Raw genomic sequence first — 72,089 nt, forward strand, 5'->3', positions numbered from 1 at the left:
GCCTACTCTCCAGTGTGCAAACACATGCGTTTGCAAACAATTTCACGTCTGGTAATAAACGTCTGGTCTCAAATATTTTTTCCTTTTAGTAAACTGGGAGATTTTCAAGTTTTGGCAAATAAACATATGTACACCTGCAGAGCACAGCCATTAATACACACGAATACAATCAGATTTGCATTTGGACACACATGCTCGCACTCATCAGGTCTCAGGTAATAGCTTCTTATAGAAACCAGGAAGATCATGTTCTAGCAAACACCTGTCTCTATTAATAGGTAATCATAAATATTTGGTCTTTGCCAATTTGTGTTCTTATCCGTTCGTGTCTTCCATGATGCATTTGACATAATATAATGGCCAAAGTAGATTTCCAAAACAAAAGAATGCCAAGGATGGAGGATGGATAAATGTCTTTCTTGCCAACCAGAAAATATCGAGGGCATCGGATGGTGAAAAAGAACGAAAGCCCCAAAATTCACTGTGAGAATGACTTATCACGTCCAGACAAGCTGGCACAAATAAACAGAGCTATAGTACAGAACCGGCAATCTATTGATGGTTGAAACAGCTGCGGAAATGAACACCTGTGTGTATTTATTGATTGTGTGACCTCAAGCACACAGTCCAGATCTCAGTAAAGATGCATTCTCTGTTCTTGCATTCTTGAGAAGTTCATTCTCTCCAAGACAACTTTGGGAAGTTTGTTCTTGACAAGCACAAGTATCGACTTGGACTTCTTGGATTTAATAATCATCTTTAATAATTTATATTGTAAATTGTTCATGCAGCAGACATGCATCCCATAAATCTGATATCACAGTAACCTTTTGGCAAAGCTGCTGTAGGATGTGTGTAGTTTCATTTTCTATTGCATGTATGCCACATTCACTTGTTGCAAATGAAATAAAACCCTGTCTCCAATTACAGCTTGTTTGATAAATGCCTGGCTAGAAATTGTACTGAACTAGAACTAAACTTGTGGTGGAACTAGTGGTTCATGAAACATAAAAGGTTCAGTATGTGTCATGGTTTTACACTTACGGTTTAGTATGCTTTTCATACAGCAGGGCAGTTGGTAATACGTTATTTCCTGTTTGCAGCCATGGAGTTTAGTTAACATTACTGCTCCACATGGGGCAGAATGTAGGAATAGGCCTACATGTCTCCTCCTGCAAAAAGGAAAACAAATAGAAGGATAAATTGACACAGTTTCAGCACTTATTTGCTTACATCTACTCACACAACTTCATGGAGCAAGATGGTATTGCTGATTTAAGACAGCACAATTTGCTTAGCTTCCAGCTGCATACAGCTAGCCGAACTATGAAAGCAAAGTAGTGTTACAGGTTGGAGTCATTGATTTCTGCTGTGGATCAATGCTCACTCTCTTTGTCACTTTCACCAGTTATGAAAATAGCAGATAAAGCTAATAAGAAGTTTAGCTTTAAGCTTTACATTTTTCATGCTATACATGATTAAACCCAAAGTCATCCTGTTCACATGTCCAGATCTGAATGTGTCATACTGAAGAAGCCCTTATTTGGCATGTACACACATTGCTCAAGTGCAAGCACGTACACACAAACACACAAATAATCAGGCAGGCAATCTGTTACAGTTGGTCCTATCGTTGAAGGAACCTTGACTTTCAACTTCATGTCAACAACGTGTTCTACAGGATAGTGGCATACAGACCGGACAAGGGGCAGAAAAACACGCCTCAGCACTTCTAAGGCCCGATGAGGTTGTGGGCTTTAAATCGAGAGCGCACAATTAAAATGTCCCATGAGGATTATGTGCCTAGGTGTCACTGTGATGAAATGGCAGTACTCTTTAACCCCACAAGCAATGGTTTTCTATGTCATTCCTGGAAAACCACTGTGTCTGCGTTTTTTTGACTGTGGGGCAGGCTGCCATAATGCTTGATCGGGTTGTGATGGGATTGCTGATGAATCTGTACCATGAAATCTTTTAATGCTGATATTGGATCTGGAACCTGATTACAAGGACTGATTGTTGTTCATCCAGTCAAAAAGCCAATATTATCGGAGGATGATGATGATATGAACCCCACACGTTGGCCGGGTTCACTTATTGTCTTGAGATTTCCTGGCTCTTTTGACCTCTTAGCAAAGGATATTTTTCAGAATAACACTGCATGACATAATGAACAGCTTGAGGGTATTATTAGACCACAGTCAGGGGAACAAATGAGCAGACAGCATTCTCAATTTATCTTTCAGTCAAAAGCCCGCTCAGCTCCATCTGAATCCTCAGCCAAGGAATCATTCTATTTAACATCATTAGGGTTGTAAAGGCATCTAATATCCCCATTAATCAGAAGCTTTCCTTGATAATTTTCCATTTCAGGAACCTACATACAGTTCATCCCCAGTCAACAGCCTGCCTGACATCTCTGCCTTCCACAAATCAAACTATAACCTTTGTGTTCTGAGGAAATAAATAAATAAAGTTTGTTTGAGTTCAGGTACAGGGCAGCTTTGTTTATGTTTGTGTGTGGCTCCGAAATTCAGCAGCTGGCATGATCTGCTCTGAGGCTTAGTTACGTTCTACCAGCTCCAGAGGTCTGGGTGGCAGACTCTCTATCCGCTGCTCAAAGTAGGCTGACGTCATGTTTTCTATCCACCATTGCTGTCTGATGCTGCTCTCTGACCAGCAAGATAGGAATCACTTTATTATCCACGTAAAATGAATCTATAGGAATCTTGACTGTCATTTCTACAGGGACCAATTAAAGGAAAAATTCACCCCAAAACACTTTAACACTGTTAAAAAAGAGCTATTGGCGACGTGCCTTGCATTTCTGGGTTTGTTGTTTGGTGGTGTTTTTTTTTTTTTCAATTCCTGTGGATACCTGGCCAAACGTAAACAACATCACATCACATCAAGATATTTCCAGCACAGCTACCGATTTTTTTTCAGCTATCTAAAACGTCAACGGCAAATGTCAGGTTTTGGTGTCATTCCCTAAGAATAAAAGAGCAAGGGCTTCTTTCTAGACTCACCATTTTACACAAGTCCATCGTAGAGGAGGCAGAGATACCAATTTGTCCACCGACAGTAGCCTCAATAGTCCATAATGCAATGCAGCCACAAGTAAGGGTAAGGGGCGCAACTCTCACTTTTTCTCGACTGGAAAAACTCTTGCTCTTGCTATACTATCACTATCACTATCGCTATTACTCTATATTGCTATTGCTCCCTCCACCTACAACAGCTGAAAGCACAAAGTTCACACCCGTTCCTGGGAGTTGTCGAGAGTCATCATGGGAAATGTAGGAAAGTAGATGAGGGAATATCAAAAAAGTAAACTTCAACACTTCATTACAAAATAACTCCTGGAATGCACTGAACATCACAGATCAATGATATAAAACAGTACTCCCCGAGAGTGGATTTTTCCTTTCACAGCCACATTGCACAGGGGCAGCAAGTCCTCATAAACGGTGCAAATGGACAGTGCAAGACAGAATAGACAGTGGAATATACAGTATGACACATATACAGTCAGCACTGAGTCACGCTGCTAGCCAACAGGACGTTTGCGGCTGTAGAGGGGGATGGTGACTGTCTAGCAATGCACTGGAGCAGTGTACCATGAGATAGGGTTGTATAGGATGAAATTCATGAAAGTATTTATGAAATAAGTTATTAAACAAGCTGTCCATATGTGTTCATTCCACCACACTAATGTGAATGTGACACCTGTGTGAAAAGCACTGAGGTGAACAGAAGAGGGATCTAGGCTTCCTGGAAAGTGATACTTTGAGATATAAATGGTCTGAAGGAGTGAGGGCTCTTTATATGGATGGGTTTTCTTATCGCTGTCGTTGGACAGAAAACATGTATCTGCGAAAAGGGAATGAAGAATGATTTATTTTTCATTGGCCACGCATTTTACAAATTCTACAATGGTTTGTTATTTATTTTTTATTTATTTAACCTTCATTTAACCAGGAAAGTCCCATTGAGGTTAAGAATCTCTTTTTCAAGGGAGACCTGGCCAAGACAGGCAGCAGCATAAATAAAAACACATAATTACAGACAGAAAACACAAAAGGAGAGAAAATGAAAAAGAACTAACCAGGTAAATTAAAAACATTGACATCTTAAGGAAACTGCCTCTAATTCTTTCATTTTGGATTTAAAAGCATGTAATGAGATTAATTCATTAAGTTTCAAGTCATTCTGCAACGTATTCCACGCCGAGGGTGCAGAATACACAAATGCCCTTTTTCCAATTTCCGTACGGGCATTTGGGACAGAAAGCAGAAAGAACAACATGTTAACATGTTTCAAGGGCCAAGAGTCAGATACTAGGAAATGGAGAAGGCAAAGTTGCAATTTCTTTTTCCAAAAAATGCAGTCTTATGTTAATAGCACACATTAAATTGACACAAGCACACAGTATGCATGGTAGCACACAGTATGCATGGTAGCACACTGTTTCATTTCAAATTGAGATATCAACCAATGGAAAAATGTGACAACAACTATGATGAAACGATCCCTAGCTTTAAAGTACATCTCGGTAATAAATAAAACTTATTAGCTATGCGTTCACAAAATAGTAATATTTTTGAGCATGGTATAGTCTTGGCGTTTTAAATAATGAGCAGTGAACATCAAGTGACAATAAAAATAGTAAAATAGCATTTTGGAAACAGTGGAAACATGGATTTTTGAAATGTTCTAAAACATGCACAGCTAAAGTTTTTTTTTCTTTTTTTCTTGTGTTTACTCTGTGCTTTGATAGCTGCAGGAGGAAGGGTAGAGGAAGGTAAGCAGAGTCTTGGCTGCAGATTTAAATCCCAGACCAGAGGCTGCTCTGTGCCTCTGCGGCCAAGCCTCTTAACCTGAATTGTCTCTCAATGTGTCAAAGTGAGGGACATTAGTCCTGCATAGGCAAATTCCCAGGATAAAGCCTTAAGACACCCTGAACAGCGCACACTGCCAGGAGCCAGGAGTGATCGAGTGGTCTGTGTATTCGCATGTCTCTCTGACTGGTTTTATGTGTTTATTAGTCTGTCCCATAGCCGGCCCTATAAAACTGGCCAAGGCCCTCGCATACAGATGTAGCTGTCATACGAGTCCCACTTTTTTTTTTATTCCACGCTTAAAGCACTACTTTTACACTGTTGCTCTGTCTGCCCCAGGAGGGATTGGTCAGAAAATTCAAATTCTGCTCTCTTTTCAGCTGTCAGCAGGCACAAGGAATGGTTGAGCAACCGGTTGTTTGAGATATGAGGTCATTGTTGCAATATAAATCTCCAATTCTGCTTTATTACATTCGAAAAAGAATAGGTTGCAGTGGCCCCTGCAGGACTAATGTAAGATAGATGCATTGTGAGGGACCTCTGCCTTTGTTATCACTGTAGTACTAATGCAGTATAGATACTGGGTGTGGGACTACCACAGCTAACTCTGTAGCACCAATAAATGATAGAAATATGATGAGGGTCCTCTACCATGGCTGCCACTGTAGTATTAATGCAATATAGATGCAGGATTGGGGACTTCTGCCATGGTTTCCTCTGCAGTAGTAATTAAGTATACAGTATATGCAGGGTGGTTACCACTCTACCAAATAAGAGATAATGCACAGCTTAATGTTGTTTTTTTGTAATAATGACTGTCTCCCTGTACATTATCCCACTTATTACATGACTTCATACCAAATACATGGATCATTTAACCCGAGAAAACAGTTTAGCAGGACTGCAACCATAGAAATGTCTGTAACCATAACAACGTACAGAAATCTGTTAAGCTTGTCCTTCAGCCTCTAACCAGCAATGAAGTTTGTTGCTCTCCGAATAAATTAAACGTAATATTGGAAAAATCTTCCATATTTCTAACCTCAGTTAGCCAAGTGTTTGTTTGTCAATTTGATCAGAAATCAACAAAAACGACTAGATTTGTTGACTGCGGTGTGATGTGATTAGATGTGAAACAGCGGACTGTTCACTCAGAAATAACAGACCTAAGAATATGTTCATTGGCCAATCAGAATTTAATATTGAACCAAGCCACATAATAAATTAAAGCCCTTTCAATATGACTGCCCAAACTATTTAAAACCAGCAATTCTAGAGATATATTAATTCATGACTATGCTGCAAAAAATGTTTAGTGGCTACTCAACATGTATCAAATTTTCAGTGAACTATTCTAGATTTACAGTAGCTGCCCATGCAGACATAGGCCAAACAGTATTTACTTTTGATGGTTTATTTTCACCTACTTAGGTGCCAGATTTGTGGAGCTTACCATATAGAATAAAGTTAAGGCAGCTTAGCATACTCTTCTGCATTTGACAGCTGACTTGACAGTAGCCAAATTTCCACGATGCAGTAAACCCCGGCCATCTGGTACTGCAAGTAGGTTAATACAAACCTTAAGAATCATTTGCAAATAATGTCTGACCCAGGTCTAATGCCCAGTGAGGAGTCATAAAGCATTGTCATTCTCTAAATGAAAGGAAGGGAAATGATTTATCTTCTCTACATAATCCTGATCACCCACATCATTAGTTATAATAAAATGCTAATAACGTATCATATGTCTTCAGGGGAACCTCATTTGTCAAACATTCATTTGAATACGACAAGAATCTGCATACATGCCACTAACCTTTTGAAGCAACAGAGATATCTCTGAAGCTTCTATTACCTCCTTTATTCAGATGGTCCTAAAAGCGTTATATCTCAACTCCATGCACTTCAAATTAATTACACATCAGTCTTGGGTTGAACACACAAGAATAACAAAAGGAGCACCAGGAAGAATACTGACCAGTCAACTTCCTCACATCTTTTATAGTCTAACTGGATGAATAAATATCTGGTGTGGATGATGGCACAGACACAGTGTTCTTTTTGATAAATTAGCCATTGTTAAATACCTGTAATTAATATAATATCGCTATCTTATCTATTTCTTCCCTATTGTTTAAGCACTGCATTCTAAAGTGCTACTTAATTGAGTATTTCGCGTCCTGTAATCAGCGCGGTGGCAGGGAGTGTTGAAAAAGGTTATGGAAGCACGCACTGGAGACGTGAGAGAACAGATAACAGCTCCGAAAATGTCCTCTGAGTTCTTAGAAGACTTTATAAAAGATAATGCGTTGCTGCATAAAATCCCCAGGTTACGAACAAGTGCCAACTGCACTCAATACACCAGGCTTAGCAGCGCTGAAAAAAGAAAAAGAAATCACAGGTGGAGTATAGCTTCAGCTTGTGCCTGACGTGTTCCTCTGTATCATCTAACCACTGGCTTCTCATTTTAAACCACTCATGGAAAATGAACGGCCATGATGGGTTATATATTACTGTTCCCACTGTTGTCACTTTGGTTGGATGTACTGCCATGTTATCTATTACCTCCTATAAATTCCAATTATCTGCCTCGTCAGATAAGATCACACACACACACACACACACACGTGGGCGCGCGTGCACGCCCATACACACACAAAGCAGAAAGCAACAAAAAATTCAATGATAGCAATATAAAAAATCCTGTCCTTGAATCTAATCTGCACTACCTCAACTGTAGTGTAGACAAACTCCACTCCAGCGTAATTAAAGCTGATTTAGCATGATTTACACGCTATGGGCAAGATAAAATAAACATGATTAGGTTAGACAAATACTGAGGTCAATATTTTTGTAGGCTTGGAAATTAATAATACATTTCGTATGATAAACACTTGCACAGTGGGCTGTGAGCATGGAATGCTAAACAGTTGGGTTGCTGTGCCAAGCAAGGATATGGGGCCCCCTGCCGTTACACACTCACCTCTTTGTTAACTGCTGAATACATCTGTCTGAAGGCGCTTTGGAAGAATCACACTGGATTTAGAGATACACTGTTGGTCTCAAGTGAATGAAGTGATTTATTGTGGGTTTTGTGTTTCTCATATATTTTTTAAGAATCCAACAAGGACCTCATATCCAAAATCATATGTGTCCATTTTGGGGAAAAACAGGTGAATGAAGATCATCACTCCTTATCTCTAAAACACGGAGGATCCAGTCTGCGTTACCACTTTTTCAACTGTGGACTTATAGTGCCATAATTTAGTTTGATTTTGCAGTGTCAATGATTTTCTAGGAGCAGGTGTCACTTTTTTCAAATGGCGGATATCTCATTTTGGAGTAAAGCTCTTCAACCACGTTGCACTATTAAAGGTATCTTCTAAAAAGCAGCTGTAGGTTTTCTGAATAAGCGCAAACATTACAGCTCAAGCACCAATTCAGTGACACTCAGTGATGTTCAGTGTTCCTCTGTGCCTCTAAACAAGAACAACATAAGAACATAAGATGCATGTACCGGATGCATGCTCCAAAAGTTAGGGTAATGATGCAAAATATGTTCTGCAATTTCTGCAGTCTGCAATCTACTAGATCTGGGACACGCTATGTTTATAGTGATTTCCACCTGAGAAGAGCTGGAACCTGAGAGAAAAAGAAAATAATGTCCCGCTCATTGTGAGCTGCTTATCGCAAGCACTCAGCAGTGTCATCCTCTAAAATTAGCTTGTGCTGGCTGAGCACTATCGGGTGAAGATAAAAAAAAGGGGGGGGGGGGGGGGGGATCAGTTATGCTGCATTATAAATCTTGAGATGTGGGGAGAAAGAAAGAGAGAAAGAGAAGGGGAGGGAGACAAGGAGAATTGAACAGGGGGGGGGGGTAGTGTGAGGAAAGGGCAAGATAACTTCCTTTTGAACTCATTTTAAAGGCTGCAGCTCTTCAAAAAAAAACAACATTTAACTAAATGAGGTTGCCACTCTCACCTGGCACAGTTACAGATTGAAAGAGGTGGAGAGGCTGCCACTAGCTTGGAGTGGAGAAGAGCCGGGGAGATAACTGTCCCCACGAGGCCCGGCGGGAAATCACTGCAGCCGGGGCATGGGAAGTGTACAAATAGACACACACATGCATGCATATACAAGCGTGGGCGCACACACACACACTCACACTCTCTCACACACACACACACACACACACACACACACACCAGCAGCTGCAGTGCTTGACTGGCCCTTGTGCCCCAAGAAAGATTTTGGACTGCCCCATTGCACCCAATCCCACCTACTGAGGTCCCTGCCACAATTCAATTCAGTATCTGTTCTTGGGGTCACGATTCAATTGCGTCACAGTATAAATGCGGCAGCTCAATATAGTGTGTGTTTTGCGATAAGCCACAGCTACCAAAAGTTGATGTGCGGTTGTAATATACCTTGACTAATAGCTTGGGGTCTGCAGATCAACCCAGGTGTTTTTTTTCTCTAACAGAGTACCTGTTATATAAGGCATTTATATCATTTGATAGTTTGGTCATTTAGTAAATAGCTACTTATCTAGAGCAACTGTACAGTAAGTGGCTCTAAATGAGGCTGACTCAATAGACACCTAAGAGCATATAACCAAGAACAGTCATTTATTGATGCGCATACATTTGTCTTCCCACTGAGAAGCATTTGCTATATAGCTTGGGCAAAACAAACACCATGTGGGGTATTTTGCAGTACTTTATCTGAGCAGTATGGTGCAGAAGATAAAGAAGTGGGAACAGTGAGAATTCAGTAATTCAGCTGTTTTTTGTTTTTTTTCCTTATATGGTGGAACACTTACAGTATTTTTTATGTACCATGAACGGTGATAGTATGATGCCCATGAGCAAAAGTGACATTTTCCACAGCCGGCCGTGTATGGAAATGTCATCAAAGAAAACAAGGAGTCCATCAGTGCTGCATCCACAATTTATGAATTCATGCATTTGGCCAGGTCACAAAAAAAAGAAAAAAAAAATGCCAGCGTGGCACTTCATCCACCAATGATGAAAATCCAGCCGTGATCCAGCAGGGTGGCTCAGGACAGGAGAGGGTTTTGAAGATAAAGCCGCAATGAAAAATGAATGACTATTTGCAACAAACACGGTGGCTTCTGAATCATTCATGGGTCATGTAATGGAAAAGTATGAAGGAGGGAGCCTTTAGCCAGTCCAATTTCTGTGGAACAACAGGATTCAAAGGACAGATGTCATTGAATACCAGCAAGACCTATTCCAAATATATGATTATTTCTGGATAGCAGGGTGGTAGGGTGGCTCGATGGTTAGAGAAGTTGTCCTGCGACCCAAAGATCACAGATTCAATCCCCCCAACAGCCATGTACCCTAAATGTACCCAAAGTGTCCTTGAGCAAGACACTGAACCGCTATTTCCTCACCCACTGTAGGTCACTCTGGATAAAAGCATCAGCTAAATGATTAAAAAGTGAAATGTTTCAGACAGAGGAATCAGCTGCAAAACACAGTCAGCACTGATCAAGACTGTCCTTCATGTGATCGAGCTTTAAGAGTTTAAAATGGTTGTAAATGTTATCCATGATGATGAAAAATATATTAAATAAATATGTCCTTTGTTTGACTGTTCGGATCTTCCATGTGTACAACTAATGGTAGTATGGTCTGTGCTGTCTGTGGCTCCTCAAGGTCCCTCTTTATGTCCATTATGTCCATGTCTTTATGTCCATGTGCCTTTAGTTTCAACCCCCCAACACATACACACACACACACACACACACACACCCACCCCCACACATACTCCTCTCCATGGCTCTAGGTTCAGTGGATCTGAGCTGTTGTCATCGAGCATCAGCTGTTTCGGAGAATTCACATGAATCAGCTTCTCAAATAGCAAGTCAAATGAGGGTAAATGCAGATTACTGCACTACTATAATCTCTGTGTGTCCTGTTTATTACCTGAGATGAGAATTTATGCCTTGCAGCCTTGTAATGTCTAATTTCACATCTGTGGGATTAAAAAAAATCTTCACAGATAAACCCAACATGTAATCCAAAGAGTGCCAAATCCAAGCAGTATGGAGCCCCCAGTTGAAAGATTGTCATTGCTAGGATTGTTCATTTCTTTGGTTCAAGACATTTTTCAAGTGATTGACAGTGAACTTTTGACACAAGCAATGTAGTATGTGACAATGAAATGGTAATGTTTGGACAGGATGATGTTTAAAGACTTGTGATTTGAAATGTGATGTGTTGTGAAAGTTGCAGAAAGCTTCTTTTTATGTATAAAGCTAGAATCTGTGAGAATATAACTCAAAACATACATCATACGGCCAAATAAAGGCTTTAAAGGGATCGGAAACACTAAAACATGTTTTTTTTGTGATGTTAACTGATATAGGTGTACAGAGGACAATAATAACAGACATTAAAGGGTAACTTAGGTATTTTTCAACCTGGACCCTATTTTCCCAACTTTTTGTGTCTAAGTAACTAAAGGGGACAACAATTTTTGAAATTGGTCCAGTATTGAGCGAGATCGCGTCAGCTGGCAGCCGCGAAACGGGCTGCAATGTAATCCTATGGGGCAAATGTGAACCGTCAATGTATGTCCACTAAAAGTGCTTGTTTTTAAAAAACGGTGAATTAACGGAGCCAAATTCAGACTTGGACACATAGTAGGTGCAGCTTGGTAAATACATGGTGCATTGTACTCTTTCTATAGGCTGGTGTTGTGTTTTTTAAGCGTAGGCTTTATTGTGAAATAGGCTATAAGCCTATATAAGACTTGGTTACACACAATAACAAACAGACCGGATCAAGCGAAAGGTAAAGAAAAACATTTCATTTCTCTGTAGGGTCCTTTCCATAATGTTGTCAGACACTTCTAATAACAATCTGAGCCTGTCAGTGGCAAATCAAGCACTTTTAGTGGATGTACATTGACGGTTCACATTTGCCCCATAGGATTACATTGCTGCTCGTTTCGCGGCTGCCAGCTGATGCGATCTCGCTCAATACTGGACCAATTTCAAAAATTGTTGTCCCCATTAGTTACTTAGACACAAAAAGATGGGAAAATAGGGTCCAGGTTGAAAAATACCGAAGTTACCCTTTAACTCCACATATAAGTGCATAGGTTGAACTGCCACTGTTGAGGGCGTTAAATCGACAAATCTCTTTTTTCCGGGGTTAAAAATCCAAAGTAGGTGAACGTCATCGGATGATTTGTAGTGTCTTACTTTAGTTCGACTCGATGTAATCAGATTGATTTGATAGGCGTCCCCTCCCTCTCCCTTTCCACGCTGAACACATTGCATTTTTCAAACTAGTTGGGTAGGTGTAGAGGGACTGAAAATGAGGGTCCCGTCACCCTTTAATGTGTGGGCTTTTGACCCAGTGATGCATAGCTCTTCTGTCTGACAAATAGCCTCTTCTCAAAGTATATTTTGATCTATCTAAAAGTTTGGGATGTTCTGTTTCTATTTTTTCCCCCTTTGTTTTGATCCATTTTTATGTCCATTGTTCAGACTTGTTTGCTAAAAGCACTTTATAAATGAATTTGACTTGATATGGAAATAGTGAAGCAGAACTGATTTGGTCATTACACATACAGATAACTCTCTGCCTCTAACTTTCTCCAAGGCGTGCAAGTGAAATGGTTGAGTGCATAAACTTCAGCAAAAAAGAAATTGCTTTCTTGTTCAGAAAGTGAAAGGATATAATTCAGCTGACCAAAAGCCTAAAAGCAAGAGATTGGATCTCTGTTCACCATAAAGCTCCCAGCCTCAAAGAGATGAACACCTCACTGCCAACACCGAGGCCACAGAAAAACCCGAGATCCGTCTAAATCTCCTTCTCAATTATCGTAGCAATGCAACAGGAGGATTCAAGGTCCTTAGATAATCGTCAGAGTAAGACGTCAGAATAAGACGTCAGAATGAGAATCACTTGAGTCACCAAGTGCAATGAATGTAAAGAAATTTTCACTGTGACATTGGTGCAGGAACATAGACAGCTAACATACTAACATAACTACATACAGGCTCCTGCTACAAGGACAACAGGACCTCACTTTCAGTGCAAGGTGACTGTGCAAAACAAACAATACAGTGTAGACCATATGGCAGACAACAAACGTCATTGGCACAACATTCCAGGAAAAATCCACCCTAAAACACTTGAACACTGTTTCAAGGTATTGCATTTCTTGGTCCATTTTGTGGCTTTCTGGTGTATTTTATTTCCTCCAGTGGATAACTGGCCAAACGTAGATGACGTCACGTCACGTCAAGATATTTCCAGAGCAGCTAAAATTAAGTTTGTGATCTTGGCAGTACGGCATTTTGTCGTTTAGAGTCACACAGTCAGACAAAGCAGTCGTCTGGTATTTTAAATTCACTATTTGTAACAACAAAAAGACTAAACCAATCTAAACGATTAATACCCCATGTACACCTGGCATTAAATTGCGTCTTGCCTGATTGGATAGCAATCCGATCACACTTAAATGCACCCACTGGGGATGGATTAAAATCCGATCACGTTGGTTTGAGACGCATTGTGGCTGTAAATTGGCCAAGTGTAAATGGAAATGTTTCTCCAAGCCACATACATGATCTCTATACTCTTAACATTATGTCCCCAACAATATAACTGAAAAGAGAAATAGTGTGCAGTTTTGTTTTGATGATTATTATTGATCATTTACTACGGCAGTGACTATCACAGCTGCATACAACAGCTCTCTCCTCTGCTGTCTTCTGCTGTGTTAACTTTTGGAGCCGGCTTCTCCCTCTAGCCGAGGAGGGTAGAGGCGAAAGCTCTAAACTAAACCTCTACTATCTTTGACTTAGCTAATAGACTGGAAGGATGGTTAAAAACTAGGCCCACATCCAAGGAGAGGATTTTGCATATTGGAAATATTGCATATTGGAGGGAAAGCGCGCGGAAAGAAGAATAGGATTTCTATCGCGCTACTGAAGGCACATTTTGGATAACAAATGTAAACGCATCCAGGTACAATCTGGATACAACTCGCATGAAATGCCAGGTGTAAATGGGGTCTTAGTGATGTTGAATCAGGCACGTTATACAGACAGTGTTGCATTGAGCTTCAGAAATACGGGCTGTCTAACCACGAATAGTTCAGAAAACTTGTGGTTCTCACTTCAATAAGAATTTGATGTGTGATGATATATAGGATCAATAATTTACGGTGGCACAGCATATGTGGTATCAAATAAGTAGCTGGCAATATAGGGCATCCCTCTCTTTCTCTCACACACACACACACACACACACACACACACTCACACACTTTAACATATGTGCACACAGACAGATACAGACACATCACACCAACCCCTTTTCAAGGTAAAGCTTTAATCCAAGGGGTTCTGACATCTGGGGGAGTAGAAAAAATATGCAGTTCTATCATGTTGTACTTTGTTTATAGCTCATTTCAAATACAAGGTGGCTTTTTCCTTTTAGAGGCAGAGGGAGAAAATCAATAGGCAGAATAATGATGCTGTTCCTGTCTGTACTGCTTCTCCGCCTTTATATTCACCATCATCAATTTACGACACAGCCTTTGGACCTCAACCCCGGTTTTATTCATCCGTTCTCTTATTTATTTGTTACAGCTGAGGGTGTGGGGGCGAGACAGCATGTGTGTGCGTGTGTGCGCATGCGTGTGTGTGTGTGTGTGTGTGTGTGCATGTGAGGGGGAGACGGTAGGAAAGAGGGGGGAGAAGAGAAAGAGACTGTTAGCATCATGAAGGAGGGGAAAGAGAGGGAAGAGGCAAGAGAGAGAGAGAGAGAGATAGAGAGAGCAGAGCGTAGAAGTCAAGGCAAAGAGCTTCTGGCTGAGGCGAGATTTTCTGACAGCCACACACTACACAACTACTAACAGGAATAAAAACGAAAGCTTTTGGTTGAAGAGGTTGGCTAGTGGTCCTCCTGCTCGCCAGCCTGCATAATGATGGGAAAAGGGGAAATGTTCTTACACAGAGCCGGAGATAAAAGGATTTGTAAGGGTATGTAAGTACAGAAGAGGAGTTGAGAGAGCGATCAATAATTAATTTACTTTCAACAGTCAGGGGCAATTAACACGCTTTTTTGCCCATTACCCGCCTAAAAGGGCCGACGCTGTGGCTCTAGCCCCTAATCTCACTGACCATTGTCACGATCGAGGATTACACAGCTAACAAATCGATACACACACACACACACACACACACACACACACACACAGAAAACACACACACTGCCCTAAACACAGGGGAGTTGGATTAGAGGCGGTTTTGTATAGTTACAAATGTCGAACATGTAGGATTTTGTTGCATTAACCTCCATCTCGAAGAACAGCATGACTGAGCAGATGAATCACTCGCTGTGTTTATGTAACAAACAATATTGTGCCCCCATTATCCATCACAAAAATGTAATGGCTCTAAATGTAATGGCATATCAATATCGGATGCAGTGTGAATATTTAGAGCAGAGCACAAAGAGTCAGTGTGGTGTGACCAAATGTATACTTGCTCAAACACAGTCTTCATTAGTGAAGTTCTTAAGCATGCACAGTACGAGGCTTTCTACATCTGTTACGATGGCAGCAGGGTAGCTTAGTGTTCGACAGGCCGTCCCGTACCCAGATGATCACAGGTTTGATCCCCACAACAGCCAACGTGTCCAGTTCTTGTCCAACACACTGAAGCTCACTACAACAGAACTTGGATGGATAGAACAGTCCTTCCATTGTTTTCCTTGGTAATTTGGCTAGCACAGCGATGGTGTTTACGGAATTTTAAGTGTTAGTTGCTATGGTGACAAAGCAAGTCTGGGCATTAAGGCTGTGAAGTCTGTCACACTTGCTTGAGAGCTGTGCAGATGTGTCTGTTGCAAGTGCTTAGCAACCTGTCAAAACACAACTGAAAGCTGACATTAGCGATGAGGCTAACATAGCATTATCAAAGATTGTGCTTCTGTCTCTCTCAACATTAGCATGTTAGCAATCCATGTCAGCAAGGTGATGGAGAAGCTCCTTTGGTTCTTGCTGCAAAACCTCTCACCTCAGCGACTTGCCGTAAGTCGGTTTATACAGAAGCTAGTCCAACGGTTCACATAAAAATGGCCGACCCTCCGACCATCCAGGAACACTGATTTGAATGGGAATAACCGTTCTATCCATTCAAGTTCTGTGAGCTCTACCTACTCCAGGGGGGCGCCCAAAATGAGAAGGAGCACCCACTAAATGTTTCATTCTGTTTTATGTTTAATATTTAAAAATCCTAGGAGAGCGCCCATATGGCCGATGCCATCGGCCGACCCTGCTGCTCCTGCACTCCCCTCTGGGTAAAAGGTGTGTATATTCTCTGTGTGTGTCTCAAATTACAATATGTGATATGGCAAGGCAGGGCAAGGCAAGGCAAACTTTATTTACATAGCACATTTGATACACAGGGCAAATTCAATGTGAAAAGAAAGCAAGAAAGATAAAATAGTTAAGTAAGGATACTAATAAAATAATATAAATAAATAAATAAATGTTACACCTGCTATAATTTGGCGACTGAGTGCACTACATTATAAAATATTTACCTCGGAGATGCATCATAAGCTTTTGCTTTCATTTTCCAGATAGACATCTCCACTCCACTCACCCCGCTACGTTCATCATCAGCATTTCTCATATGGAATATGTTGCCAGGGAAACACCATTTACGCATGAGATGACCTCAGAGTCAAGATCAAACTGTGCATAAGAAGCATAATTCAGCAGCTCATCCTGTCCCAGTATTACCTGATGTAAATGTGTTGCAGATTTTTTAAAAACTGGGTCAGAAAGCCCAACTTGTCCAGGGAGGGTGGCTCAGAGATGGATGATACCCAAAGCTTTGGGGAACAAATTTAACATAGACTGGATTCTGGAGCTGTGACACCAGCGATTACTGCTGAACTGACAGGAGGGAAAGCTCATTTAACTAAGTAACTGCCAGGATTTTTTCTGCCCAACAGTACATGTGTACTAAAACTGATGAAGGGGGACGAGTGTATTTAAAGTCACGCTGACTTCTTAGCTCATTCTAACGATCATACCATACACCAATTTGACAATTTATGCCAAAAAAAGGCAAAAAAATATATATATTTTATTGTATTTTTACATCACAATCTCATTAATTTTACTTCCTGGAAAACAGAAAATCTTTAGTGGTGACTTCATCGTGTACCAGGAGGCGACATAAAAACTCCAACCAATAAAACCATCATAGATTTTTGAACAGTCTCGCCCCTCCGACCCTCCCATCAAATAAAACTGTATTTCTCTCCCTAACTGATCTCCCATTGGTTTACACTTTTTAATGATCCCTCCCTGCATTATGCACCGCCTCAATACCCTGTTTCAACAGGAAGTACATCACATTAAGGAAGCAAGTTGCTTCAAAATGCAGTTTCATTGTGACTTTAAAGCACTTTGCTCACAATACTATACACACATGCATATACCCATTTCACACTGGGCTTCCAGGAGCAGGTAGGGGTTCATTGTCTTGCTGGAGGACACAGTCTCCATGTTCCTCCATAATAAACACCTGAAGTTGTCTGTTTTGTAACTATTTTATATCCTGGTTACATAGTCTCATTCTAGAGACTTTAATCAGAATTTGGTACTGTTTGTTATTGGCAGTTCTACTGAAAGAGGCAGTTTATATCCAGTGGATCTTTTTCAGGAGGCGAACAAAAATCAGTGCTCTCACATATCGTCATAATCCAATAATCCATAAAAAAAACAATTTCAAAAAAAGAAAAAAAGAAAAACATGAACAGGTCAATGTTATGGATCTAAATTGGTCCATAACTTTGACCTGTTGTGTATTCGCATGTGTATTCATGTGTAAGTGGTATTAGTGAATCCAAATTGAAAATTTTCTTTAACATTATTACATCTGTAAACTGCAAAAAAAAACAAGAGCATATTTACATTATTCTGATATGACTCATGGTTCTTCCAAAATGTTTAAAAATAATTATGAAGGGTTTAGAAGCAGACTCAATAAAGGAGCTGTCTCTGCTTTGTTTAGCCAAGATCTATAAAGGCTCGGCCCTTGATCCTAATGGATTGCTTTTGGACAGCCGCCTTTTGAGGGCTCATATAGTAATTTATGATTTACCTTTTATGTGATTTTTAATTTCCTTTTGCTTTGTTATATGTATATTTATCTGCATCATATATTTGTTATGAGGCTGCTTTCTTGGTCAGGTCTCTGGAGAAACTGATTTTAACTCAATGGGGCTACCTGGACAAGGGCGGATATTTCCTTTCACTGTTAGGGGGGACAATAAACAGAAAAATTTCTCAAGAGCAATTCCTGAAGGGGACACCAAAGGTGCCGCCAAAAGTACTGTTGTATTAAATGTATATAGAGGTCCATTATGAAACATTTCCATAAGCACTTCATTCCTTTCTTAAGAAGATTTTATCAAGTTGCCTTTGATATTACTGGGGTCTTTCTTTCAGTGCACTGAAAAATGATCGGATGTCTGTTTTTCTTTTTTCTGCCATTTTAACTGACCTGGCTGGCTGGCAGTAGTAGGAGAGAAGCAACACCCATTAACTTAACTAAAGCTAATATATGCCTAATTAGATTTAGTTTTCCCGAAAAAGCAGATCTCTAATGTTTTGCTATCAATGTGTAAAAGTCCAGAACGCTAGCCTGCCAGAAACTTACTTAATATTTTAACATAGTGTTTGTTGTAATTATGTATTTTTTTATGAATTAAGTCTTCATTTATTTCCAAAATTATAAACAAAATTACATAGTGGCAGCCATTTTACATGCAGTAAGAAAAAAAGAATATACTTAGAACCTAATTACGTAGGGTAAGTTAATCTTAAATATTATATTATAGAAATATTACTGTTACCATCTACAAAAGATAATTTTGGTATGAAAACCCGCATTTTAATTTAACAAAGTATCCTGTATCATAAATACATGTCTGGCATTTGTAACAAACCAAACTCAAAAATCGGTCGAAAATTCAGTGAGTTATGATGATTTTAATTGTGGACAGACCTCCTGCCTCCATAGACGTACATGCATTAGGAGACGCGGCTGCCCCGTACCAATACGTTGACGCACAAGATTCAACCGCGAGGTAATGGAGCGAACAAAATGTAGTCTGGTTACAATTGTAAATGTGTTTTATTCTATTGAGTGGTAGAAGTAAAGAAAAATGTCTGACACATCCTTTGTTTTAAGTTAACCTTTGCAAAGTAGCTACTTACTGGAGGTCAGCCACCACTGACACACTTCCAGAGATCCTCCACACACACTCGTACCGAGGGCTAATGTGTGTGTGTGGGGGGGTTCGGGGAGGCAGGTAGGCAGTGGACCAAACCACTGTGAGGCATGGGGGGGCAATCTTTCGAAACTTAAAAACGCATCGTTTTGTGTCTATAATTAGCACAAGTGCTTTCAATGCATATTATTATATTATTTAAAATTATATAGTTATGTTTACAATGATATATTGAGGGGGACAACTCTCTGTTTTTCCCAGGAAGGGGGGGTCCGGACCCCCCTGTCCCCCCCGTAATTTCCGCCCATGTACCTGGATAAGTAATGGCAATATAAATCAAAAATAAATCATGCAGTTCTCTTGCCAAATATCATGACTTGTTGATCTATGATTTAAAATAGATGTGAAGTAATGGGGAAATGACTTCCTCATGCCTTATAGACAGAGATAGTAATGTTGCTATCATTTTGAAGCCAGTGAATCTCAGTCCAGATTGATCCAACAGAAAGAGGTAGGTACAGAAACTCCTTCCTGTAATGAACCACATGGCAGATTGACAAATTAAGCTCAGCAGTATAATCCATATCTCACAGATGTAAGATCTTCAGGAATGAAGAAAAGAGAATATTTTCTTTTTGATCAACACATCAATGGCCATCTAATATTTCAATTTGTGGAAGAAAAACTACAAAATTGCACTTGCATGCAGGAGATTACATATATAGTTGAGGGCAGGCAGTCAAGGACAAGCACACTACCGTCACACTGCAACTCAGTGAACTGCTAAATGAATTAGCCTTCAGTGGTTGTTTACTTCATTGAGCGATGTAATTTTGCAAGCATAGATACAGTTAGAGTACAGTTAGCTTGCTAGCACTGCTGCCTGTCTCTCTTTATGCCTTTTAGCATTACAAAGATATTACCATTTTACAGTCTGTTGACAGAGCAGACAGCCAAATGTGTAAATGTAAACATGGCTAATATCATCAGGGGCTAACGTGACAGGTTTTCCAACGATCAAAAAAATCCAGGCTTTGTATCGGGGGATTCCCTGCTTGTGTGTTTTCCCTGCTTAGCTTAGACAGACACCTTGCTGTGTGTTTCTGTCTAAACTTTACAGGCTGGAAAGATAAGCATTACTATACCAGTTGGCCCAAAGGCTTCCTGGTCTACCTACCCTACCTCCATGGACAAATAAGCGCAAACCTTCTCCAACTTGCCGTTACACCCAAATACATCATTCCTATCACTTAAATTGATTTCTTGACCCTGCAAACATACCCTTAGGGTTTGGAATCAATATCACCATTAGTTTCATAGTTATGGCTAAAAAAATATAATGATCTAATGGTGGAAATCCTGGATTTGAATCACCATCAAAATGTAATCAATTGTTCCTTGGCCCGAGGCTGATCTATTCCACCAAATTTCATTGAAATTCGTTCATAAGTTTTTGAGATATCCAACACAGACAGACAGACAATCAAACTAACGGGTGGAAAAATAACCTCCTTGGCGGCGGTAACAGTGAAGTGTGTGAGATTGACCAATAAGTGTTTGAATGAATTGGGTATTTGGTGAATTAGACAAGGACATTGCTCGCTACATCACAAAAAGTTGAGGTTTGTTTGGGTAGTAAAAGTCCCTCCCGCATACTTGAACATGGTTCTGTTTGAAGCAATTATTAGTGTAAACACAAGCTACACATCCCAGTGCCGGCTGCTTTTATCCCTACAGCCTTCCCATTTTCAATGAGTCAAGTCAAGTTAAATTTATTTGCAAAGCCCTTCTAACAAACAAGTTTGTCACAAAGTCCTTTATAGAGTGAAGCACATCAATACAGATTAAACCAAGAGACAAACACAGGAAAGAACAAAGAACAAGCACATCACAAACTTTATGTTTGGTTCACACTGCAGGCATTTATGCTCAGTTGCCACTCATATCTGACTTTCTTGGATGACTGTTCATACAGTATATCATCTGGGATGTAACCCATATCCAATATTAATAGGAACTGACAGCGATGTCAAAAAGACACGTGTGCGCAGAGTAACAGTAGCAAAATAAATCACATCCATTTTTGCACCTATGCTACTCCCACTTATAATGAACATATTTCGGTTACGGTATGTGCCTTTGAGTTTTGACTGAATTAAGGCATCTTCCCAAATACCAGTCAAGTTGGCTTTCTTTCCATAGTTGTGTTTAGTTTTTGTCCATGCTAATGCTGGCTCAGCCAAGCTGCTGTGTGCACCAAGAATATGATAATTGTTTCAGGTGAAGGATGTAAGATTTAATAGTGATTTTAACCAAATTTAAGCAATATTCTGACTATTGAAATTGTCATGTAAACGCCTTTATCCAGAGTAAGCATAACCTAGTTAACACAAGTAGATTTTCTTGGGGCATGTAAACGCCTTAGTCAGATTTCTTTTGTTTTCATGAAACTGCTCGTCAAATGTTGTATTGACAAAATAAACAACAAGGCACAGAGCAGTTAAGTGACCAGCAGTAGACCAATTAGAAAGAAATCGTGTTACTTCGAACCATGTAAACGTTGTAATCGAAATATTGCCTTGAGCTGATTACTCCCAGTAGTCAGACTATTGGCGTGCATGTAAACATACTCATTGTCATGGCAACGCTGACAAATTCCAATTTGAGCATTCGAATACAAGTCGCATGTTGGTCGCCTGCTTCGGCATCTGATTTTGTACCTCATATCCATGTGGTCCAGATCGGAATTGAAAAAAATATGACTCCATGCACCTTTTTGCTGTTTACACTGATTAGAAAACATCAGATCTGTGTCACATGTGAGGGAACAACCTGAATTGGGGACAGCAGCTACTGTGTGAACGTAGCCTTAGATACAGTATCGGGCCAGAGCTTTTGTGTGTGTGTGTGTGCGCACATGATGTGTTTGCATGGATTTGAGGCCCCCTGCATTCCACCAAAGAAGGAGTGCTTGGCAAATGAGTCGATTCCTCCCTTTGCTTCAGACAGAAAGAGGACAAGATCATTATTGACTGTAGGACGCTGTCAGCAGCACCGTAGATAATAACCTACCTACTGAGCCTAGCCTAGAGTCTAAAGAGACAGCTTTAAGTGAGGTACAGCAAACGAGAAATAGTTCAGTGGCATGTCTGCCATGAAACACAGAGGGGCTCAGCACTCCTGTGGACATGAGGAACTATTTGGAAGCTCTTACACCGCAGCCTCCTCCAGAGTGCCGTCATGTCACAGGGTTTATAACTCCTGCACTTCTGCATAGGAGGTGGTACAAAAAACATCAGTCAAGTAGAGGGTGCACGGCTTGACTCTCCCTGTCCCCTTTTGTGCACCATACAGGGGCTGGTGAGCAGGACGTTGACAGTTGCCTAAGGCGTCAAGGGGGGAATTGTAATGTGGATTTTTTTTTGGGGGGGGGGGGGAAGAAGACACCCAGCTGCTATTTACAGATATCTTCTTTCCCTAGTGCGTGCAACAGAGACACGCTCAATGGAATCCCAATTTCCTCTCCCAAAGCACTTGTCAGTGGAGCATGGTAAGAGGGAGGCTGCGGTCAAGAGTGTAGCTATACTGCCTCCCTGTGGAAAGATTATTAGAAGAAAAAACATGCCACACTGATTCATGAAGACCAGTCAACCACTGGAATGTACATATGGTCCATGACTTACAATTATCCATTTAATTAAAACGTAAGCGTGGTGACAATTCTTATCTTTAGGGAAGTAAGTATTGGAGAGACTGGGTTTGGTTAGAAGTATATAGATAAATAGACAGACAGATAGATAGATAGATAGATAGATAGATAGATAGATAGATAGATAGATAGATAGAATCATATATATCGAGTCGATGGATGAATAGCGAAATTGACATCATATTACAATGGTTGCCTAAGTGTTTTGTGGCTCCAAATGGCAGCGAGTGGTTAACTGTTTGAAAAATTTGAGCTTCAATACCCAGAAATCCTGTAATGTGACGTCAGTAAACTGCACACAGCACGCTCATATTTACGCTCATGCCGGACTCTGATGTTTTATACCAAAGGAAAGCAAAGAGATGAGAGAGGCAAAAGATCTAATGTTGGTGAGTCCAGCTTTCTCTGGACGGAGCGCTGCTCACTTCTGTTTAGGAGACAGTTTCAGTTTTGCTCTTAAGTTTCGTTTCATCCCTTCCTGTGGGCGAAGAAGAGTCCATACCCAACACCAGAATTTTATTTGGGCAAATAGGGTGAATCTACAGCGTCTCAGTTGGGTTAATGGGATGCTCTTCTCTATTGCAGCCCCACTTTGTGATTTAGGTTGATAATACAAATGTATATTTGCATAAAAATCTTGCCTAGTGTAGCTTTAAAACTTCAGGCGTGTCACTCAGGAACAAATTCTTAGTTGCAGTTGTAATTTTAATAGTAGGCAATCATAATACATTAAGCTAAATACCTTAGCACCTACTTATTGTAGAAAATGAAATGCTTGATATACATTCAGCTTGGGAGTGACAGCCAGGGCCGGCTCCAGGGTTTTGCTGGCCCTAAACAAGAAATTTGTGGCCCCATAACACAAACAATTGTGTGTGTATAGAGCTCAAACCTAGTCAGAAAGTATAATATTGTGTCATTCAGCAACAATATTATACTTTCTATGCCTGTTCATTATTGTGTTCCATACTGAATTTATTGATAACCTCTGGAGACCTTGCTTTCCTGTATGATTTCACTGGAACAGTAGATCTATACGCTCATCCTCAGGTGGAGCACTTGCAGTTATATCAATGCTGTGTAGCAAAATCAAATTGTGCCCAGTATATACTGTCAATAAACTGAGATGAACAAACATTACTTAGCCAACTAAATATAGAGACAATAGAATTCTCATCACTTTACCTCATCCTCTCTCAGAGGATGAGGTAAATGTAGAGTAGTGTAGCAGCTCCACTTCCATAAATTAAATTGCAGAACCACGCAAACAATTCATACGTTAAAAACATTAAAACAGCTACAGATCCAATACATCTAGCCTATATTTTCTCTACAACACTGTCTCTGTCCAGCTGTCTTAAATGTTCTGCATACAATGTTGACTGCAGTGCCTCTTACAATTCTCTACAGGAATAAAACAATACAGGCAGAGTATTATTTTATTTGATATTTTATTTTATAAAAGGGTGTGTGTGGGGATGGTGGGTTTAAAATGGGTGTTAGGGTTTGTTTGGAGATGGTGGGTTGTAAACGGGTGTTGGTGTGTGTGTGGGGGGGTGGTGGGTTGTACCAAAGTGTATTAGGGTGTAGGGTAAGGGAAAGTGTTGGGGGGGAGCACAGGTGTTAATGTGCTCAGGTTCTTGGCTTGAGGTAATTCAGGAAAAGTCAAATGTTGGAGTCGTTGTGGGGGACTCTTTCTTCTACTTTCTTCTTTTTCTTCTCCTTCCTCTGTTTTGGGGTCAGGAGCTTTATGAATCTCCTCAGTGTGGAAAGCTTCCTGGACCTTTTTTTCTCCAGCCTCTTTCTCGTCTTTCTCCATTTCTTTTGTCTTTCTCCATTTCTTTCGTCTTTCTCCTTCTCTGTCTTGAGCTTGATTGAAAGCTCCTGGATGCTCAACTCCTCTTTCTGCAGTATCTTCAGATACTCCATTTCTTGGAGGGGGCCCTCCTTCTCTGCCTTGAGCTTGATGGTAACCTCAGTGCTCAAGGCCTTCTCTGCACAGAGCCTTTTCAGCCCCTCAGTCTTTTGGTCCAGTGTCTTCAGCTCCAAGCCCCTGAGCTTTATGGTCTCCAGGTTGCTCAAGGCCTCCTTATTCTGGAACATTTTCAGCTCCTCCATTTGTTTCTGGTGTGCCTTCTCCGTCTCACAGGCCTGCTTCATGGCCTGCTCATGGTTGATGTGGAGCTGTTCTTTAAGCCTGTCCATTTCTCAAAGGGGGATCGCCTTCTCCTCCTGCTCAGCCTTAAGCTTAGCGGCCTGCTCATGTGTGGAGAGGCCCCCTTTTTCTGGAGAAGTTGGAGTTCCTCCATTTTTGGAGGAGGACCTCCTTCTCCTTCTGCTTAGTCTTAAGCTCAGTGGCCTGCATGCATGTGGAGAAGGCCATCTTTCTCTGGATCAGCTCCATTTCTTGGCGAAGGCCTTTATTCTCCAACTCCCAGGCCTCAAGCTTGATGGCCTGGTCCTCCTTTTCCTGATGAAGGGCCTCCTTCTCAAGCTTGACAGCCTGCTCCTCCTCCTCCTGACGAAGGGCCTCCTCAGCCTCGTAGGCCTCAAGCTTGACGGCCTGCTCCTCCTCCTCCTGATGAACGGCGTCCTTCTCGGCCTCACAGGCCTTAAGCTTGATGGCCTGCTCCTCCTCCTGATGAACAGCCTCCTTCTCGGCCTCGCAGGCCTCAAGCTTGACGGCCTGCTCCTCCTTCTCCTGGTGAAAGGCCTCCTTCTCGGCCTCAAACTTGATGGCCTGCTCCTCCAGTTCTTGACAGAGGTCACTCTTCTCGGATAGGTTGAGAACAGTTGAATCCAAAGATTCATGTGATGAAAAAAATCCTTGAATTATGTGACCCCATGATGGACCACGGACGTGTGTGGCCCTAAATGAGCACATAAACTGTTTATGCCTGCATGGGGCCGGCTCTGGTGACAGCTTGGACCATGACAGCCAATGTGTCCATCAACAACCATCTAGTCTAGTCTATTTATATAGCTCTTTATCACAAGCAAGTCTCAAAGGGCTTAACATACCATCATATACCATACTACATCATATATACATACTACATATATATACACATTACATACATTGTATACTACATCATATACATACCTCATATACAGCATTTACAATACATACTGTAGGTCATATACATACATCATACACCTACACATTGTAAGTCATTCTAGGTAAGAGCATCAAGTAAATGGATAAAATGTAAGGATAAACTCAACGGCTTGCCTTGAAACAACTGTATGACATCTGTATGACATTTTTGGCCTCTATTTTTATCTTCTATAAGCTGAGAGATTGAACGTGTTTTTATTGCGTGCCTCTATCAATTACAGGTGTCTGCTTGGATTAGCACTTCCATCTGTCAGAACATCAGGGGCACCAAACCCACACACCTCACATGTCAATCCCTTCCCCTTCTAACTAAAGGGTGCTAATTCGTTAAAAAGGACCACAAAAGGTAAATAGGTTTTACATAAATCAATACTGTCTGCCTGAATAATTAGGCAGTATCTTGGTCTTATTCAAGAATTTCAAATGCCAAGATTCATTCAGACAGAAGTAAAGTCAGAGACACAGGCTTGTAGCAACTGGTAATGTAATAACTGCTGGATAATAATAATTGCTCAAAATCTAATAATGTTCATTATCATGGCAGAAATGTATTACAGCATCCACCAGAAGATGTTATTACATTATCAATTACTTTAACAGGTTTTATTACATTTTTGACTCATTTAGAAGGACATTTTGACAAGTTATTACATTATTAAACATTTAGCTACATTATCAGATGCTAGAAGACTAGCCACTGGTCCCTCTAGCATGGATGGATTAGGCTATGAAACCAAAGAAACCATAAATAGCCTACCCCATCCTCTCTACCATCCAATAAAGGGACAAATAATCCCACTGACCTGCACCTGGAGGACTCCTGTTGTTAGAAAGATTTACACTACAGCAATACCACCTGCAATATGTTACATTAATTTACTTGAACTACTTTGTTATAGCTGACAGACAGAAGTAAAAAAAAAAAAACACCAGCAAAAATAAACCCATCAGACAGGCTTTACAGCTCATCAAATATCTAGGCTATGTTAGAGTTCTTTTTTAACTGCTCAATGATGGAGGACAGTACTACCAGCGAGCGACCGGCGTTGCAACATTTCAGCTACAAAAGCTAAAAATCCTTGATCTAAAGCTACAAAACCGACATGATGTATTACCTCTTCACTAGACTTTCTGTTGGATCTCTGCTCTAATTTCCTAGCTTACCTGTCTCTATTGTGTAAATGTGACTTTGCTTGTGTCAATTACAGGCCAATAATAGCCTCATAAAAGTGAAGACCAAGAGAAACACACAAATCCCCTGGCTAAATTTCTTGAGTGACTAGTTGATGACACTAGAAGCCAACAGGAGGGTCAAGAATCTGTTATAGATTCATTGGATGCAATTAGCTCAATTAACAGCAGCTAACAGTCTGCATTATTGTAATGTACCGCCAACAAGACACAGACCAAATCAACAATGTCAGTGCAGTAAGACCAGAAGGGGAAGGTGGTACAAGGGCTATAGCACTGAAAAACGGAGGCAGAGGCGGCAGCCATACCAAATTTATGTTGGTCATTATTTGAAATTAGAACTCACTTGATATGAGAAGAGCAAAATGCCAACCCATGCGTGATCCAAGCAAGTCAATGAGCAGAAACTAAGTTGCTCAAAGAGTCATGGAGAGCCAATTAAAGAGCGAAGGTGTGAGGTGTGATAGATTGCTAATTGACTCATTTCAAAGTCATAGATCACCTCCTCCCAGTCTTAAAACTTGTGGAGTCATCAGCAGAGTGGGTGTGTGGTCCCTTCATGCAACTGCAGTTAAAGGTCAGAAGGTGTATCATTATTGGGTCTCATGTATAAAGGTTTCAAAACACTTTTTTTTGCTTACAGTGAAGGCCATGCTGCCATTTGAAATATATCTTGAAGCTAAAGTTTTTTCCTCCAAATTTCTGTGATATTAAAACGTCAATCTTCTATCTTCTATTGTTATCTCAGCTATGAATCATTAGATAAATGTTATTCTGCTGTTTGACACTGTTTATTTTGAATTCAATCATAATAAACCAGAAACAAACATTTTAAATACACTAGTGTTCTGCTCTGATTCAACAAACACTAGAATCAAAATGATCAGCTCATAACCAATAAAAAAAAACACAGCATGTTTTGAGGGAACACAATCCACTGTACATGTTTATTTACATTGCTCTTTTGTACATTTACTGTTCAGAGAGATGGGGCAGGGCGCTACATTCAAGGCACAATCAGTCACCCCAATCAATACAAATACTACAAATATGAAAGAGAAAAGAAAAAGAAAAAAGAAAATCAGGAATGAAGAAAATTCTTGTTTTCTTGTTGACTCCCTTGTAGTTTTGGGTCATGAAACAGAAAAACGTTAACACTGCTGTTATATGGCTTTTCCATGACAGAAGTGGCGTAGATGTCATCCAAGAATCTTGTGCGCTCACAAAGGGAATGTATACATTTCAGGAAAGACCAAACAAAAATATTCATCCCCCTTTAAGACATTATACCAGAAAATGGCAGAAAAAAAAATGGCAGAAAATGCTTTTTAGATTTTTTTTTTTTACGTGAAATCTACTCGCTGTGCTCCATTTTAAACTCTGTTATAAAATTTCAGACACTTATCTGAATGAGCAAAAAAAAAACAAAAAACAGCTCAGTTTTGAAAGGCTACTATTTATACTGTTTGCTTCAGTGATAAGTTTGAGCTACTACAGTAGATGAACAATGCTTCCTAGTCAATTATGGTGTGGGATTTGTGGTTCATTCTTGAGCGGCAAGAAAGTCAACTTCAAAATCTCTTAGGAAACACTCACTAAAAACCAGCATGTTTCTTCATCAAGCTTTGAATATATTTATTACTCTTCAAATGGTGGACGCCTCATTTTAGAACCAAAGTCTTCACATATTGCACACTCTGCTTAACTACAACAAAACACAGTCCAATTTCATAAAGATGTACTAAACCGACGTCACATCGGCAATGTTGGCAATAAAGTGACTATTAAATCGTTTGTAAACTTGGTGAAAGACAACAGCCTAAAGATTAAGTCAAAACAACATACAATGTTAGACTGTCTCTGTGGCAAGTTGTACTGAAACAAAAAAAAAAATTCATTTTTGTTACTTCAATTTTATAGTCACTTTGAGCGGTGTAGGTGAAATAAATCTCTGAAAATGTACAATTACAAGTTTGACACTGCAAGCACAACAAAATGCGCAATAAGGCTTTATAAATTGACTATTGGTTGCAAGTACAATATTGTAACAAAGAATGCCACAGTCTATACCAAAGTAGAAAAATAATGTAAACCCTTAGTGCAAGTGTTGTTTTTTTTTTTTTACCTTTTTAAATTTGAACTACTATGTCAAAAAACAAAACAAAACAAAAAGTAACAACTATTAAGGGACAATAAAGACCCTTGGGCTGGATAAGTTAAAGAAAGTGTCAAGAGATGTGCAGCTGCTGTTGAAAATGAAAACTAGGCCTCAAAACATCCTTCACTCATAATCTTTATCCCACCACAACTTAAAAAAACAAAACAAACAAAAACGGTTCTCTGTTGGTGCTCCAACTTAACTGCTCATCACCTCATCAGCAGCAAGAGCTTTGGCTAAGTGGTACCCAGTTGGTAAACAAAAAGGAGGCCATTTTATCTCTGCTTCAAATGCAATTTTAGTTTGTTGGTGGATAAACATGTCAGTTACAATTCTGGAAACAATGTCAACCTAAGAGAAGAAAAACCATGTTCGATGAGTCTGGGTAACGGTCCTCAGGCAACAAACTTGTTCTTAGTGGTTGAGCCGCTCTTTGTGGCCGTGTCTGCATGCGACTGGTATCCGATGATCACTTTTGGTGGAACACCTAATCTCTCTTTATACACACGCCTAGAAAGACAAACAGCACACAAACGTGTATTATGTATTAATAACTGGGTGATAAAATCAACAACTCTTGAGAAGGCCATACAGTATATGGCACATGAAAGTGATCAATAGATAATCCACATTTAAAAAATAAAACAAAATCTTCAAAGCACGTGCCTAGCTAGCTCAGAACTATAAGCCTCTGGTTAGTGTTAGCTAATGTGGCTCTGTGGTCCGAAAAACACCCAAGAATAAGCTGTGCTAAACTGCAGGCTCCAACAAGCAACGATTGGCTGAATTTGCCCAGTTCTAAGTTGTATTGCTTGGCTGCCCAACTCCAGTTTGTATGGCTATGGTGCGATCCAGATGGGGTTAAACCAGCATGGATAAGATGTTTCTAAAGACTCCCTTATGGAATAACCCATTTTTACCTGAATCAATAATAGATGGGGCAGCAAGTAAATGGAGACAAAATGGCATCCAAGACGTTGGGGATCTTTGTAAAGATGCTCCAATGATGGACTTTGCTACCATCTGCGGCACATTTCAGTAACCTCAAGCTAATTTCTTACACCAAGTACTAAGTATTTACAAATAATAAACTGGGTTAACAATAACACAGAAATCTCCTTCTCTAGAATAAATTCCTACAGGAAATATGGACTGTAAAGGCAATTATATCCACGATAATTTGAGAAAAACAAACAAAAAATGTCCTAGCTGTCACTCAGCCATAAGAGACTTGTTACATATGCTATGAGGTTGTGATACTTCACAGCATTACTGGAAATTTATTCATGTGCAACTTTCAAAGCCAATGGATAAACAGATTAATTGGACCCCCGCATAGCTATACGGGGAGATCCAAAACTGCTGATTGAATTCACTATTAATCAGAAGGGGAAGTTTATTCTCCTGGCTATGTCAGCAGCAAAGATATATATATTATGGTAAACTGGAAATCTGGTGCACCCCCAAGTGTTAAACAATGGTGGAGTGGATTCATCTCATACTGTGTTCCAGAAAAGATCATGTACAATGTCAGAGGGAAGCCAGATCAGTTTGTTAAAATCTGGGGTCCCCTAATTGAAGCTGTTCCCATAATGGAAGCTTTGGTTAATGAACACAATGCGTACCAGAAAGAATGACTAACTGTAATAAACTGTTGTGGGGGTTTCTGCTCCTGGGATGGTAATTCCAACCTTGGCAGACTCCTAGCTTAATGGTTATCTGTCAGTGGCTTTATGTGTCGGGATAACTCCATGCCACACAATGCTTATGTACGATAACTGGTACACTAAACGGCAATTTGAAGTGATGTTCTCCCGATGAGAGTGGTAGTATTGTGTTAAATTGTGAAAATTAAAAAGCAAACAAAAGATGCCTGGGTTACTCGATATTAACAGAGTTACTGTGGCATGTACACATCTTGCCGCTTTCACTTTTGGTTTTCACCGTCTGTGCAAACTCAGACTCGCACAGTATTATGAGTATATTTTGATGTCAAAAACAAACATGGCAGTGAGCAGTACTTAGTATTGGGATAATTTAGTGAGAGGAATATTTTGTTTACTGGTTTAAAAATGGCAACAGGGAGACTCAATCACTCGATATCAAAAAAAGTGCCCAGAAACAGCTCAACAAAAATGACACCTTAACCAGTGTATGGCCAAGAGCCGGGTTACTACTGTGCATGTAAAAGTAGTCAATTTAAGTCAATAAAGAGCTATTTGCCAAAACTGCCATTATAGCCGCTTTCATTGTTAGATTATCAAGGTGTCAAAATATGATAGATTCAGATTATAGATGATCATGCACATATGAAGGTCCAAATGAAGCTCTTTTAATGAAGTTTAAATTGAAACAAAGAGGATAATGAACTGAAGTCAAATTACTTAAAATATGATTCTGGAAGCATAGCATGCCTCACTAAACACATCCGAAAATTAAAGCATTTAACTGGTAATTTGTTATTGCTCTCATTATGCTAAAGTAGTTTTGTTAATTTGTTGGGGAGTCCAATATGGTTTCAGCATTTTGCTGAGTGGGCCTTAAAGAGCTATGGGTGTTATGGAGTCAGCAGTGCAAGGCTTCCATTTATTATAACTGACAGTCTGTTAATGTTTTCTTCCGTTTATTTTTTTTTTGTAATTAGCTGCCAATAATTAATGGTAACTTCAGCTCACCCTATGTGTGTGATGGCCTCTTTGTTTTCATAGTCTGTGGTCCATATTGCTATTTTATCTCCTTTGGCTCGGATGTTAATGACGGCCCCACACACGTCGTCACTGTGGTCATCAAAAGCTTCGCCCACAAGACACAGGAGCTGCAGGAAAAACACATAATTTCCAAAAACTTTACACATCCAAGCAATTCCTGCCGATAGGCTGGTTACTAGTTAATAAATAAGACTGAGAATGATATTACTACAACAGTAATACTATCTAATAACGGCATGGCTACACCGGTTGCGTTTCTGTTCCATCCGTTTGGGTCGCAAGGGTCGTATCAGATACGCGTGCTGTGTAGCTCTGGGGTAATTGTTAACAATAATAGGAAAAAAGGCTTTACTTTCATCTGACAACGGCATTATGCAACTGAGGAGCCTGAACTTACCGTCTCCAACCAGAACCGGTCCAGATCCGCCCTGCGCTGCTGCTTGGACAGAGTGATCAGCCAGCGACCGCCTCGCCGGTTCCGCTCATCCTCCCACATGGGCTCGATCCCATCCTATTTTCAAAGAAAGGGGAAAAAAAAGTAGTGTAGTTACCCAATAGGCCAGGACATATGGCAAACAGTTCAAACTACTGCCTTGTCTCCATTTGCCCTGTTCAGTCTGGCTGGGGATAGATAGCCTTGGCACGACATGCGTCACCACCGATTATCCAGGCAGGCAAAGTAGAGCAGGATTTGTAAACAAACAGATCTTGCACACCTTGAATAGTTTAGTTTCAGCGCTGAATACAGAGTATAGTGAAAAACACAGTAGACAGTTTCATTGTCATTCTTCTTCAAAAAGCTCAGTTTACGAAACATAAATTTAATGCCGCAAACAAAATTGTACGCTGTGATAAACTATTCCCCTTTGTACAGGAAAAGTCAACTGGACCTTGTGGCCATCTTTGACCAGGTTGAAGCAACTATCCATCTTCCATTAGAAATGAATGGGAAGGCGATGGAAAAAAACAAAGAAGCAAAAATGATCACACCCTTGAGCTATTCACAGACAGAGAAAATAAAACATTAGTTTACATGGTTCCTGTTACACAAGTAACAATAATTCTCATTTCAGAGAGCAGTATTGTCCAAGTGCTGTAGAACGTTCATATAAGATCAATGCTTGGCTCGTCTGATACAGGAAATTAGTTAACTCCAATTACTGTCCAGTCTCTGGCGCAAAAAAACAAACAAAAACAAATCACTACCAAGAATAAAATCTCGACATGCGGCTCAGGCTGCATTTAAAGGTAGAAAAGTAAAGACCATTTTTACTCTTCAAGATACAGCTATGAGCTTCTCATGGCTATCTAAAACTAGGGATGCACCAATGGCACTTTTTCAATGCCGATACCGATTACGAGTATGAAAGTTTAAGTATTGGCCGATACTGAGTACCGATCTGATCCATTACTTTTACTGAACAGTGCAGGCTTACTTCCTTAGTTTGGGGTCAATGGACAAAATTATTGAGATAAAATCCTTGTTTTTCCCACTGTTTGAGAAATACAGGCTTCTATGTGCCACAAAAGCATAAAATCAAGACAGTTTGCTTTTATTTCTTACATGTTACTCATGGCTTTCGGTATCAGATGTTAATCCTGGGTAAAATCTCCGATACCGATATTCCATTTTAGCCTGGTATCGGCACTGATACCGATACCAGTATCAGTATCGGTGCATCCCTATCTAAAACAACATAGAATCCCATGAAACGATATGAGCTACAGAGAGTTTAAAGGGGGAAAAACATAGATAAACTTTAGAGAGACAAACCACCAGTGAACTGTTTCGGTCATAACTGACCCAGGGTGACAGCTGCAAAGTGCTCTGTTAATTTGGGCAGGGTGAGTTACTGAAAGAGGTCTCAGGACTCTTAAGATACAGACCGACTGACAACAGAACCCTGTCAAAGTGGATTCTCCAAGTAGCATATCATTTGGTGGATACTTTTATCCAAAGTGCCTTGTAGAACCGGGAGTGCTTTCCTTTCCAGTGGGCTAACATGCCATGCTCTACCCATTGAGCAATACAGAACCCACCAGGAAAATTACCACAAGGACAATTACCCCAAATTAAAGCCAATATCCATCAACAGCTGAAGCTTGGACGATTCACAGTATTAGGTTTGATATCATGCAATGTCATCACCAGCAAAAAGACAAAAGCAAAAGCAAAGCTCCCTTACCTTAAACAGCGAGTAGTCGCAGCCAGACATCAAGTTACTCGATAGTTGAATGTGATTATATAAACTGGGAAAGAAAAGACGGTTAATGCATTTTAAAAAGTATGTAACATAAAAGCGTATAACTGTGTCAGGCATAGTGGTCGAACAAGCTTTTTAACCAAATTATAGCACTTCTTCCACTCTCCTTTATTCGCCTTCCAAAACACAAGACACTCAAAACAACTCAATTTGTCTGTAACTTGGGACAAAAAAACAACAACTTTGAAGCTGAGCATTTCTGTCTGCATCACTTCAAATTATTCTCCAGTGGATACATGAGCCTGAATAATTCACCATCACCGGCAGAAAAGTGATTTTAAATCATCTTCCCACCTGTGGAGCTTGGTGCGTCAGCAACAGAATAAAATGTGTTTCGGGATAGGCTAGACCAGTTCTCCAGCCACAGGTGAAGAACAAATTGGCTATTGTCATCCCCAGGCGAGATTATATAACCCAGTCAACATGACCCGTTCATCTAAGGTACTTGTTTACAATAAGCTGCACTTGGAAATTTTAAAATCACTCACCACAATAAGTATATAAGAATTCATCTTGGTGGCAATGGGGCAGAGAGAAATGGATAACTTATCCAGTTTCGCAGTACATGATGGTACAGATGGTAAAGGGACAATGGGGAATCACATATAGTGCAAGGGACAGTGAAAGGTACACTATCAACTGTAGGCACAGCAGGAACAAAATACTACATAGGAAAAGTTCCAAAATATTATATTGCTGTTTGGGGGAAAAATCATTACTTTAAGTTGTTGATTTAATATTTCCAAAATATCAGAGGATCCAATCTGTATGTATTAGCATTTTGTCAACAAACGACTTAATTGGCTTACTAGAAAGCTTTTTATTTTATGCCATCACTTTCTCCCCAAATGGTGGAGCAAAACTCTTCATATATAGTTTGATGTTGTGCATAGCCATTAGTTCGGTCACTTATTTAACAATAATATGCTTACGCCCAAAAGTCTTCCACTGTGTCAAATTTGGAGATGAGACGGAGGTTGGCTTGCCATGTTTTACTCTTGTCATTCTTGAAAAACCAAAGAGCCCACCTGCAATTCAAAGAAGAGTCATTGATGTTGGGCTATAGCTGCAATGCATGCTCGTCTTCATCCGCCATGTTGCTCAGTGCATTAGACGATAAAATGTACAACTTACTTGTTTTGTAATGGATGTTTGATGTATGCTTCGGGCCTCACAATCTTTTGACTGGTTGCTTCGCATTTTTCCTTCTCAGCATTCGAAGGAATCAAAGTCGACACCTACGAAATAATAATAATAATAAAAAAAAATGATTTCTCTAAAAAGCAGGATGAAACAGGAAAGTGTCACAACCTTGCAGCTCTAACAAAGGGTTTGAGTTTTGTAAAAAAAATAAAATAAATAAAAATCACATTCAGAGAAGCAGCAACTTTCATTTTCTTGAAACCAGTGTTTCCACCTTTGAAACCTTCAGCAGAACAGTATTAAGAAACAGACAGCTATTCATTATTCTCTACTCTGTTGTGTCTGCAACTGTAATGAAGGCTTTGCCAACTAAAATGCATTGGTTTCAATAGAATTAAGCTAATTTTTCCTGCAACTTTATCCAAATATGGATGACTTTTTTCATTTTTCGAGGTTAAAGTAGGGCTGGGCTGGGCAATAAACCAATATCATCGTTTCTGATTTTTCAACAGAATCATATTGTGAAGAAATAATGAGTTATACAGTGACTGTGACTTATCATGACACACAATTATGTTGTCCAAATGAATGATACAGTGATACAGTTACCGATCCAGTTAGTGATTAAAATCTCTCACAAAATGAGATCTGAAACACATTTGAGAATGTTACTGGAAAGTTTTATCATACTATTATCATGATTTTGCATAGGCCTAAATTATCTACATCCAAATAATTCCTTAGGATTATCGTGATATTAATTTTGTCCATATCGCCCAGCTAAAACCAGTCCTTGCCTGTGCTAAGGTTAAATAGAAGTCTCTTTGGGCGACCACAGGAGATCAGTCTACACACTAGTTAACACGGTGTACACATTAGAAAAGAAAGGCATTTGGATGATTATGCCTCTGTTGGCAGATAGCGTGCATTTACTTCAATTAAAAGGACAGTGGCACAGCGGAGGTATGGATCGGGTAAACAATTCAGATACTGGCAAGGCTGACTTTGAGGGTTGAAACATAAGAGAAAGCCTGAAGTGTTGCCAGGTTAGAAGCCAACTGTGTGGGAGATGCCACATTTCTAAATGACAGATAAATAAAGCTGACAGGCTGCTGACGCTTCGTCCTCTCACCAAGTTCATCTGAGGCCAGGTACCACCTGGGACTCTGCTTGGTCAAAACGTTTTAATGGGGCATGTTTTTAAACCACGCAGCGGTATTTTAAGCATTCGTCAAGAGCGTATAACCGTGGAAAGTAAAACGTCTCCACAAACCGACAGTTAGTTAATTGATGTAAGAAACTGTAGCTAAGTAACATGTACAAGTTCATTACAATGCTAACTGCTGTTAATGTTTGGTTAGCGAGTTCTGTTGGTGTCAACATTACCTGTTAGGGATAACAGGAAGTTACCGCAGCGAAAAACAAAGCTGCTTCGTATTACTTGACTTGATAGGTCTGTTTTACATGTTTCTAGATTGTAGACTATCGAAACAAAGCAAAAAAAGCGGTTAAAAGAAATAATTGCTGTACGGTTGATTTTTAAATCTTTCCCGAGACCACAGAATCACGTTTGACTTCCCTAACACCAAATGAATGGTAACTAACGTTAACGTTGTTGTTTCTTATCAAAACTCAGTCGCTAGTCGTCTGTATTACTGGTGAGTGGACACTTGCTTGAGGAAAGCATATTTACCAGGGTAAACGCCTAATGTTAATGATTTACCAATGTTTTATGGCACACTCACCACTAGAGCGGTCGCCATCTTCTGGAAATCTGATTCACAGTTTTTGGCGTGTGTTAAAATACCTGATTGGACCATCTGGTTCACGACATCACGCATGCGCAAGAAGAACCCAACTATAGCAGGCAGCAAGACATGTAATTATAATAGCCAAAACTAGATAATATTATTGATCCATTATAGAGCTAGTCACAGGGCAGGGTGTGGGTCACAAAGTCATCCACTTTCAGCTTCGTGTTATAATATGCAAATATAATACCTCAAAATATTTAATTATTTTACTATTTATTAATATAATACCCATCAATGGATAGGTAATTCGGAAAAAAAAGCCCAAACTGAACTGATAAAAAAGAATGTTTATAAGGTAGTAGTGTATTACTTAATTGTTCTTCCTGCAATTACAATAGATTAGCTCAGATGAAATTTTAATGATCCCTGTGGAGCAATTGGCCATTAGATGTACTCCCTGTAGTGTAATAGTAATAAAAATCATCATGAACTCTTTTTAGGTCTTACAAAAGGCTTTGTAAACAATATAAGCCAATAAGATTAACAAGTTAAAAGATATGTCTGTATAAAAACGTTAACAAAATATTTAGAAGACGATAATGATTTTGCCAGGTTCAGTTGCTTAGGCATGGCTTTCCAAAGCCTCTGCGCCCAGACAGAAACGGCCTTTTTCAGTCCAGCTGAATCAATCCCAGTCTTTTAGAACCGTTGGGGAAATGATAGAGGTTGCTGGATGAATCATTCATTGTCAGTGCGCTACTGTCTGCATACTGTGTGGGCGGCAGGGTGACCTAGTGGTTAGAGACCATCTCTTAACGGAGAGATCACAGGTTCAATCCCTGCAACAGTCAGCGAGGCCATCAGTAACCAAACATCCTGTAGAAGTGTCCTTGAGCAACAGACAGAATATCTTCCAGCTGACTCATTGCAGATTGTTCTGGATAAGAGAATTATACAAATGCCTAAAATGTAAATGTATTGTAATCGTATAAAGCAGCTACAGCATCACATTTGCCAGTACATGAGCAACAAACACCAATTAGAATAACAATGCAATTTGAAAAACTTTAATGACCACATTGAGACAATTTCACATAAGCATTATGCTGTGAATAAAGAATTATGTTCTAATACTGAGAGGTGTGTAATCACAGTAAGTGCAGAAAATTAAGCGCTATAGCCATGAACGGAGATTGTGTAAAGGCCGGATGTGATGGATGACTGTGTTTTAGGCACTTCAGAACGTCAGCACTGTGCGGATACTGCAATGAAAAAAAAAGAGAGCAAATTAGGCTGAGAAAACCATAAAAAAAACTGAAACTACAGTCAACAGAACAGGAGAAAACACATAATCAAAGTGCTTTAGAAAGCAACAAAGGAGACAAATGAGAATTAACACAGTACAGATTTCGAGAACTGCGGTTGCAGAACTGATCTGCTCACCTCTTTCCAGCATGCATGAGGTCAAATCCCTCATTGATCTTGTCAAAGGGCAGGGTGTGGGTCACAAACTCATCCACCTTCATCTTCTTGTTCATGTAGTCTTCCACCAGTTTAGGAACACTTTCCACACTCTTCCAACCTGGGGGGGGGGGGGGGGGGGGGGACACCAAAACCTCTAAACTCTAGTGACTGCTCCTTGGCTCTCAGACGTTTTATTACTACCTGAATGATCATAAAATACTAACCCTACTACTCATACTGATATTAATAATCATTTTAATTTGATGGCAATTTTCCATCTCTGAGCACAAATTGCATTCCAGAAAATATAAGTTTTGTGTTGCAATTGAAAGCCTCTCTAATGCGTAGGGGAGGACTTTTTACAGAACCTAGGGGCTGTTGGAGAAAAAGCTTGATCGCACATTGATTTTAATCTAGTCTCTGGAGCTGCTAAGAATCCCAAGTAAAATTACCTAAAGGGGGTTTGAAGACACAGAAACTCTGTGGAACTGTAGCCAGACCGCATCAAGCCTCGCACGACAACAATAAGAGATTCCCTAAACCCAGTCACTCACCTCCAAAGGCGGTGCCCCTCCACACTCGGCCCGTGACCAGCTGGAAGGGTCTGGTGGAGATCTCCTGTCCCGCCCCGGCTACCCCGATGATGACGCTCTCGCCCCAGCCTTTGTGGCACGCCTCCAGAGCGGCTCTCTGAAATGATAAATTGGCCGTCATATTGCTGGTTTCCCCTCAATTGTGAACTCATGAATGCCGCTTTATATGCTGCCAACTGTTGTGTACATGGGGCACTATATCTTCTGCACTGGCCTTTTCCATGTACACAAAAGAGCCCACCTGGGATGATAAATGAACATTGTTAACTTGTGAACATTGGTTTATGTATTGCTTATTGCTTTATATGATATGCATTATGTTTTCTGTGCTGGCCGTTTCAAACTGGATTTCCTTCAGGACAATAAAATCACATCATAAGTACTACATGAGTTATAGAGAGAGAAATCATGTGTGGCTTTTGCTTGATAATAGTGCCCTCTGATGGAAAGCAGTGCAGCAACATCCTTCACTTTACACGACTAAAGCCATAACAATAGACATTACTTTGCTAAGTTACTAAGTCACCAAAACAGGATGAGCTGTGGATACACTATATAAAACTAAACAGAGTCTCAGAATGATTCTCTTATAGTATCTCTACAACTCCTACAATAAGACAAACAGCAGCCATTAACAATTGTTTGGCTTCCTCATTTCTTGCTGTGGAATAGCCAACTGCAGCTGATCATCAGCCAATCACATACTACCGTTGCTATATACAGTATATATGTCCCATCTATTACTGGAGCATCACCGGCCCTACAGCTAGCAATCAGCCATCGTACAGTAGCACGGTGATGTGATTGCTAGCAGTGTGAACACATGGTCAGTCTCACCATGATTCCCACGTTTCCAATGCACTCAAAGGAATAGTCCACCCCTCCGTCAGTCATCTCCACCAGAACCTCCTGGATGGGCTTGCTGTGGTCCTTGGGGTTCACAAACTCAGTGGCTCCAAACTCCTTGGCTTTCTCAAACTTGTCAGGGTTGATGTCCACACCGATGATCCTGGTTGCCCCGGCAGCCTTGCAGCCCATAATGACAGCCAGGCCGACGGCACCAAGGCCAAATACAGCACATGTGGAGCCAGGCTCAACCTGAAAATGCACAAGAAGGAGAATAGGAAAATAAGCATGCAAGTATTACCAAATTATTTTGCAAATAGCAAATCGATGTATGAATTGAAAGGGGTTTGGGTTGATGTCTCCTGGTCATTTATTGGACACAAAAAAAAAAGGGAAGCTGGATGTTCTTGTGACATACTCAAAATTTCTCTTTTAAAAAAAAACAAATGTAGGGAAACACACCAGGGGTCAAAAAGGTGACAAAGACCTTAAGATACATTATAGTTCCTGGGGTATGGGGGTCATGATCCCCTGGAGAGAAATCTTTGTAAAATTTGTGTTTTTAATCCTATTTTTTTTTTTTTTTTTTTTAATAGTATATCAAAAACGAACTCTTTAGGGTCAGGTTAATGTCACAACAAAAATCATTCTAAAGGGTAACTTTGGTTCAAAGGATGAACTGACTTGCCATCAGTTGGTTGAGTAACAGGTAGTCCGATAACGTTGTATACAACAAATATTTATTTCTCCCATTGTGAAACAGACCCGCCCCACTCCACACACACGCAAATTATTTTCTCATTGAATTTACACGAGTCATATGGGTGACCCATTTTTGGATAAAAAAAGGGGAATACTGCTGAAAGGTGACAAGTTTGCATCCCTGTAGTAAGTGCTTCGTTTCTTTTTGTTGCTCTCTGAAGCACCTTGCAACAAACTTGTTCTGCAAAAAGTGCTTTTAACATAAAAGGTGTTTTTCAAATGGCGGTTACCTCACTTTAGAACAAAACTCTTCAACAAATGTTTTCTATTTTTCTAGGGAAGCAGGTTTTATAGTGTGGCCTGCAGTCTGTGATCGCAACACCCACCTTGGCTGTGTTAAGGGCAGCACCGTAACCTGTGGAAATGCCACATCCAAGAAGGCACACTTTGTCCAGCGGAGCTTTCTCGTTCACCTTGGCCAGAGAGATGTCAGCCACCACGGTGTACTCGGAAAACGTGCTGGTCCCCATGAAGTGGAACAACTGCTTTCCCTTGCAGGTGAAGCGCGAGGTCTTGTCGGGGAGCAGGCCCTGGCCTTGGGTTACTCTGCAGGGTGGAAGCACAGGGAAGAGGGGTTTCTTTTCATGAGTATGATGACACTCTGTTGCTCTGTACTTAGCTGCAGGCGGAAGCTCAAACTGATGATGAGAGACAAACTGAGCTTTGATTTGGCCGCCCTGGGGTGGGACACCTGAGGCTGGAAGTTCAACTACTGAGGTTGTAAGTTCTACCAATAAGAAAGGCAGTAATTTATTCAGCTCAGCCTTACAGCTAGATACAGTCAGTAACTCACTAACTCAAGGATGAATTAATTAGTTTGACAACTTTCCTAACAATTCTCCTAGAGTCACACTGTGCAAAAATCTAAGTAGGTTGCAACTGAAGCCTACATTACCTGATTTTCTGGCAAAGGTTGGTCTTGGGATTTTTGCAGAATTTGCATTCGCCGCACTGTGGCACGTACAATGGGATGACAGTGTCACCTTGGTGAGAAAGAGGATTGTCAGTCAAGTAATTATCCATGCAAGGAATAGCAATTCCTGAGTTTGCATAATCAAGTCAAGTGAAACATTCAGGGTTCAGTGTTCTGTCTGGCAGCTCCTCACCTGGTTTGAATTTGGTGACACCCTCGCCGACACTCTCGACCGTCCCGGCACCCTCATGACCCAAGATGACGGGGAAAAGTCCCTCAGGGTCACTGCCGCTCAGAGTGTAGGCATCAGTGTGACACACTCCTGTGGCAAAGATCTGAAGGGCACATTATCATTTTAAGTCAGACGATATGATATTTTAGCAAGATTCAAGCCTGGGATGTAAAAGTTTTCAGGCCTGATCTTGTAATGAAGCTGAACAAAGTGCCTCAGTTTTGAAACAGCATAATCACTCTCATTATTATCATATAAGTCTGTTTTAAAACTGGCTTAAAACAGATGGGTAGATGAAATGCTGGAAGGGGAGAATGTAGAGTCGTACTGTTTTCAGTTACTCATGATGAGATTCTCTCCAAAAACAGGGCCAAGAAGGCAAAGCTGGATACATTCCAAAGACCGCTTCCTCACAGCTGGCCTTATAAATCTTTTAGGCAGGACTCTTAACAGTTTTTCGTTATTCAAACTGGTCAGACTGGCTCCCGGCCAAGCAAAGCCTGAACAGTGTGTCTTAGCTTTATTGAGCTCTGAAGTGAAAGAATAAAAATGTCTACAGTATTTGAATATAGCACTTAGTAGCACTGTAACAAAGTAATTGTTGTTATTTGGTGTTTGTGATGTATTCATATTAGATTGGTGACGTGAATGCTCAAAGGAAAAGGAGAGAGCCTTTTAGGATTTTTAATTTTAAAAGTTTGTACCCTAATCAATGTGAATGAATTTGTATAGTCTGTACTTTTTATGTTTTGTGTTATTTATCAATAGGCTGATGCTTTTGTCATGTGTTCAGAAAAAAATCTAAGACTGTGACCTAATTTCTGATTGGTCTGTTGTTAATCAGTGGGGCTTTTCTGGCATGGAGGAAGTGTGGTTTACCTTGATACGGACTTCATGAGCCTTAGGTGGGGCGACCTCCACCTCCTCGGTGGAGAGAGGCTTCCCAGCCTCCCAGGCAACAGCTGCCTTGCACTTGATCACCTGAGAGGATGCAAACCGCAAAATGTTGTTCAATCAGCATCCAATCGCTGTACTGCATCTGAGTGAGTGTAGACATACAGGGAGAAGCGTGTCAGTACAGGGGCTGTCTGTGTGTGTGTGTGTGTGTGTGTGTGTGTGACACAGGTCTAGCCGGTTGTAGCCTACAGTATACACCCTTTGAACTGCATTCAGGCTTGTCATGCATGGACGCCTTTCAGTAGGTTACTGTTTAAGTCAGTGGCCTTCTACAAAACAGAAGCACAATTTGTTGCTTTTATGAATGGGCGAGACGAGACTCCTACTAATCCTCTACTAAAATTAGTCTTCACGTATTTCATTTTAGTAGCTTTCTCGAAAAAACCCCACTGTCTCTCTAGATAAGCACTGCTGTAACTTGCACATGCCATTTGCGACTAACTGACCAAAGATCCCTGTTAAGTACCGCCGGGTGAACAGTGTTTCTTTGTACTAGTTCATTGAAAGCGAAGAATGAATGCGGATTATTTGAGAGTTCCTCAAACCTTTGCGCTACAACTAAGACTTTGCAAACACCGCGACAACAGCACAGACAATAGGGACAGCGCAATGAAGAGAGGAAGATTGTGCATTTTGTAAGCTTCGCACTTACTTTCCCAGCTGTCTCCATGTTCCTTCTTCCTCTACGAGAGAAAGGGGCGGTGACGGCGGCCGCGAAATGATTTGCAGTCTGGACCAATCAGAAACAGGCGTGTGTTGCGTAAGCGTGACAAAGGCCGGGTGGGAAAAGTGTTCAGTAGGAAATGTATGGAAGGCATGGGGCCGGGGCCGTTAAGTACAATATACTGCATATTATAGCCTATGCATTTATTTTTTTAATTAAAATAAATTCAATTTCATTTTATTCGTTATTTTCCATGCAATTGCAGGTACATCATCACATGGATCTGCCGGAAGGTATAAATGTTGGACAAAAATCTTGAAAAATACCCATAAATTGTTTTCACGGCTTTTCTATTAGCAGTTATAAACACAAATGCAACAAAAAAATGTTTTTATTGCTGCAATTTTATTTGTGAACAAAGATAACTGATTAATTAGTATGCACTTTCTTTTCCCTTATTTATATGAAAGAAGTCAAATATATCTTTGAGCAACACAACAAATCAGTATACAAATGTTTAATTGGGAATCTATGAAAGATGTGGATGGTCCAAGAAAACATTGAAGGGAAGTTTGGATATCACAAACTGTCAGAATGTTAAAAAATATATAATAAAAGTCTTGGATATAAACTTTTCTAAGGGTGACTTTCCAGACTTGATAACTTCTATTTTGAGTTATTTAGGGAATTACCTGACTAGAGTTGGAAACCGCCTTAATGTACAGAACCAGCCTCTATTAAAAGCTCCTGCAAAGTTTTCCTAACCTCCTGGGTAAAACTTTGCCTAAACGGTAAAACATCCTAGAACCACAGTTGAGACTGCACTCATGTACTATGTCTAAGATTCTTGCAAGACTTAAAGTTTTGAGGTTCTTTAATGACAAACCTAAGTTGAAATAAAAAAAAGAAATGTATAAAATACCTTGAGCACCCTGATGAAACTGCATCACTAAGCCACACACGCACAGGATTCAACATGATTCACAGGAGACACATAGTTGCAAAGCACCCTTTAATCAAGGATTTTTCTTAACAAAAAACTGACAATACTTCGCTTAAGATTTTACAAATTGTGAGTATTAAAATATTTTCAACTGATGTCAAGCATAAAAGTCAGATCTGCCACACATTTTCCCATTTTTGGAAAAAAAATATTCATAAAGCCGCCAGATTTGAGGTAAGGACATGAGTCTCATCAACTTGAAATCATAATCAAAGTACAAACATGTGTGACATGGCAGAACGTTTTAACAGAATCAGCACAGGATAATGACCTGCTTTAACACACACAAGCATACGCCTGAATCCTTGAAATAAAATTAATGAAGATCCATCATTCATCCAGGACTGGTACAAAAAAAACAAAAACAAGAAACTCCGGTCAAGTAGTATAAAAAGATGCAACGTCCATATTCTGGTACTTGAGTCCAACAAGCCAGGCTCTGGCATAGAGAGACACCTTTTCATTTGAGTAGAAGAAGACTGGGAGGACAGGATCATACCAGATCATCACCGCTACATCATCTCCCACCTAGATGAGAACAGACAAAAGGAAATTGCATTGGTTTTATTGGCTGGAATTTTTATTTACGCCTACTGGTGCAGCATAAGGTCACAATTAAAAATACTCTGTTTTCCAGGAACTAAAAGTAATGGGAGTTCATTTCATGGAGAGTTTCAGAGTACAGAATCCAGACAAACCTCTGAATCCCCGGCCGCCACCGCCTCCTCTTCCCCTGAATCCTCCTCCCCGTCCGCCTCCAAATCCTCCGCCACGGCCGCCGCCTCCAAATCCTCCGCCCCTGCCGCCTCGGAAACCACCTGAAACAAAGACAATAGCAAAGCACAACCGTCAAAACATTCCTCCAAGCCATGACCTAAATGGTTAAAGAGCAGAGGAGCACTGAGTTTTGATTTTAACTTAGATTTGGCAGACATTTTAATCCAAAGGACCAAACAATTCCTTGAGTAAAGAGATTTTTTTACATGGCTATCCCAGTGGAAATATAAAACCCCAAGCTCTGGCAGTGTAAGTGTCATGCTCTACCCAGTAATAAACCATAGGACTAACTAAAATGAGACAATAAGTGAGGATGCATCACCTCCACGACCGCCTCCTCTTCCTCCACCTCTACCCCCTCCTCGGCCTCCTCTTGGCGGACCCTTCTCTCCAGGCGGCCTGGGGAGGAATCTCTGCAGTGGGAGGAGCTTCATTGGGTCTATATAGAACTGAAGGAGAAATCGTGTCATGAGGACTCCGGCAATAACTTTTCTGGCATTATGGAAAGCAAATAAAGTAAAATTTTAGGTGGACACCAAGGCACCTGAGGCACTGAAGGTGACATGTGTCTATACAGAAGTGCACAAATGCAAATATGATACTTCTATGGAAGACGTTTATACCTTCTGCAATTTCTTGAACGAAGACGCCTTCATATTTTCGGAGAGTTTGACTGAGAAATACTGCAAGACTGGGTCAAGGAATGAATCAGTAACAAAGCAACACAATGTCGAATTACTCCATCACAAATTGTCACAGAATTCATATTTCTTCACCACAGGCTGTGGAGAAGGTCCTGAGACATGAATGAGGGGAACAGAAAGGATACAAAGTCACGCAGCTGTCCAAATATCTCATCCACCTTCCCGATCTGCTCCTTGTTTTCCAGGTACACCGGGGCGTTGAAGTAGGGAACTTTATTCTCCTCTGTCGTACACTTACACACAATTTCATCCTCACATGGATGCATGAACTCTCCAAGTGCTGCAGGGCAGAAAGACAGAAAAAAAACAGATACAGTAAGTTGTTTACAGAGTAGACTGGTGTGGTATACCAGCCATTGTGACTGGTTGTTTTTAAATGTAGCAAGTTCCTTTCACTAATTTACCCAACAAACTGATTGTGTTCATATCCCACCCTGCCCATTTCAAAGGAAGTGAGTTTAGATGGAGTATTAAAAGAAATTGATTTCATTCTTCTTGATAACTTAAAAGTTTTAAGAAAATACAAAAGTAGTGGTCGTCAATGCATCAGTCTACTTTTCACCCTTGTTGAATCTGAACAAATAGCCCACAGACACTGACTAAACAGACAACCATCAGTTAGTATGATGCCCTGATGATCTTACCGACAACATAATCCGGGGGACCATAGTCTTGCTGTCTGTTGAAACCCCCTCTGCCTCCTCCGCGGTATCCTCCACCACCGCCTCGACCACCAAATCCTCCGCCGCCTCTGCCCCCTCCACCTCGGTTAAATCCTCCACCTCTCCCACCTCTTCCACCACCTCCTCTGAACGACATTTTCTTCAATACCTCTGTCGGAGGCAAAGACACAATTGAGGCATTTCGATTGATGAGTGTTACAATTCAGTACAGAATAAAAAGAACACAGTAGAGACACTTCAGTCAAGCTAACATAGTCTGACTCCAGCTCGACTAAGCATGTTTAGCAGTGCTAGCTAGCAAGCTAGGTCGATTTAGTCACTTAAACTAAAAACTTCGTACACATTTTCCAACACAACACAACCCATCACGTAGTTTCTTATCATAAATATGGATGTTGAAAAATTTACAACGCTCTCTACGCAAATTTTCAGCAATTTACTCACAGATTATGGTCCGCTAGTTGTGGCTATTTACTCTGCTGCACTTCCATGCGATAACAACACGTGTGACCACTGCCGCAAAGCTGTTCGGCAATGTCGCACTCGTCAAACTGTCGTAAAGTAACAGCTCCCACGCTCCCACGGTACGACCAAAGTCTAGAAACCGTCAGTTGCTTGTTGAACTGGACTCACAGTCAGAGAACTTGGTCAGTAGGTTAGTTTCCTAAACTCAAATGTCGATAAAAAGTGACATAACTTTATCCCTAATGTAGGCTACGCAGCTGTAACCATTCCTTATCAGTAACACGCCATAATTTATTTTATCCAATGCAGGTAAGAACTTCATCTAATAATGTCAACAGAGTGTCAGGTAAGAGAGAAAAATCCTTCATCCAGCAGTCACACACTCATTGTTAAAGTTTTATTAAGGCCAGGTCAGTGTGTGTGTGTCTGTTTACAATAACCAGCCAAGACCTTCCTCAAAGTATACAATAGATGCTTATTCTTCTTCAGGTGATCAAATGCAAGGCAGCTGTAGCATGGGAACCTGGGAAGCCTCTCTCCATTGAGGACGTGGAGGTGGCCCCACCTAAGGCCCATGAAGTCCGCATCAAGGTGAGCTGCTCACCCCAAATTACTCTGCAAGGAAGGAAGCATCAGCACATTCCTGCAAAGTTACTTTTAAACAGACCCAGAATCCCTAAGTCCCCCAATTCATATACCTGAGTTTTCATTAGTTGGGCTAATTAATTATTCCCATTGTTGTTGTAAATGTAAGCACATCTCTTTATATAATTGCATCATATTATACACCTGGTGTCAAGCTATACAGCTAATTTCCATTGTTAATAGGTGTTGATTTTTTCAGCGATAATTATTTGGAAGTGTTTGGAGAGTTGTTTGTCCAGTCATAGATCTGATAGATGAGATTACATTACATTAGATTAGATTAGGGAATTTTAATATCCTCACTGAGACAATTTGTTTTGCACCTTAAATACATAGTTACAGCAGACAATACTTCATATCACATGGGAAAAGTGGGAATCACCTATTGAAATAAAATGCATACTGTACAGTAATAATACAAGTTTCACTTTCAGATATGGCTTTGGGGCGGCTGTTCAAAACTATAAAAAGTATTAAATTAACTCTGATTGGTGTGGACTTTTATAAATACTGGCACAGCGTTGATTTTTACACTCTCAAACCTAACACTGACGATTTTGCTGTATAAGAGCAGGTGTTATGACAAAGACTAGAGCAGGAATAAAAAAATCTGAATAAAGGCAACTTGGATGTCCAGTAAGTTACTTTTAGCATTGTTACTTTAGTCACATAGGAAGATAATGTAGCCAGGAAACATTTGAATAAATTATTATCCCCTTTTCTTCCTCCTGTTGCTGGGAATATTGCCCGTCTATAGAGTATTTCCCCCAAAACTGCCTCATGTATCGCCACCCGAAATGTTTGAACAGATTGTAGCCACAGGAGTGTGCCACACAGACTGGGCATACCTGTATGAGACCGGACAAGGGATGAATCTTCGACCGTATCCTTTAGTCCTCGGCCATGAAGGAGCAGGAGTGGTGGAGAGCGTTGGCCCTGGTGTCACCAAGTTCTCACCAGGTAAAATAGTACGGCTTCCAATACCTGACACCAAAGTTTTTCTGCATGTTTTTATCCAAAAAAGTAAAGAATTTGAACTGACACACATGTATTTTTGGATTCTATGAAATTTCCTCAGCACATACACCACCATGAATTGAAAATTGAAAAACCTCAAAACAATATTGCATGGTTTTTAATCCGACTGCAGTGATGTAATATGTGATTCTGTTTTTATGTTGTTGCTAATCACACATATCTGTTATGTCTTGATTAATAATAATGATAAAGATAATACATTGCATTTATAAAGCATGCGTACATTTATATTTATATTACATGATACTCAAAGACACTTTACAAGAGATGAACAACTATATAAAATATATGAAAATTGACTCAAGACAAAGGATTCTAGGATTCAGGCCCAAGTCAATACTATTCCTCTGACTGAAGTTGTTTGTCTGCTTTGTAATGCATTCACAGGTGATAAAGTTATTCCTCTTTTTCTGCCACAATGCGGTGAATGTGAACAATGTCGCAGTCCTAAGACCAATCTCTGCAAGAAGAACTGGTAACTTCATTTTCAGTCGTCATCATATGTTTACACACACTCACTCACTTGCTTACATATTATATTGCTTCAGTGGTTCTTCACCTGGGGGTGGGGACCCCCAGAGGGTTGCGAGATAATTTGGGGGAGTCGCGAGATGATTCATGGGATAGGAATCTACAATACAAATTTATTATCAATATCTATTTGTTCTCATTTTCTCATTTTTTGTGTTCCTTTTTTTTTTTTCTCGTGAAATATTGAACAGTTTTCAGCCTCTAGCCTTCATCTGATAATTAATCAAATGAAACAACCTGAAAAGGGAAAATCTTTCTTTGGTTGAACTGTTCTCCACTCTGTATGCAGCTTGTGACGGTGGGTCGCGAGTAGCCATCACTTTGTTTTAAGGGGTCACAAGCCAAAAAGGCTGAGAACCACTGGTTTAAATTACTGATTGACATGTAGTATTTTGACTGAATCCTTTTTTCTTTTGCTTTCAGGGCCAATACACAAATGGGTGTATTAGCTGATGGCACCAGCAGGATATCTTGCAAAGGGCAGCAGGTGTACCAGTTCATTGGCGTCAGCTCTTTCTCCCAGTACACTGTGGTTCCTGACACCTCAGTCACAAAGATAAGAGACGATGCTCCTCTGGACAAAGTGTGTCTCCTGGGCTGTGGCGTCTCCACTGGCTATGGTGCCGCTCTCAATACAGGCAAGGTGAGGGAGTTCAGACCCAGTTGAGACTTGTGTCAGACATGATTTTAAAAACAGGGTTACATAAGAATCAAACAGCCAAATACATTGAGAATAAAATGTGTTTCAAGAACTGATTTATAAGATACCTCTTTAAAAGCTTCCACTTGACAAACAAAACCTGCCCATGCAGGTTGAACCCGGTTCCTCGTGTGCCGTGTTTGGGCTCGGAGCTGTCGGACTGGCGGCCGTCATGGGCTGCCAGGTTGCCGGGGCAACCAGGATCATCGCCGTTGACATCAACCCTGACAAGTTTGAGAAAGCCAAGGAGTTTGGAGCCACTGAGTTTGTGAACCCCAAGGACCACAGCAAGCCCATCCAGGAGGTTCTGGTGGAGATGACGGACGGAGGGGTGGACTACGCTCTGGAGTGTGTTGGGAATGTAGCTGTCATGGTGCGTGACTCAGTCTTGGGAGTAACTTCACATGGTCAACCTGCTATTTTTCATCAGTGGCTTGTTCTGAGAATTGTACACTACCAGTCAAAAGTTTGGACACACCACATTTTTCTTTATTTTTACTATTTTCCACATTTTAGAATAATAGTAAAGACATCAGAACTATGAAATAACACAAATGGAATCATGCAGTGACCAAAAAAGTGTTAAACAAATCAAAACTATCTTATATTTTAGATACTTTAAAGTAGCCGCCCTTTGCCTTGATGGAAAGGCAAAGGCTTTGGAAAGAAATTCATACATAGGCATCAACTTCACTATTTATATTTGCCTAAGAAACAAATTTCAAGCCTTTAGATCAAAATGGTTTTAAGAGAATGAATAACATAGTACGTTCAATTAGGTGTGTCCAAACTTTTGACTGGTAGTGTACATCAGAAGTTGAGTGTTTTCATATCTCTGGAAAAGCAGAGCTGATTCAACAGCTGGTACTGTGCGAGAACTTCTTCATATCTATGAAAGCAAACAGTCTAATATGCAGTGTCAGCACAGTACACAGTCGAGTATGCAGTAGGTGTGTTTAGGTCTGATCAGTGGACAGTTCTTGGAAAGCAAAATTATACTGTCGGGCTTCCTGAAAGTGCCATGGGCCTAATGAAAGGGAAATGAAAACTTAATAACTCCGGTCACATATCCTCGTAGCCTTTTTTTCCTCACCTCTAAGCCACTTTTCTACATCTGTGCTTACCCTAGTTCAATAACACAATCACTAGTTTCGTCAGACCCTGTGCAGAGATGTCTTTTTAAAATACGTATGGTGACAGGACTCTGTTTCTGTCCCAGAGGGCTGCACTGGAGTCTACCAGAGACGCCTGGGGCACCTGTGTCATCGTTGGATGGACGGAGACCGAAGAGATGAGCATCGTCGTCATGACTCTCCTGATGGGCCGCACCTTGAAGGGGACGTACTTTGGAGGTGAACTCAGCAGCTATGAGCTACGAGAAAGAAAGTGACCGGGCGTTTATCTGTGGAGTATCCAAAAAAGATATCCCACGTTGCTTCAGCAGCAAAGTAATTGCCGTAGTGAAACTTTAATGTCATGTATCACTGATCAAGGAAAAAAATAGCTATCTAAAACATGAACAGTAAACGTAAACGGTTTTGGTGTCAGTCCCTCAGAATCTCTAGACTCACCATTTTGCGCCGACATTCAACAGTCATGCCGAGAGAAACCCATTATATAAACAGCAGAAATACCAATTTCTCCACTGATAGTAGCCTCAATAGACCGTAATGCAATGCAGCTACAAGACATTGCATTTTGAATAAGGCGTGCGGCTGCAATCATAGACATGTAGATCACAAAAGTTTGAATGATCACACTATTTCTATGCCCATACGCCCACCTTTAATTAGAAATACTCTGGTTGTTGTCGAAAGTCATTCTGGGAAATGTAGGAAATCACTAACTGAAGTAGACGTAGACGAGGCAGGTTGAGGGAAAGTGGCTACACTAAAAAAGTAAATTTCAACACTTCATCACAAAATAACTCCTGGAATGCACTGAACATCACAGATTGATGATGTCTAACAGTGTAAGAGTATCCAAGGGTGCGTTTTTCATTTCAGTTGCAGATTACTGTGGGTTAGAAAATGGATGTCATGCTAAGAAACAGATAATGCAAGTAAACTTGTGTTATGCAGTGACTTTGATGAGCAAATTTTGAATATGTAGACATTTGTTTTTTTAAATGTCAGGACGAAATACTGTCTTCTTGTCACAGCTCTGCTTCTCTAGCCTCGGACTACAATCTACCCCCCAAATTTGTGTGTCATGAAGAGTCGGTTGCTTTAACCAGTTTTTATACTCCCCCCCCAGGTTGGAAGAGTGTGGAGAGCGTACCTAAACTGGTGGAAGACTACATGAACAAGAAGCTGAAGTTGGATGAATTTGTGACCCACAACCTGCCGCTGGATCAAATCAATGTGGCCTTTGACCTTTTGAAAAGTGGAAAAAGGTAAGACCTCTAATGCATGTGCGGGTGCTGGTGTGTTGATTTTAGGAAGCCTTTGCTGAAAACACCACACACACACATTTTGGAAAAAAGAATTCTTTCTATCATTCAATATTTCTAAAATATCTCAGCCTGTAAAAGTGTTATACTTTCATCAACTAAGGACATCTAAGGACTTCCCTGATATCCTGTAAACATTTTTGTGATAAAATAATTTTGTAAGAGCAGTTGGTACTTTTTTTTTTCAAATGGTGGCTACCTCAGAATGAAACCCTTCATTTGTACATCGTAGTATAGCATGAATAATAAACTTTGTTGCAGTATATTAGTGGTTATCAGCCTTATAGGTTTGGGGAGACATAAAAGCCCAGAGAAAATCTTTGGTTATTTGCGACAATGCATGGTAAATTATTGATTACTTGGAAAATGACATAAAATGTCCAGCGTGATCATACAAGAATGCCAACAACACCAATGGATTTCTCCCTTAAATGGAGGAAGAATTTAAGATCATAATCTGTCAAATTGAATTTTATAAAAATGTAATTAGTTAAGTCATTAATTTCCTTATTTTTTCTTTGGATTTACCAGTGTAACCCAGAGCTCTAGTCAAGAACCACTGTTGTGTATTAGATAATATATATGCCTAGAACCTGTCTAGTAGATAACAGCCAAATAATAATAGATATTATAGTAATTATAGTGGCATAACAGTAGCTGGTCATGTTTTTACACTGACTGTCATTGCAAAGCTCATTCACTCTCTGTACCTCAACTGGTCGTGGAATATCTGGAATATCATGGACTTCTGAAAGGTGTATTTCAGACAGGGAAAGTCAGGGAATTTGATAAATTACCCGGAGAAGTCAGGGAATATCAGGGAATTTTAAAAATGGGTGACTTTAAAGGAATATACCAGATTGTATTTTACAACTTGTTTCTCACATTTATTGCATTTTCAGCTGTTTTTCTCCACTGTTTACCCATTTAGAACTTCTCTGAACTATAAAACAACATTAACTAACCAGGAAGCAATCACATTTTTTGGTCATGAAAGCGCTCTGACTTAGTCATGGAAAAGTCTTGGAATTTTGCATCAGGGCGGTGGTGGAAACCCTGTTACTTAGACATATTTGTTTTTTTGTTCATGCTTTTTCTTTCTTTCAGCATTCGTTCCGTTATCAGTCTGTGACACCAGGAGCATAAACCTGATGGGTGACGGATTATCAGTTTCATGGACCTCAGACAAACCTTATGCATCTTCAGTAGCCACTCTTGTCTCCTCGGTGGTCCAGATATATTTTTCACGTGTGAATTACATTTTCATGAATTGGACTGAGTAGAGGAATCCATGACGCCGATGATGCCTTAATGATTTCACATCAAGGAGAGAGATGTAGCTAAAAGGGGACAGAAAGGTTAAATAAGAATTTTTAAGCCTTCAGATGATTGGAATATGGGTTGTGGAAAAGGAAATCCAGCTCAGTACTGGCGAGGTCATCCTAATATTTTGCATAGATATCTCAGGTACATGTGTAATTATTTTTGCTGTTTTTTTCCAAAGATATTGATGAATAATATGCTTTCTCTGCATGGCTTTGTGACAAATGATAATTTTGACCACTAGATGGCAGTCACACCTCACTTAAAGCTTCTATCTGTGAACATGCTGTACTCCATTCATGATTACAGTGCCTGTATACTACACTACATTTCTATCTGCATATTATTCTGCCTTTCAGTTTATATTAAATATACCAATTTTTCACTTTTATCTATCACTGACTTGATCAAAAGGGACAAACAGGTTATAGATTGTTGAATGCACTCATGTAAGACTTCGATTTGCCAATATGTATTTGCACCAATGTCACCGAGACAAATTCCCAGTACATTTATTGTATTTGGCAATTACAGTGATTCTGGTTCTTATATCAATGTGAAGAGGTAGTTGGGATTAAATACTTGTACAGAAGAAGAGAAACAGCAAACCAAATGGCTGAATCTGTCATCAGCCGTGGAGAAATATCTGCTTCATGTGGTCAGGCTTACCGAGTTTCGTCCTTGGTAATATTATATATTGATTTAATAGGGAGTCGACTGGAAGGGCTAAAATAACAGTTGTGGGCTGTCAGGACCCAAGACAAAAGGTTGGTTGGGGAATGCCTGTCGGTGATGAACTGAAATAGCTGTCTAAGGAATTTGCTTTATTGAAGTTCCATTCAGATCAAATGAAGGCCCTTGGCAGTTTCCCCCGCTTTTCCGTCTTTATTTAAAATGGAAAATAAAGTGGTGCTTCCCCTCACGTTGGTCCTCCGCTCCCTGTGTGTAATCAATCAGAGATTATAAAGCTTAGATTGCCCTCCTTCTCCCCCCCCCCCCACCGAATCTCAAAGAAGAGACAGTTATCGAGAAATGGAAACTAGAATAATGCAGGGAATGGGGCAGTGGAGAGAGAGAGAGAGGGAGAGAGAGATCAAAAGAGAAAAGAGGAGACGAGTTTTGACAGGTGCTTATGCGACCGGGCACCCTCATCTATAAATGTTGGACATGCTCACAGATTTATAAGGCTTTCTTGGGGACATGTGTCTCTGAATGTCTGTCTCATCTATGGGAAAACTATCCATAGTGACGTCCATAAGTCTTTCCTGTCTTTTTTTTCCTCTCTAAGTTTGAACTCCTCAACCTCCGGGGGTTGTCACAGCATTGTGCAACTGATACACTGCGGACATGCTATCTGAATTACACTCATCAGCATCTTACTACATTTCAGAAGGTTTTTACTGTCAGGTGCTACTGTGCCATGCTTCATATTCATCTGCGTTGCTTTTCTGCAAATACCTTTGTGGAAAGGAACTGAAATCATTGGAATTGAGTTGTTGAACAGTGATAGAGCTATAGCAACCCGTAATATTTGCAAAGGAGAAAAAAAAAATCAGATTTAGATTTTTGTTTTACCTCTTGCATCATCAGACATGAGACTCTTGAAGATAATTGACAAACAACGGAAATGCCAGAGAAGGTAAATGCCGTCACACAAATAAAGGCCTGTCCGGGCGGAAAAAAAAAATGTCACAAGTGCTGCCACGTCTTTCACAATATTTAGATTGGGATCAAGAGATTTCCCCTTAATTATTAAGCTATATTCGTGTGTGCACTGACACACAGGTGATGGCACAATATTCACATGTTTTGGAACTTTATGATGGTGGAAGAGCGGAGAGGAGAGGTGGGAGCACGCTTTGAGGAAACATACAATGTTTTAAGACTATTTTTATAACACAAACATCTATATATCTATATTGGTGTACTTCTATTTCCATTGGTGTAATTTATGAAATGGCAAATACCTCTATGCTCCATAAACTACAAATCAGACCATTTGACATCTACTCCGCATAGTTGTACGTTATGGTTATTACAACACATAAGGAGGTGGGGCTGAACAAGGAAGATGTGTGCAACAGGAGTAGACACATGTACCCCAATGCTAGATTCCCATCTAAATGGCATATGACATCTACTTTGTATGTTTTTTTTTTTTTAGCCTGACCTGATGTAAGCCGTGCTGAATTTTACATATGTGGCTCTGTCTTCTGTCAAATGACTGTGATGTGGTAACAATTCATAACTTTGTACCAAACATCGGTATCTGTACCCTGCATGTGTTTCTGACCAGTCAAGACAAACGAGTCTGACACAGTGTTAATCTAGCACAGTTTCAGAGTAAATGCTTTGTCTGAACCCATGAGATAAAATGCAAATTTGCACAGGATTCAAATATGTGGCTGAAGGACATTTAAGGATACAAGTAGCATTCGCTCCACCACACGGACTGGCTTCCTATTACACACCTTTCTGTTTCTGAAGACTTAAATGTTGTTCATTTGCTCTATTGTATGCACACCTTGCTCACCTTTTTCTGTCTCTGTGCTCCAGCTGCAGGTATAGCAGATGACAAAATAATTAAATAATGACTAGATATAATAACATTTTATAGCTATTATTTTTTATAGCTATTATTACTTTGTGGTATTAGCAATGTGATAGCTTTAAAAGCCTTGCATAATGTACAAGTGTAAGATGAAAATTCTATGCTAAAATAGAAAATAAAGGAACTTGTTGTGGTCCTATTGGTCTAAATAGCTCATAAGTCAACCTTAGGCAGGTGTGTTATGTGTATTATGAACATCAGAGCTATGAGCAGGCGTATTAAATAAACACATAAAATCACATTAATCACTCAGGAAACTACAGTATCAGCATCCTTGGGAGGTAAGCTAGAAGGAAAGCATGACTGAAAGAGACATAGTCCGTTAGACTGAGAGATAGAGGGATGGATATACTGTATAGCCCTAACGGCTATGGAAGAACGCCCCACTTAAGTCACTAAAGACTGCCAATGTGAGGCCCCTGTTTTATCAGCAAATCCTGGCCATTATACGGCTAATGCCAGGCAATGCCTGTGACATCCCCAGCCTTTCTCTGACACGGCTAGCTTTAGCTCCTGTGTCAGTGGAATATACTCGGCACCAATAGAGGACAGCACAATACTTGGTGTCTTGGAGGGACAAGTATATGATTTTTCCGCTGCATTAGTGTACTGTGCAGTACCAAAACTGGCACACTATTGCCGCTGCCAGGTGAAAGCCTTGTATCTCCAAATTGGCAACTTTAGAGGAATTAAGAAAAACAGCCTTGTTTTTAGCTTGATGACAATGCAATCTTTACATGATATTGGTTTTTAAAGGGTTTCATAAGCCCAAGAGGACCAAATGCACCGTAATTGGATTTACGTTTTCTTGTGACAACAGCGGTATGTTTTTACCATTATGTTTTGTGACCAGTGCTGTTTGGTATGGGTATTCTATAAGTGTGTTGGTAAGGTCACCAAACATATTCAGTACTGGCTTGCTTTCAAAAGGTGCAGGCAGAGATGTCATCATTACTTCTCCTACAGAATCAGTACCAAACCTGTTCAATAATCTAATGGAACTCCTAAGAGTGCTGATATCTGTACCAAACCCATACTGGCCCAGTATGAGTACAACGTAGTACTTGTGCAATGGAAAAACACAAGCAGTGACACACATAAATTGCATATAACAATAAGACACTTGTGTTGGCACTTCCCTAGTACATATAAAGGTCTGTGGTACTTTGATCATAAGGGCTTCACATTACCATGAGTGCACACATGAGTGGCCCCAGTGGGACACAAACCTTCACCCTGCTAAATGTTTGTGCCATGCTCTCCTCACTGAACCATACACAACCATATGTTTTGTATTTTGTAACCTGTCAATCATATTGTGTCATTGTTTTATAGTTAAGTTGCAACAGAAATAGACAACAAAGAACAGGATTAGGACAGACCACACATGACTATTACCAAACACACACACACACACACACACACACACACACACTCACAGACACACACAGTTATTTGCGTGACAGTTCTAAGCTTTTGTTGTGCTGTGTCTGACTGCAGCAGTAAAGTAGTAATTGAGAGATTAGCTCTAAGGTGCTATCATGGCACTCCTTTGTTTGGTCTCTCCCTTATTGGTTGTACAGCACATTACTAGCAAGCGTGGGAAGGAGTCATGCACTAAGACCGTTAGTATGGTTTGCCTTACTTATTTTATTTTATATTAGACCAATATTTAGCCAAGTAGTCCCACTGAAATAAAAATCAGAAATAGCATCGATGGCACACAAAAGTTGCAAACAAATGACATATAACAATGAAAAGACAAGAGAAAATACAATCAAAATTACATTAAAGATCATTTTTATACCTTCATTGTCAGTTGTAGCATCAAATCCTGTGTATTGGTAAAAGCTTATATACCTCCCATGTCCTTAGTCATTGTCCTAAACCTTGAAAATTGATCTTTATAGTTAATAGTTAATATAAACAGATCAAAGTTGACCTGTTGTGGGCTCGACAGAACTTATCCAGGATAGACCTGTACCCAGAATCCCCCACCCCCCACTTCCACCACCGCATGCTTTTTTCCAAGTGCCAACATTGAGTCAACAGAGCCATTTCATGTGGTTATGGGATGGAGTTAGGGGGAGATATTTCTCTCAGGCCCTGTGTGTGTTTACCCCCTAATCCCAGAGAAGAAGTTCACAAGCGCGGGGAAAGTACTGGGAGATTTACCTCCCAAACCTGCTCAGCTTACCGCTCCCCTTCTCTCCACAGCCATATGGGGTTCGGATCATTCCTGGGAATGTTTGGCAAGCTATTTTTAGGTGATTGTAAGAATATAAGTGCTATGAAAATGGTGGTAGTGTCCATGGAAGTAATGGAAAATATTCTATACAGTACAGTAAGAATGTGTATGCTTTTTGTATTTCTTCTACTTTCCCTTGGCATTGTATGTATTTGATGTCCTGTTTGTTGTTTTGTGTTATCTCTGTTGTCAGTATAATAACAATAATATGATATAACAATATAATAACTAGACATATAAGAGCAACAAGACAGCAAATGAGGCATTTCATTCCTGATAACTATGGAATACATCTGCTTAGGACGTCATAACCTCAACTTCTACATTCATCTCTACAAATCAGAGGACCCAGTCTATGAAAATATTCTCATTTTGTTAACCAAGGGCTTGAGTTACCTGTGTTTCTTGAAAAATGTAACAGATCTAGGACATACAGTCTCAAAAGTCCAGTGCTAAATACTGTAGTTACACGGTTAGGGTTAAAAAAACTAACAATAGGGAATAAAATAATAAAATCATATTGTATTTTTTCTCTGTGGGTCTTCTTTCTCCTTTACCCCGCACTTCTCTATCATACATAATTATTCTAGAGAATATATCACATTACTTTCCAAGGCACTGTGTCTTGCACTCCTTATTGCTGCTTGCTTTGTAATGTTGGCAATCTGACAGTTTAAGCTTATTCTACTGTTGCACTCTTTCTAAGTTGCTCTGGATAAGAGTGTCACCCAAATGCATAAAATGTAAACATAATGTAAAATGTTTCTAATAATAATGCTTTATTTATATCTCTCTGTACTAGCGCTTCCAAGACAGATGTTTCCACATTTGTTGTGCTTGGCGAATGAGGTGATTCAGATTCTGGCTCTGAAGAATCCTGAGCTGTTACAGTGCGTCAGTTATGTCTAGCTGGTTACATTTCTGTCTCGCATGATATATCTCACAATGTTGCTTCAAATGAGTTTCAAGGTTGCGGTAGGACAAGACAAATCAAAACGAGCGTTTGGTGAGTCATAGTTACCTTGTTAAACATCCACAGTAAAGTACTTCATCCTGTTTTTCTCCTCCTCCTCCCGACAACTCACTGTTGTCCAAAGATGAGGTTCCCAAATCACTATTCTTTGGCCCTGTGCCAGGCCACAAAAGGATTGGGCCAATTCCAGTAAATACACTCCTAACTGAATACAGTTGAAATGTTACTTTTCCTTGGCTGGTAATCGTGGTAAAAGAGAAGAAACCTGAAATGATCCATTATAGGTGCCTGGTCCCATTACTCACTCTCAAGCGTCCTACAGTTTTCAATTATACATTGGCAGGCGGGATTGAAGTGAGCAGTACTGAATTTACATTTATATTTTAGGCGTTTAGTTGATACTTTTATTCAGAGCAGCTTACACTGAGTGAGCAGGTTCAGTGTCTTACTAAAGGACACTTGACCTGCGTTCAAACTGTGAGCAGCTTGGTTGATGTGTTGCTCTATTTTGACTGATTGTGTTTCGTGCAAGAGTTCTGATTGCATCTATGTAGTGATCTCATGCAGCTACAAAATCTTGAAAAGGCAAATCATGTATTTTTTGCTGCTTCAATGTTGTCTTTCATAATGTTACATTATTCCCATGTTAAGTTAACATAGCTAGCTATTGAGCCCTAATTGGGTAGCATGAATCAAAAATACACAGAAAATGCAATAAAATTACTTCAGAATTTACTATCGACCCCAACCATGGATGCAGTTGTTTTCCAAGTGTTGTTTTTGAGATGTTTATTCCTGTAGTCTTTCAAATAAAAGTTGTCGAAAACTGGGAATCTTTGAATGGCTGGAATCAACTTCTCGTCCATTTTGCACTTGCCAGGCAGAACTACTGTTCATGAAACTAAATCACATCGATAGGGAAACAAGGAAGTGCGGAAATCTGATTGGCTGTTGACAGCTGGCGACCGCAAAAAGTTCATCCAACTTTTCTACGGCAACAAGCTTGTGGGCCGTCCACACATAAGTCATAAGTCATAAGTTTTGTCGCTCATCTCTGTAGGAAATGAATGGACTTCTGGTGACTTGTTGATTGATGTGAACGTGGGGGAACAGGACACATAGGCTGTTGCAGGGATCAACCTTTTGACCTTTTTGGGTGCGGGATGTTTTCTCTGACCACAAGGCCACCCTGGCACCCAACCACTATGAATTAATTCACACAATTAGTACATTTTTCTACGGCACATGAACTGAAACAAGACACGTAAAGTTAGGTGCCATGAAAACCGGTATGTGAGTGAAGATTGCTGTATACTGTGTACCTGCAATTTTACTCTGCTTTTTTGCATTTTTGGATCCAAAAATTTAATTCCAAGAAACATAAAACCCTCTCACTTAATCTTTTTTTAGGATTAGCAGAGAAGCAGAAATCATGAGTGTCTGTTGGAAGTTAGTTTTTAAGGAGGTTCACATTGTAAGGTCAACTTCGCTGCCAGGAAAACACACAGATTTAAACTTTATAAACGGATTTAACATCAAATATGTAATCCTAACCGGGGAGGCTTGGACATGGACAATATTCCCCCAACCTCACACTGAGAAAGCCAACAACTCGCTGCCACCACCTCAGCTACATCGCTTTACCAGAAGCCTCTCTGCCGCCCCTCAACTTAGCTGGAATCTCTGCGTGCTTCATGTTTGCCTATACTTCCCAAATCCCTAAGAGCAAACAGGAGCATGGGCAGATTAGCTTAATATCATCCTTGGCACTAGATACACAAAAATGAAATGTCATCCATGTTCCAGGGTACAGTCAAAATAAAGGAAAGTCAAACTAGAGACGCCCTGCTAGATTTCGTGCCCAGGATTTTCATCTATTTTATCTATCTATCTATCTATCTATCTATCTATCTATCTATCTAAAGTTAAACATGTTTGAACATCACATCAACCCATAGCACTCCTTACCATAAATCAACCACTGATAGATGCTTCCATGTGGAGTTATAATAAGATTAAAGCTTAAAAAAAAAAAAGTCAAAATGGATTCTAATCAATAATCTGGCTACTTCTTTGTGGACGGCATGGGAGTCTTGAAGAATAGGCAAATGACTGGGAATGAGAGCTAAAGCTAATAAGCAGGCCATCGCTAATCTCTTAAACAAACCTCCTCTCTCCCTATGTGGCCTTCTTTCTTGCGTTATAAATAATGTATATTTTGCCAGCACCCCCCAACACACACACACACACACACACACACACACACACACAAACAACCCCCAATGTCTCTTTTGACTTCTGAGTTGCCGGTAGAGTTCAATCTGGTCTTCAAACACATCTTATTTTCCGCCCTCCCCCCAACCTTATTGGTTTACTTTAATTAGTGATATTGAAGGCGGGGGCAAAGGAAGAGGGGTGGCACAGGGGGTTTGGGGTGGGGTAAATACTGAAAACAAACAGAGTGTTGAATAGGAGGATGGCGGCGGGTGCAGTCCCAGTGCTGCCGCGCAGACGGAAGGGGACACATGGTGTAAGTAAACACTCGTAATTGCATTAGATCCCCCTGGCACATGGGTAATCTAGCCTTCCCCCGTCCCAGAACACAACAGGACACATCTCTCTCTCTCTGCTTTTCAAATCATTAATGTAAAACCTACAGTACCGTCATTGATCATTCAGCAGGCATGATGCTGGACTAATTATGATTGAGGTATAGAGTGTCAGTGTGTGTGTGTGAATGTGTGTGTGTGTGTGTGTACATACAGTACGTGCATGTGTATGCTCACGTATGCACTTGTTTTGTGTCTGGGTTAGAGAAATGCAGCGTGTGTGTGTGTGTGTGTGTGTGTGTGTGTGTGTGCGCGTGCATCCCATTAAACAGTTGTCCTGTTTGATATTTCAGTCCTCAGCCCACATGTCTTGAGAGTATGAGCAAACACATTTGCTTGAATGGGATGTTCCCTGAGCAAACAGGGAGAAAATCTGGCCTTGATATGAATGTCAGTGACAGTCAATGATAATTGGGAAGGGATGTTTTTGCTCCTTATTGAGATGTCCAATGTACAGACACCTTATGAAATGAAATGCCGGCCTGATATTATTTTGAAATCATTCGGTATTGACTTTTGTCACTCACCCAGTTGACTGTCCCTTTACTTCGGGGCAGAAAAAGCATCTGCTGGGGCTGCAGGAACCGCATCATCCACTAGGTGGTGATATCACATCCACTATAATCCAGATCCACACGTCTCCATTATACATACTCCATGCTAAATACCATAAAAATCTTTTTAAAACATTCGTTTGCCACTGCAAATAGACAGAATTTTTAAAGAGTTAGTACGACAAAAAAGACCAGATTGTCATGTTGACTCAAATTTAGCCTGTTAATCAAAACTATACTTTGTCGATTGTTCACTTACTTATGTACTCTCTATTTTGACAGAATTATAGCGTTACATTTACATTTTCCAGGCCTTCATCTTGCATTTTTCAGCTTTTAGTTGATGCTCCTAGCCAGAGTGACTTATAATCAGTGTAACAGCAGAACAAGCTTAAATTCCTAAATCACAAACATTAAAAGTAACTGTAAAGAGGGTCAGAGCCACAGCAACCTGACAATACATGTAACAAATATTTCTCTGTCCCTGGAATAATCTCCATCATCTGTGATAGAGAAATGATAGCTGATCGTCCAAAAACCATTTATGAATGAAAGTGGTGCCAGGAAGGCCGAGACTGGTCACCACAAATATTAATGAAAGGGACGGTTAGAGGAAAAGTCTTAGATCTCTGCTGGTATTTAGGGGATATGTGAGGCTTTGAGGAAAAGCCGCAATGCCAGAGGGTTCAAATTTGTGTGGCCCCAGGGCCAGTGTAACAGAAAATAAACAATGCTTCCTAGTGATTAGGACTTTATTAAGGCACACAAAAGTCCCGAGCCTAGATTGGGTTTATGTTTGAAGAAAGGGCCCAATAACAGTGCCAGCGGAAGCAAAATACTGGTCGCAAGTGATCTTCAGTATTTATTTAGCGAGCTTCAAAAACTGATTAATTTATTAAAAAAGGCTATTTTAATGATTTATATTATGATTGTCTTTTGTTAGCTTTTACTGAGAAAAAAAGCAAAGGTGTTAAACAGGGAAGAAGATCAGTGGAACAATATTAGACGACTACACCATTCGAAACAGCCTGATTGTGTTATGAACTCCAGAACTCAAACATTAGCTTCTACTGACCTATAACTCCGCCCTGTAATCACTACCACCCGGATTAAAAACTACTACCCACACAAAATACCCCGTCTCTAATGCATGACAAACAAACAACCAAGAAAAGACGGAGAAGAGAGCACGGGGAACACCCACCGAGCTGCTTTTAAAGTAATATCCCCTAAGCCCTGGACACCCCAACAAAGTCTATCATGTCTAACCTGTCTCCTCACCTATTTGGACCCAGCCAAATGGCCCAGAGTAATCCCTCCGCCCCGGGGCACTGGAGGCAGCTTTACCCACCCCAGAGCCCTGTCCTGCCCTGACAGGTTAGTGTACTTTAGGGGCCCTGGAACACCCACAGCCACCGTTTTATATTTACATTTTAGGCATTTAGCTTCTCCAAAGCAACTTGCAATGATCTCACTAGGAGAATACTCTTAAATTCCTAGGTTGCCAACATTAGAAGCAACGGACAGCAAAGACTGAAAGGGTCAAAAGCACAGCACCTGGACAACAGATGCAACACATATCCCTAGAATGATCATGCATAATAGAAAATAGCTAGGTAAGGAGCTAAGAGCCAAAGAGAGCAGTATACAGCAGGGGCCTTGGAAGACCTTATTACCTAACTTTGAATGTAATCCTATCCAGCGTTTGGATGTAGCAACGCATTTAGTAGAGATGTAATTGGGACAGAGCTGGGAAAAGTTTGTGGGTGGCAAGGCCTGCTGTGTGTGTGTGTGTGTGTGTGTCTGTGTGTGAAAAATATCATTGAAGAGAGAGAGAGAGAGAGAGAGAATTGATTTCATTGCCTCTGTACATGTCCCACCCCGCTAGCTTGCAGACGAGGACTCATCTCTTGGCTCATTAAGAGAGCAGATTTAACGGCTGCAGAGCTCAATGGCAGAAGGATCAGCGCTCTAACCGCTAATTGGGCTGTTTCAAGGAGAGCTTGAACTGGAAAATGTTGCTTAATGATTAGTTGCAGCATTGCTCTTTGAAACACGGTAGCTGTTTGGAGAAATAAAAGGAGAGGTTTACCTGATCTGATTAATTTTGTTGCCTTAGTTTGTTTAGCCCAAATCTGCAGCTCACTGGTTCAAGATATCATCATGTGTAATGTATTATAAATGTATTTCAACAAAGGTAATAACGCTTGTCAAATGAAGCGATGCTAGTGTAATGACGGGCAATGAGTTTTCACAAGTCGGTTCAGGTTGGTAGCCTTTCAGCTAATCTGCCAAATGTAAGTTTAGGACTTATGTGTCTGTGTTGACTCAGGTTCCTTGTTGATGCAGTGGAGGCATGGCTCCACTAGGGGGAGCAGCGACGCACTAAATCGAACGACTCCTAGACAAAGAAGAATCTAGCAAAGATGGAGCAAGTAGAGAGCTGCATACACAGATTGAGACAGATCATACGAATCTGAATCACTTTGATGACTTAAATAACAAAGCACAATAAATGCACAGGAATTAACTTGCTATAAATCGACTGCGAGAAATCTTTTACAATTGCTATGAAATCTCTGGTCCCCTGCTCACATCTAGAGCAGCGTTCTGCTCTTGTCACACCAGTCTAATGGCAACATCACACATTAGTGTAAGCATAAAGATATCATGTTAAGCCTAAAGATCTGTAATGGATTTGCAATACAGTATGTTGACTGATATATTCTGTAGAGGCTGTAATAAACAGCCTTACACATACAATAACATTTACAGAGTATTACATGTTATAGGAATGTCTGAGTCATTGAAAGCTCTTCTGTTTCTGTCTAATTTTATTGATATAGAATATTATTACCTGTTATGTGTGTTAGTAGCCACAGATACTGTATTTTGTTACAATGAACTACATGAATATATTTGGATTCTTTGCAGATGTTTGCTGCTCTGATAATTCCTGACTTTATTATTGTCTATGTGGTCAAACACAGTCATAGATTGCAGGCCCTAGAATCAGAATCAGAATTGATTTATTGACCAATTGTAAGTTTGCACATACAAGGTATTTGACTTGGTGGGTTGCTCCCGTAGATCACATTTAACATAAAACAACACAAAATTATATATATATATATATATATATATATATATATATATATATATATTAAAAAAAAAAAAAGTAGGATATAAAAAATATATGGCTATTCAGTTGTACCACAATTAGCTTTCATATCCGCAATCATTCTATGTGACATGCCAAATTGTCATGTTGTTGAAAAGTTCTCCAACTACATTGTAGTCTTGTTCAAAATCTGAATCAGGTCCCAGGTTTGGCTGTGGGAAGACGAAAACAGGTTCTCTAATTGTTCTGGAGAGCTTCTCTGTACCTCGCTCATGTTTTCTATTAGGCTACGGAATGTTCTTATTCTACTGTCTTGTTGTTTTATGTCTTACAATGCTTGTTGGCTTATTGGCTTGCTTTTAATGTTTCTCATAGGAATCTAAGCTTACTCTACTGTTGCGTTTATAGCTGTAATGTAGCTGTAATGATCTTTGTTTGGACAGTTCTAAATGTGTGTGGGATTACTGTGTAATGTTACTAAACTAAATTTATCCAAACATTTTGTTAAAGTTGCTTATAGCCATTAGCTCACAAATCAGACTTGGGCAAAACAAAAATGAAGTGTTTCATTCCAAACTACTATTATTCTTAATATTCATTTTGGGGATCTTTTTTTTTTAATCAAAGGTTTGTTGCATAGTATTTAAAAGACACACATGTTTAAAGCTTTATTTATTTTATAAGTAAAGGGCCCAAGTTCTCTAACAACTTCAATAATATCCCATACTGCGTTTTCATGTCAGCAGTCATTTATCAGAGAAGGTGTCACATTTGTCAGATTGTGGATATCTAATTTGAGGATGAAGTTATTTTAAAAGTTTTCTCCAGAGAGCAGGTTAGTGAACCTCCGGGTTAGCGCAGCCTATCAGGATGCTGTGAAATTGGAAGTCTCTAAAAGCCATTAGTCTTTCTCTTATCTGCCAACTGTAGCTGCATTAATCTTGTGGCCACATTCAATCCTTTAAATATCATCCAAACCTTTATGTTCACAATTTGTTTTAATAGCACGCCTATGCTGAGATAAGAAATGAAAATTAGAACAGCATTAAATGGAGTCTGTTCAATTTGTTACAGTAGAAGCTATTTATCTTGATTAGCATGAGGAGATTGTGGGCTCCTACCCCTAATGCCTTTTCTTTGACAAGCCTTTTGTGCGTGCCTGTGCGTGTGTGTGTGTGTGTGTGTGTGTGCGTGCGTGTGCGTGTGCGTGTGTGCGTGCATCTTTGTTGTTAAAGCAGCATTTCAGCTAATTACATCTGAACTTTATTTTGTCCTTACCGTGGGTGAAATTGATTTCCTTTGAAAGATTTTCTCTTTGCTCTTTAGTTCATTAGATATTTGGACATATTGTTTGTTTTGATTTGAATCCCTAAAATCCCCATTCACTCTGCTTAGAATAAAATAACTTATTAACTGGAAAACAATAATTTCCCAAGAGTATCCCCCCACTGATGCTTTTGGCCAGGATATGTTTCTCATCCACAATATTTCATTGAGCTTTAATTAATATAACAAGGATTCTGTCTCCTCCAGTGATTTCACTCAGAGGACAAATTTGAATGTGATAACTCTTAACAACTCTTCAAATCCAAATGATATTGAGCAACACTTTACAGTTTTAGGATATTTGTAAACTGAGAAACAAATAAATCAACTTAAAGTACCCTTTTGAAATGAAAGTGAGGGAAATGTGTGAAAATGTCTGTGCCAAAGGGTTTATTTATACATTATACATTTATGAAAACTGAATATTACGGGTATGCAAGGAGTGTGTGTGTGTGTGTGTGTGTGTGTGTGTGTGAGATACCACTATTTTTGTACTGAAGCTGCTGACGACAGATATTTTCTGCTGATATTCGATATCTTAAATGACCAATTTCATGCTAAAAAATTACAAGTATTCAGTGTTTCCCGCAGAAATGTTTTCTTGGCAGGGTGGAAAAGCCTCTGAAGCAGCATTTAGACCATAATGTAAAACTAAAAACTCACCACTGAAAGCCATAGAAATTCCTTTCAGGGTCGTAGGGGAAAATCTGGGATACCTTCTTGCCTATAAATTAAGAATTAATTTAAAATAACTTAAGTGCGCAAAGAGAATTAAACTTCATTGCGGGTTTTGCAGACTGTTTATGTAGCTGTGGTCATCATATCGGCAGTGGACGACACTGACTGGCCAATAATATTTAATAAAAGGCCAATACTGGCCCGTTATATCTGTCTAACCCCAATCTGTATGTGCTGTTTTCAGTGCAGTGGACCAGCAGAATTTTCCTGATGGATTAATACAGTCTGTCTCATTTGACTGCGCCCGAAAACACCTTAAAACACAGAAGCCAAAGCAAAACGTTAAAAATATCGCCCTGCTGGATACGTGCTGTATTTCTCACTCGGAGCAGGTTCAGATTAATGCTAGAAAAGCTGCCTGGACTAAGTTATGACCTGAGTGAGTTATGTCTCTGCGGTCTGGTAAAGATGTGCTTAAAAAGTATTCAATGGAAAACATATCATAAAATTTTACGACATCAAGGAGTGGGTGCAAGGAGAGCACAATAAATCTTTGATCTCCTTCTCAGGATCCATTCCCGCGCCATATGACTCTGCTGTCAGGTTGAGGAGGTGTCAATAAAGTTGTCTGACCTCTCAGCAGGTGCGTAGGTACACTCTCAAAACATAGGGTTCATCTAAGATCTGTAGGGAGCAAATAAGCATCTTAGGGTTAGGACAATTTTTTTGGGGGGGAAACCCAGTTTGTTAGAGGTTCATGGAAGGAACATTGACCCTTCATGGGGGGGGTTCATCCTGAAAATCTGAAAAAAAACACTAAACGTTCCTTAAAGTCCTTTTACTTTTTTCAGTGTACTTCACACCACTAGCCGAGCAGCGATGGATTTGAGTGCAAGCGTGTGTGCGTTTAAACTTTATTTTAGGTACACCCATGAGATTAACTCATTTTCGCTCCCATTTACAAGGGAGACTGAGTAAAATTAAAATCCAAATCACATAAGCGGTAAGTAAAAATTTGCTGCGAGTCCTCAACAGGCAGGAGGCCAGCAGCACAACAGCAGGAATCAGGTGACAAACTAAAATAGCTCTGGGATAAACAAAAGATAAACAGCCTCAAAATCATATTTACTCCACATATTTATTGTACATTTCATCATACACTGAATGTAGAAAATATCAGGAACACCTTCCTAATATTGAATTGCACCCATATCAGTTACTTTAAAACTTTAAAATCCTCATTTTACCAGACCCAGGTATATTTCCCCTTCATCATTAAAGTGGATCCAATTGGAAAAATCACTATCTGTTTCACCTGGATTCACCTGGATTCATCTGTTCAGTCTAATGCATGGAAAGATCAGGTGTTCCTACATTTTTGTACATACAGTACAAACATGTATACTGTTTGTACATTCAGTAGTAGTAGTTTATATGTGTACACTGTTCCAGGGGGTTTCCTGTGACCTTGTAGCGCAGCATGTGGTTACATGGAGAGGTAAGAGAGGATTAATCTTCAAAGGACTCTGCCTATGATTGTGTATAATTAGGAAAATCTGGGGGCTTACAGTTAAAAATGAGCCCTTTCAGTCTTCTTACTGCGATACGGAGGCTGCTTTGAGTCAACAGACAACAATGCATTTAGGTTATGTAATTACTCATTGATCTAAAGCTGCAGGGATTAAACAAAGCATTTTAAAAGATGCTCTTTTTTTTCAAACAGACAATTAAAATGTTTATTCTGTACGTCTGTATTTTTAAGGTAATTTATTGGATACACTACAAAGCAGAGGGTACTGTAGAGTAGGCCTCTTCTAATTGCGCTGATCAACACTGTAACGTATCTAACACCTACTCAGATGTCAGCATTTTAAATAGGCGGCATATTATAGAACATGTGTGGGCTTATATTGCAGTGTGAGCAAGTTGAATACCCTGTGGCCTAACAAAGACAGCTATGATCTGTAGAGGGCTTTCTGGTGACGTAACACACTCTCTGGTGGGCGGCGGCCATATTGGAGGTCCTCAGGTATCGGGCAACAATAGCTGTGAACATTGCATTTTCACACGTACAACTTGGTCTCAACAGAATTCAATAGATATTAATTTATATGCTGTTTTTGACTGCTAATTGATCATTTTGCCACTGATGAATGTGGTCGGTTTTGTGTTTAGATAATCAGTTTGTTAGCTAATAAATTGTAGTATCTGGACAGCTAACTGTCACTGTCTTACTGTAAACACATCTGATTTGCACACTAGCTAATGAATCTAGTAGGAGCAACAGTTAGCAGTAGTAGTTCAAAGCCAAAACCAACTGTTTGTTCGGGGTAACTGAGCTTCTCTCCTCAAGATTCAATTCATAGTGCTTTGGAGTTGGGACTAGAGCTATAGACGAGACTGTAGCAGTTACCTAAATTTGTAACCAAATCTACCTTATCATACTATACATTCTTAATTATAACATTGCTGAATTGACCTTGTTATACATATATTTAACCATTATTAATGAACGACCAATTCACCAGTAAACCTCCATTATGCTGCAAAGTTGTGATAGAACAGCCCTGTTGGCCATTTTGTCCCCCATGGGCCCCATCACTGTCAGTATGTGGTGGTACACTGTAAAGTTCAACACTCATTCACCACTCACTCACTCACTCTCTCACTCGATACTCCGTGCTATTCCGGCGTGTAAGGATATACAACGGTCACAGCTACAGCCAGGCTGCCAATAGCCAGGCTCGCAGCTGTTGATTGAAGGATCACTTGTGTAATGGGATGTTGCCAAATCCAAAAGGTGTAGAGATGGAGATAAATAGCCGTGGGCCTCCTCAGCATTACCGAGGCATGGCGCCCGGCGAGGAGCCTTCAGACACGGGCGGACGAGAGGGAAACCTGCTCCCCTGTGCGGGCAGTCGAGGGGAGAGCGAGAAGACAGCCGCTCCTTGACGACAGGTAAAAGACGCAGCTGACACAAACTGTCACCCAACTCCCAGAGCGCACTGGGGCTGTACAGATTTGCACTCAGCCGTATTGGCACGGACTTCTGTTAGTTTAAATAGTAGAAGGAGGGCACCTACCAAAGCCCCCAGCAATGCTGAGAAGAGAAATATATGTGGCTATAATTAAATCAACTCAGGACAATAATGATGGTTAATGACATGCTCTTTACACCGTTAGCAGTGTGCATCAATATGGTGTCGGGCGCTCTGTCATCAGCCGATGCCATGCCAAAAGAGGCCTAACTGCTTCTATGGAATCCAGCCAATCAATGCACTTCTTCATGCTCTTTTTTCCGTATTCAGGGGGCTCAAATCCATTGATTGATTGCTTTTCATGCCTATATCTTCCTATTGGAAATATATTGTTTTCAAATATAAGACTTTCATTGTCTGTTTTTCACACCACTATTCTTTAAAAGTAGGATTATGATATGTGAACAATTTGCGAACAAAGACGGCATGCAGTAAAAGTAGCCACAACTGTAGAAATAGTTTTTTACATTATGCTTAAAGTAAAATAACTGCAACTAAACATTTCATATGTTATATTATTTTCCACTGGAACTCAGGGAAACCTCTGATCCTGTCATGTGTACTCTTTACTCTTGGTTGCAATATCAGTGATCTGGGATTTCAAACTTATTCCACTTATGCACACACTGTAAGATGTCAGTTTTGCATGTTAGTGTTAAAATTGTAAATGTAACGTTGTGGACAGTGGATGAGTTCTGGCACTTGACCAACCGTTATTCCTCAGAACATTTTAGTATTTGTTTGGCAACTGCTCCAGTCTCTCAGCAGGGCACTTAATCAGCCGTAGATCCCTCTGAGGAACAATAGCATTGCTGAGCTGGCTCTGCAGCCCAGGGGGACCAGTGTCAACATTTGGGTTGGACTGGTGTGACCCTCACAGCGTAGTCCCAGAGATAATGTGGCATGATGGATACTGCAGGTCGGTACTAGGCCGAAGCCTAGTCATCAGGGTCCCTGATGAAGGCATGTAGCCGAAGTGCGTTTTTA

At 40.2% G+C, this 72,089-nt stretch overlaps 4 protein-coding genes across 6 annotated transcripts; 1 reads left to right on the plus strand and 3 right to left on the minus strand.

Moving 5' to 3' along the window:
- Positions 1-28,082: 28,082 nt before the first annotated feature.
- On the minus strand, positions 28,083-37,234 carry eif4ea (eukaryotic translation initiation factor 4ea). 2 transcript variants are annotated; one of them, XR_011785423.2, is made up of 8 exons: positions 37,184-37,234; positions 35,430-35,533; positions 35,228-35,323; positions 34,218-34,281; positions 32,429-32,542; positions 31,999-32,138; positions 29,291-29,833; positions 28,083-29,259 (listed from the first exon to the last, which is right to left on the minus strand). XR_011785423.2 is itself a non-coding variant. In XM_071922759.2 (7 exons), exons 1-7 carry the CDS (start codon positions 37,199-37,201, stop codon positions 29,719-29,721), a joined length of 651 nt encoding a protein of 216 aa, XP_071778860.1. In that variant the 5' UTR covers positions 37,202-37,234; the 3' UTR covers positions 28,083-29,718. The 2 variants fall into 2 exon arrangements, 1 of the variants encoding a protein (XP_071778860.1); XM_071922759.2 differs by having other exon boundaries at positions 28,083-29,833.
- A 1,009-nt stretch (positions 37,235-38,243) lies between these two features.
- Positions 38,244-43,677, minus strand: adh5 (alcohol dehydrogenase 5). The gene is made up of 9 exons (XM_071922758.2): positions 43,612-43,677; positions 42,882-42,983; positions 41,964-42,105; positions 41,753-41,840; positions 41,184-41,403; positions 40,087-40,347; positions 39,211-39,346; positions 38,636-38,774; positions 38,244-38,454 (listed from the first exon to the last, which is right to left on the minus strand). Exons 1-9 carry the CDS (start codon positions 43,627-43,629, stop codon positions 38,430-38,432), a joined length of 1,131 nt encoding a protein of 376 aa, XP_071778859.1. The 5' UTR covers positions 43,630-43,677; the 3' UTR covers positions 38,244-38,429.
- Positions 43,678-44,569: 892 nt separating this feature from the next.
- Positions 44,570-47,257, minus strand: gar1 (GAR1 homolog, ribonucleoprotein). Its single transcript, XM_071922757.2, has 7 exons — positions 47,235-47,257; positions 46,752-46,940; positions 46,233-46,387; positions 46,027-46,086; positions 45,726-45,852; positions 45,325-45,444; positions 44,570-45,154 (listed from the first exon to the last, which is right to left on the minus strand). Exons 2-7 carry the CDS (start codon positions 46,924-46,926, stop codon positions 45,144-45,146), a joined length of 648 nt encoding a protein of 215 aa, XP_071778858.1. The 5' UTR covers positions 46,927-46,940; positions 47,235-47,257; the 3' UTR covers positions 44,570-45,143.
- Positions 47,258-47,390: 133 nt separating this feature from the next.
- Positions 47,391-54,354, plus strand: LOC139929756 (alcohol dehydrogenase class-3-like). Of its 2 annotated transcripts, XM_078289073.1 has the most exons (10): positions 47,391-47,437; positions 47,565-47,601; positions 47,745-47,846; positions 48,710-48,860; positions 49,326-49,413; positions 49,893-50,112; positions 50,282-50,542; positions 51,389-51,521; positions 52,426-52,564; positions 53,729-54,354. In XM_078289073.1, the coding sequence occupies exons 2-10, from the start codon at positions 47,584-47,586 to the stop codon at positions 53,751-53,753; spliced, it is 1,137 nt and encodes a 378-aa protein (XP_078145199.1). In that variant the 5' UTR covers positions 47,391-47,437; positions 47,565-47,583; the 3' UTR covers positions 53,754-54,354. The 2 variants fall into 2 exon arrangements, with proteins under 2 accessions (XP_078145199.1, XP_071778857.2); XM_071922756.2 differs by lacking the exon at positions 47,391-47,437 and having other exon boundaries at positions 47,473-47,601.
- Positions 54,355-72,089: the final 17,735 nt, after the last annotated feature.

Source organism: Centroberyx gerrardi, chromosome 16, assembly GCF_048128805.1.
Source record: "Centroberyx gerrardi isolate f3 chromosome 16, fCenGer3.hap1.cur.20231027, whole genome shotgun sequence".
In the NCBI taxonomy this organism is placed as follows: Eukaryota; Metazoa; Chordata; class Actinopteri; order Beryciformes; family Berycidae; genus Centroberyx; species Centroberyx gerrardi.

Coding starts and splice junctions, on each gene's coding strand:
- LOC139929756 (XM_078289073.1), top strand. Junction 50,543..51,388: donor TTGGGAATGTAGCTGTCATG/GTGCGTGACTCA, acceptor TTTCTGTCCCAG/AGGGCTGCACTGGAGTCTAC. Junction 52,565..53,728: donor CTTTTGAAAAGTGGAAAAAG/GTAAGACCTCTA, acceptor TCTTTCTTTCAG/CATTCGTTCCGTTATCAGTC.
- eif4ea (XM_071922759.2), bottom strand. Junction 34,282..35,227: donor ACAGTGGAAGACTTTTGGGC/GTAAGCATATTA, acceptor TTTCTTTCCCAG/TTTATATAATCACATTCAAC. Junction 32,139..32,428: donor ACCGGTTCTGGTTGGAGACG/GTAAGTTCAGGC, acceptor TTTTTCCTGCAG/CTCCTGTGTCTTGTGGGCGA.
- adh5 (XM_071922758.2), bottom strand. Junction 42,106..42,881: donor CTCATGAAGTCCGTATCAAG/GTAAACCACACT, acceptor TGTGCCCTTCAG/ATCTTTGCCACAGGAGTGTG. Junction 38,775..39,210: donor GAGGGGCACCGCCTTTGGAG/GTGAGTGACTGG, acceptor CCCCCCCCCCAG/GTTGGAAGAGTGTGGAAAGT.
- gar1 (XM_071922757.2), bottom strand. CDS start 46,926: ATGTCGTTCAGAGGAGGTGGTGGAAGAGGTGGGAGAGGTGGAGGATTT. Junction 46,087..46,232: donor TTGGACAGCTGCGTGACTTT/GTATCCTTTCTG, acceptor CCAGTCTTGCAG/TATTTCTCAGTCAAACTCTC. Junction 45,853..46,026: donor CGTTCAAGAAATTGCAGAAG/GTATAAACGTCT, acceptor TTTCTCCTTCAG/TTCTATATAGACCCAATGAA.